The sequence below is a fragment of the Coptis chinensis genome, chromosome 6 (genome assembly GCF_015680905.1).
Source record: "Coptis chinensis isolate HL-2020 chromosome 6, ASM1568090v1, whole genome shotgun sequence".
Lineage (NCBI taxonomy): Eukaryota > Viridiplantae > Streptophyta > Magnoliopsida > Ranunculales > Ranunculaceae > Coptis > Coptis chinensis.
This window is the reverse complement of record NC_141461.1, coordinates 41,806,945-41,869,033: the sequence shown is the minus strand read 5'-3', so window position 1 is coordinate 41,869,033 and position 62,089 is coordinate 41,806,945. Positions and strand designations below refer to the sequence as shown.

General features: G+C 38.7%; 4 protein-coding genes and 1 pseudogene across 5 annotated transcripts; all 5 read left to right on the top strand.

Annotated features, from left to right (window-relative positions):
• Positions 1–1,379: 1,379 nt before the first annotated feature.
• LOC147493017 (uncharacterized) lies at positions 1,380–6,422 on the top strand. The gene is made up of 6 exons (XM_086565903.1): positions 1,380–1,444; positions 1,538–1,789; positions 2,880–2,975; positions 3,068–3,175; positions 3,248–3,571; positions 6,232–6,422. The coding sequence occupies exons 1-5, from the start codon at positions 1,403–1,405 to the stop codon at positions 3,359–3,361; spliced, it is 612 nt and encodes a 203-aa protein (XP_086422029.1). The 5' UTR covers positions 1,380–1,402; the 3' UTR covers positions 3,362–3,571; positions 6,232–6,422.
• A 3,819-nt stretch (positions 6,423–10,241) lies between these two features.
• Positions 10,242–10,862, top strand: LOC147493016 (uncharacterized). The gene has a single exon (XM_086567724.1). It carries the CDS (start codon positions 10,242–10,244, stop codon positions 10,860–10,862), a length of 621 nt encoding a protein of 206 aa, XP_086423850.1.
• Positions 10,863–19,711: 8,849 nt separating this feature from the next.
• Positions 19,712–23,286, top strand: LOC147493015 (NAC domain-containing protein 37-like; annotated as a pseudogene). Its single transcript, XR_015198488.1, has 3 exons — positions 19,712–20,013; positions 20,527–20,801; positions 22,617–23,286. The product of XR_015198488.1 is annotated as an NAC domain-containing protein 37-like (transcript).
• A 2,720-nt stretch (positions 23,287–26,006) lies between these two features.
• Positions 26,007–26,588, top strand: LOC147493014 (uncharacterized). Its single transcript, XM_086567723.1, has one exon. It carries the CDS (start codon positions 26,007–26,009, stop codon positions 26,586–26,588), a length of 582 nt encoding a protein of 193 aa, XP_086423849.1.
• A 1,430-nt stretch (positions 26,589–28,018) lies between these two features.
• On the top strand, positions 28,019–28,384 carry LOC147493013 (uncharacterized). The gene has a single exon (XM_086567722.1). The coding sequence runs from the start codon at positions 28,019–28,021 to the stop codon at positions 28,382–28,384; it is 366 nt and encodes a 121-aa protein (XP_086423848.1).
• Positions 28,385–62,089: the final 33,705 nt, after the last annotated feature.

Genomic DNA, 62,089 nt, shown 5'->3' with positions numbered 1-62,089 from the left:
TGAGGTAAGACACGTGCTCTGTACTGTAGAACGAAGGGTACTTACAAGAGTGGAGTAAGTCCCCAACTTAGTTATTCGACATTGTATTTATTATATATGAACATATATGTAATATTTTATTTTAAATACACAGTCAACACATGGTTGAGCTTAAAAGACAAAGTCCGCAAGAATTAGACGAAAGGCAAGAACGACACTTTGTTGAATGGTTTAAAAAACGCGTAAGTATTGGTTGAGTTTTTCAAGTAGTTCCTTTACTTGGGTTTGAGAATTTTGTATTTGCATTAATTTTTTTTTTATCAATATAGATGCAAGTAATGCGTAAAGAGAAATCTTCTAAAGCAAGCAACGAACTGTATTCATTAGCATGTGGGACTGATCGTCGTGTGACTCAGTATAGTGGCTGCATTGTTAACGGAGTTAGATTTCATACCAAGGATCACGAGGCAACACTCTGAACCCAGAATAGTGGCGTGGTTGTAAATGGCGAACACCAGTAAAAAGAAATGGACTTTTATGGTGTCCTAACAGATGTTTTTGAGTTAAATTACCTCTTTGAAAATCGAGTTTTTCTTTTCAAATGTGATTGGTGGGATGTTGGAAATAGGATGGGAATAAATATAGATGACAATTTCACTAGTGTTAATGTCTCAAAGAAGTGGTATAGTGATGAATCATTTGTGTTGGCGACCCAAGCAACTCAAGTTTTCTATTTGGAAGATACCAAATTGCATGGTACTTGGCAAGTTGTGCAAAAGGTAACTTATTGAAATGTGTATGACGTTCTAGAGAAAGATGAAGTGACTACTCTAGATAATGATGATGAGGCTTATCAACAAGAAGAGCAGCTTGGAAGGGAAGAAATCCAAAGCGAAGATATTGCACTTGTACAATTAAACAGGGAGGATGTGGAGCCTGATGAAGTTGATGAGAATGTGGTAAATCAAAATCTGATGGTTGTGGGCAATGACTTCATTGATAATGATTCTGAGGTTGAAGAAGATGATACATTACTAAACTATTACAGTGAAGAAGAAGGGAATGCTTCTAGTGATAGTGATACTGACATTGATTAGAAGTTCATGTAATAACATTATAAATCATGAATGAGTATAGTATTCATTCTAATTTTTCTTATAATATTAATTTTCTTTTAGTTATTCTTCTTTTTATTTATCATTTATGGTTTTCAATAAATAATTATCTATTTTAAATGTATATCATTGTTATTTGTCAATTTATTGCTTATTGATATTATGGGATTGCATTACTGACACTTATTGAACTAATCTATATTTCTCGCCCTAATTTTTTGTTATATTTAACATTGTGGTTTTATTATTTGTGATTAACCCTTCATGTCTCTTGTGTAGTTATGGCACTGGTTGTCCTCGATGCCCATATGCTATTGGCGAAAGCAATCCAATCCAAATGTGTGGTTCTTGTATGGGAGATAAACTCATTCTTTTAATTTGTTTTACTTTTTTATTACGTACAAATACCTAACCTTCCTTGTGACTATTTTTTTGTGTTCTAGATAGCTTCTGCAGCCAATCGTAAAAGGGTTAGAGGAAGGGCAAAAAATAAATATCTTACAAAACACATCAAGCGGGGTGGCGGGAAACCAAGAATAGAGATTCTTCTTGGGAAAGCGAGGCCTATAGGCGATTGGGGCCAAGAATGGATTAATGAGCTTAGCATGATAGCTAAGGATGACATGCCTCCTTTTGCCCATAAGTGGAAGGATGTGGATGATGATGCAAGAACGCTTCTTCATGAAAACGTTTTGGTAAATGAGTAATACATATTAATTATTGAATTTCATCTCTTACTTAGCTCCACGAGTTTATTATATTACTACTATTTAAAAAAATGTGGTATGTTTTTCAAATGAGTTAATTATGAGAGTGAGATTATTGCTTACTAACTGATTGGTAGATGCCTTGTATTAGTTAATTTAAATTGTCTGTATAAAATGACAATTTCATTGGTTAAACTTTTGTGTTAGTTAAGTTGTTTATTTTTGTCCAACTTATTTATTTATTTATTATTATTATTTTTTTAAGGATAAGTTTGATATGGATATGAGTCAACCACATGTGGTGTCAGCTGTAAATGGATATTTAAAGGACCGCTTTAAGGATTACAGGTGCATCCTTCACATGCACTATGTGAACCTACCCAATAATGTAAACAAACGCGAACACCCAAACAGTAGTATTTCACAAGATGCGTGGAAAAGTTGGTGTGATTTCTGGGAAACTGAAAAGTTCAAGGTAATTTAGAATTTTAAAGGAGAAATCTTATATTGAACTAAATGTATAAATTTTATATTGAACTAGCTAGATATGTGTGCCTGTGCTCATTGGTCTTTGTCGGTTACATAAGGGTGTGCTTCATTCTAGTATACATAAGGGTATGCCCTTTGGTTAGTAGTTCCTTGCTAATCTTGCTAATAAGGAAAGTCAGAAGGTAAGAAAGGGAAATAGGAGTGAATAACAAGCTAAACGAAAGGGAATTCATAAGTTAGAAGCATGCAAAAAGGTAAAAGGAAGGGCGGTTGAAGGATACAAGCTTTCCGTAGGCTAGACTTAATGGTGACTATTCACTAAAGGGTATTTTTTATGCCCCAAAGGGGACTTAGGTTAGGGTAACGATCTGCTCTTTAATGGTCTATCTGATCTGAACTATAAGGATTAGCTTCATTGCAACGAACTTTCTTTATTAACTACTTGAAGACTTTTCAAGAGGAAAAAACATACTATGGAGGAACTCCCTTCTTCCTTGCTTCCCTTCTTGCTAGCCTACAAGATAGGATAATAAGTACTTGCATTCATTCGATTCCTAATACAAATTAAAATGCATTTGTTTGGATGTAGAATGTCAGTGGGAAGAACAAGTATAGTCAGCCTGCATTTAACAACAACCGCCACCGTGGTGGTTCAAAGTCTTTTATCAGGGCTCTTGCAGATATGGTATGTATATAGGATTTCTTATTACTTAGATAATTATGTTTTTTGTTTCTTAAACAAATGGTATAACCTGTCTCTCTTTGGAAATGGTACAGGCTGATCCTGAGAGCCAACAAGAGCCTAATCAGATTGAACTGTATAAAAATACCCACTATAATAATGAAAAAAAAGGTTGGATTTCTCTTCAAGCTGAAGAAAACTATGTAGGTAATATGTACTTTGAAATGCCCACTATTTGTTTGATATTTATTTCTAACTAACTAACAATAATATAGGAAAGAATGTGTGAACTCCGAGCTGAACCTCCACAAGAAGGCTCGACCCCATTGACAGAGCAACAAATATTGGGTGTAAGACGTGGTTACAATATAGGCCTTGGTCACGGATAGGTAGCTCCATCAAGCAGAGCTGGAGGTGGATATGTGAATGCAGAGGAGGGCAGCAGATGCGGAGAGCCAGCTTGAGGAGTTGCGTAATTCGACACAAGAGAGAATGAATGCCCAACAACATGAAATGGATGCCCAAAAGGCAAGAATCGATGAGCAACATCGTGCATTGGACTTCCTTATGTCGAAGTTCCATAATGCTCCTTAATTGTGGTACGAACAACTTTTGCTCCCTTTATCATTTGTGGTTTAATAGTTGAGATTTTACATGGATTGGTGAGTTTCTTTGGTAATATTTAAGTGAGTGGATATACGTATGTGTTGTTGGGTATTATTTTGGCTAGTTGTGTTTCGATCATTAATTGGCAGATATATCTAGTCCATATAAAATCCACTCCTAGCTCTAGTATTGAAACCATTACGTGCTGCTCTTAATTAGCCTAGTGTTTACATTAAATGGTGCTTCATTAGGTCTGTCTAATATAAACATACTGAGATTGTAGTTTTAGAGGTACAATACCAACTTAAAATACATTGCTTAGTCAGAGTCCAGTCTTCCATTGTTTTGTAATGAAGTACACTATCATTAGGTGAAAGTTTGTTGAAGTATTCACACGGTAAGGTGCAAGTTTGAAATTAGTTTTCTTGCTGCCATGATTTTGAATAACTATCCATGTTTCCTAGTTGTTTTATTTGAGGTTGTAGGCATTTTGGTTGGTTGAAGTTTTGGTGTGTTTATAGGAATGAGTTCATTCTAGGTTGAAGTGAGCGTTGAGAAATGAGGAGAACACGTACTCCTCCTATATCAAGAGTTGGTGAACTTGCTTTCAAGTACAAAGTACTGCAACGGTTTTGTCAAGCTAGTAGTTTAGTTAAGCTTGTTGTGTGTCCACTGTCCAGTGTCAACTCTATTTATCCTCTTTTTATTTTTTTTTTCCCTTTCTAGCATACTTATCATAAAAAACAAAAGAATAAGAAGATAAATTATCTTCTTCCTTCATGCCTAGCTTGTGCCTGTACAAGGTCAGAACAAACTTTACCCCATATCTTTTTCACTTCACCTTTTTATTAAACAAACCGACTTTAAAGTATTTGGGACAGAGTGATAGAATCGGAGATACACACTAGATGTGGCAGATCGAGCGTTGTCATTTCGACTCGAGCGAAATTCGAGTTCGATTTCTTCTTCTAACTTTCATTAATTAGTTAGTTAATTAAATAGATTTTGCATTTAAAATTTGTTGGAATGTGAGATGTTGTGTAGAACTTAAATTGGGTATTATGTGGTAGTAGGTATATGATAAGTCATGGTTTGAAGAATTAAGGGAGAGGGTGCAATAATGGAGTTACCTTGCTGAATTGGTAAGAAATTCTTTTAGTTTGGTGAATGAAGATATTTTTAGCTTGTAGCAGTGTTGGAGGTGAATATGCTTGCTGCTTAGTTGTGCTAAATTTTTTGTAACAAACTATGGAGTAAGGGGGTGTTAATGGAGATGACTTGAGTATGGAATGGAATTGCTATGATTTTGTATGTAGGAAGTTTATAACCATGGGTTTATCTAATGTTAATGTTGATATGGAGACCCACCCAAGTAGAGTACTTAGATACGAGTGATCTTAGGGCTAAGGGTGTTGGACAAAATACTAGCACAACAAGGAATTAGTTTTGATTAGATGATGAGAATAGACTTCAAGACTTATATATGATGGGGGTTTGATTACATGGTTCATTTTATAACGATCTACATACCTAATGTTAAACTTGGTATGGAGACCCAATCATACCTACATTGTATGATTTGTGGTGGCCAGTGACTAATGAGTCTTTGAATTGTTGCTGTGGTTGTTGCATTTCATAGCCATGGGCTCTGCAGTTGCTAGGGTTTACTACTAAAATGGATTTGGCTTTTAAGATTTTTTTAGTTTTTTTAGTCCTATAATTTATCTCTGCCACACTTACCCCTTTGGATGAGCAATCTTGTTTACAAACCATGGGAGGAGAAAGTGTGAACTTCCCCAATGAGTCTGGCGACCATCAAGCAAATCCATTGCGTCTTTCACTGGCCCAGTCTTTACCTTTTGAGGATTTGTGTTGTTTACCTCATCTGAAATCGGCTTAAGATAAGTTTTGAAATGGAAGGAGGTGCAAGTTCAGTAGGTGTCAGTTGAGTTTGTCTAATATGTTGAAAGAGTCGGGATGCTTCTTTGCTTGATTTTTCTTGTTCATGCTGTTTTGGAGAGAGCTTAGTGTTTCTTAAGTACAAGGACATCTAATCTATAAGTATATATATATTGTGAAAAACATATTTCACAAATTTGAACCCCCCCCCCCCTTTTTATGCTTCATTACTCCGTTGCAATGCTTTTTTCTTTGGAATTAATAGAAGGGATCCCTTAATATAATTGTTGTGCTCGTACTTTACAATTGATTGAGTGAGTTGAGGTTGGAATGAGTTCAAACGGACCAAAATCAGCCTTCAAAGACAGTGACCTTGCCATATGTGCTTTTGGGTGTCTCTTCATGCTTACATAATTACATACTTACATAATTTACATCAAACAAAATTCTTTGACATATGATATATTCCATATTTCTACGTTAGATTAGTGTTAGCATTTAGTATCTCATTTTTTATCGTTGTACATATTAACATATTCCATAATTTTACATTAAATAAATATCATTATAAGTGATTAATTCTTAGATTTTAATTATGTGTATGTGAATTCTAGGAGCCAACGAGGGGTATAGTTGTTATTTGGATTACATGTCTGGTGTTGGATTATTTGGATTATCTTTAAATACATGTTGCCATATCTTGGTTTGACATTTCAGTGGATGTGAACTAAATGTTGTCATATTTTGTTTATAGGTTCTCATGCGGTTTGGAAGAGACAATTTATATGAGTTTGTTTGGGCATACTTCTTTTGGGATATAAAATACTATGCGATAGATGTTGGATGTTCAGACAATTTCTTTTGATATTTTGTTGTTTATAAGACTATTATATATATGTAATGAATCATATTACTCTTAAATATGGAGAGAGCGATTTTTATAAATTACTTTTAGGAATGTTGTTGGTTAAATTTAATGTGGTTGAATTGAAGTTATTTATATGATTATTTTAGGTTTTGTGATTGAAAGAAACGAAATAATGTAAATATGTAATTGAACAAAAACAGGTTAAAAGAAAAAACAAATCGGTGCTTTGTCAAAGCGTCGTTAAAAATAAATTTATAGTGTGCAAACAAGCGTTCCTACAGGCATATAATTTGCGACAAATTTAAAAAGTGTCGCCACAGGTTCATTTTCAGCGATTGTAAATATTATCGCTGTATGGATTTAGTAACCAAAAGTTTGGTGTTGTTGCTACGAAACAAAACATCGGTAGTATAAGCTTACAACGACGAGATGCACAACGTTGTTAAAAGTTAATCTTTAGCAACAGTAAATAACGTCGCAATAGTAATTTAAGTAACGAAAAATTGGTGTTCTTGCGATGAAACCGAACGTCGGTAGTTCTGAGTATTATTGACGATTTTGGAAACGTCGCTACCAATCCATCTTTAGCAACGATACATAACGTCGCAATACTAATTTTAGTAACGAAAAAATAGGTGTTTTTGCCACGATATAGAACGCCGGTAGTGCTCATCACTACCAACGTTTTCTTAAATTGTCGACAAAACATAGTTTTTGCCACGTTTTAAATAATCAAATAAAAATATATATACCGATGTTTTTATGGGCACTACCGACATTATAAAATGTCGTTGATATGGTACATTCTCCGACGTTTTTTTTTTGTAGGTTCAGATCTTTAACGACTATATCTCTTGCGACGATTGAGCGACGACTAAATAAACGTCGCCACTAACAATTATCGACGTTTTTATTACTTTTTTCGACACTTTTTTTCGTAGCTAAAAATCTTATATGTTGTAGTGTCTCACAGTGGGACAGGACAAGTTTTGCCGTCCATAATTTTTTTATTTTTTGTAATTAAAAAATTAAAATGGCTCGATTTTGGATGTGGGGCCCAAGAAATTGGAATGAGACAAGTTTTGCCATTTAGAACATTTTCAATTTTTTTAATAAAAAATTAAAATAACAAATTAAAATGGTTGGATTTTTTTGGGCCCAACGGATATATTTAAATTGGAACGAGACAACTATTCCCGTCCAAAATAAAAACCCCAAATTTTGTCCAAATGAGTTGGTACTTGACACATTTTTAGCAATTTGGATCGACGAAAAAAAACTGATGTGTCACAAAAAATTTTAACGCGTTAATGATGCTCTAAGGCATTAAGACCTTTAAAACATTTCTATGAGGCGTTGAGGACAATAAGAAGGTACAAGCCCACAAGATGAAGTTTTGAAAGTTTCAAGTCCATAAGAAGCAAAGGTCCAGGGCTCCCATTCAAACGGGCCTCTATTTCGGCCTCATGAATTAAGATGGGTGCAGTCACTGAGCTCTAGCAAAGGCCCATTGTTTCAATTTGGGGCTCAACGTTTTTAGCAGGAAGCTGCAAAAGAGCCATCGCATAATTTCTGTTACAAAGATTTGTTGTTGTGTATAAAGGGTTATGTTTTGCTTCCAAGGTCGCCACTTTTATCATTGTTGCTACATTCTTTGGCCACTCACCAGCCGTTGGTCATCGTTGCATCAATTTGTAAACTCCATGAAAGAAGATTGACCTCACCTCATTTGATTAATATATATCTTATGAGACTAGAAGAATGCGGAGTTGATTTATTTGTTCCATGAACTGACTTCGTGTGCCAAAGTTCATAGAGGCGCTACAGCGGTAAGTTGTTGTTGTTGTTCTTTTATTATTATTATTTTTTAATGTGGAAATTTTATTGATAATGATAACGAATTTTACAAATAATTAGGACAAACGTGTAATAAGTTGCGCAACAAGTTCTTTCTGAATAGCAAATCCTATCCTCTTAAAGACAAACTCGTTAGAACCAGCTGTCATTACGTTGGAGTCCATAACTTTATGCAATCTCTTAAGGTGCTCAACAGACTATTGTGCCAATAAACAAAAAAAAAAGAGTATATATAGGGGAGCACGACATTTTTAAAACAAGAAAGTCTTATTGCTTTTTCTTTATTATCAATCACGACCCAGCATGATATGCACAACACTAACTGTAAGTGGGTTCGACCACTTAGGTCCACCCACATGGATCAAGGATCCCCTATTTAAGCTACTCCCTGGACCGTAGGATCGTAGTACACTGGATAGAATATAATCTATCATGAATCTCTTGTTGCGCAAGAGTCGTGGGAGTTAGCTATATGCTTGGTTGGTTTTATATATCTTACGAAGGTATTAGAAAAAAGACAAGCTGAAGGAAAAAGGAAACAATTCTCGACTCTCTTCTTTCTCCATTCACTGAAGGGGTGGGCTTAAGGTGTGGATACAAAGGGGATTGATTCTAGTAACAATCCTTCTCAAGAGACAAGGCTAGTAACAACAACAAGGTTATCATTCTTTGACTTCGGGTTTCTTCCGCTAGACAAGAGGTATGTTCTATAACTCGAATAACATGTTAATGTATTATTTACATTGGTATCAGAGCTGTTTATGTTTGTTGAATCGCCATTGTAACATGCATTGATAAAAAAATCTAGTTTTGTTAGTTTTTCTCAAAAACCATTAATAAACAATCTGTTGATTTTCGATTTCTACATGTCATGATTTTTTAAAAACTAATTACTAGGGTTTGTTGCTCTTAGTGAGAGGAACGTTTTCCCAAAATTTCATGGAAAACCGTTGAGTAGAATGAGGGAAAACTAAAATCAAAGTTTTTGATAAAAACTGTTTTTTGTGGTTTTTTCAGAACTTTGAACTGTTTTTTGATTGATTTACAGATCTTATTAATGCTTAATATTTGCATGTTAGTAATCTATGTTGTGAGATCTTTGTAACCGTATAAAGCATGTTTCGTTTGGATCTATAATGTGATAGATACACGTCTCTAAACATGCTTACCTTGCCATAATTTTTTGCGAGTTTACTGAAGAAGATGACCGAGTTAGCTCATGAGTTGACTCGGTCAGAGCTTTTTAAAATCAGTGTAAAAGGTTGAGTTGACTCAGTTCTCTGTTTTTTTTTACTCGTTTCCTGCACCTAAACCAACCCGATTACTGAACCCGGTTCTATCCGGTTGAGTGTGAACCGGTTATAGTTTTTGGTCTGGTTCAGGCCTTTATTGACATCTAATTAACCTGAAATTTCGTACCCAAGGGTTTTTGACCCTTCTGAATCTGTTGAAATCATCGGTTGATAGAAATTCCAGGTATAAGTTGCTGTGACAGTATATATTAGATGAACCGGTATAATGTTTATAAGCCGGTTCAGGCTTTTGGAGACGGCCAAATGATCTGTTTTTTTTGTATACATGGGTTTTTGACACTTCTGAATCCATTGGGATAGATCCCAGGTCATGATTCTGAGCTTAACATATAGTTACAGTAGAATTATATGATTATTTATGCCATAAAATGATAGATATTATTCTTTGTTTATGTTTGGCATATTTTTTTTTTCGTATTAACGTAGAATATGATTAGTAGAGGTTTTGTTCCTCCTAATATGGAATTTGTTCAAAAAAATCAATTGGAAGATATACTCTATATTTACATTATTGGGAGATGATTATGAGCTTTGCAAGTTTTCGATCCCAATATGTGGAATAAGATAATATTTTCTTGGATTGGATTTTTTTTTTTTTGGAATAAATTTAAAAGAATGTGTATAGACTAATGTTATATCCACCATTGCATATATGTAGAAAATGGATACAGAAAACTTAGTTGCTGACATATGTCAATCCTTACTGCGAAAAATCTGAATGTAGTGATGGCCACCAAGACCGTAGTAGCAGACCTTAACCATGGAACTAAACTTGATGGGACAAACTATGATATATGGTATAGGAAAATTCAATACCTCTTGAATGAGCAAGAACTCCAGGAACACTTAACCATTTCGATGGCCCAACTTGAGATTGGGACCGGGACTACAGCCCAAAATCGTCGTGACCTTGAGACTTATCAAGCATGGACCAAGTCGGATCGTCGTGCGCGCTACATTGTGTTAAGCAGCATGCATGATGATCTGATTGGAGAATATGAGACATTCTCCACAGCTAAGGACATGTGGGATCAACTGAAATTTGCTTTCGGTGGAACATCAACTACTAGACTTAGAAGTCTAGTTTTAAAGTTTGAGATGTTCAGGAAAGATCCTAAGGCAACCATGCCTGAACACCTTAGGGTGTTATCAAGCATGATTCGTGAGCTAAAGGCCGCAGGAAATGTCCTTACTGATGAGCAGCAAGTCCAAGCTGTGATAAGATCTCTCCCTGATTCTTGGATGCACATGAAGCAAATCATGACTCACAATGAGAGTATTAAGAATTTTTTTGATATTTCTCGACATTGTGAGCTTGAGGCGGAACGCCAGGATCGCGAACCGTAATGCTTACGCCTGTAATCGCATCTGGCGAAATAAAGACAAATGGGTCTAAGCGCAAGGGTAATAACAAACCCAAGAAACAAGGAGGGGCTAATAAGTTGGCTCCTAAGGCAAGCATAGCCAAGCGTCATAGAGGCAAGCGTGGTGGAAAGAAAGAAATTGATATGACCAAAGTGAAATGCTACAACTGTAAGCAGATGGGACACTTCGCTCGTGATTGCACCGGTAGCGAAGCGGTATCCATTTCCCCTGACTCTCATCACATAAGTGTATGTACACATGTTTTAGTTGCTCATTCTCTCCCTGAATGTATTGTAGATACAGGAGCAACCAGGCATGTAGCTCGAGAGCGAGTAGGGTTTGTAGATTATCATCGAATTCCAGAAAACACCCAAAGGCTTTATATGGGAAATGGCAATAGTGAAGATGCATTAGGAATTGGTACATACCAACTCTCATTACGCACTGGGCGCGTACTTCTTCTACATGATGTGCTTTATGTTCCTGGAATTCAGCATAATCTGCTTTCTGTTTTAGCACTTCTTTCTTTTGGATATTCTTTTGATTTTAAAGCTGATAGGTTGGATATTAAGTTGGATGGTATTGTTTTTGGACATGGATTTCTTATGAATAATTTCTTTAAAGTTGAATTGAATGATTATGTTTCTTCATTATCTTACATGGCTAGTGCAAGTAGAAATATTGATTCTGTTACTTGGCATGCTAGACTAGGTCATATAGGACAAGATAGGATGACCAGACTAGCTAGAGAAGGCCTATTGGGCCCACTCGCTAAGGTTGACCTACCTATATGTGAACCATGTTTAGCTGGTAAAGCATGTAGAAAGCCTTTTGGAAAGGCAGTAAGAGCTACTCAACCGCTTGAGCTAATCCACTCAGATATTTGTGGGCCTATGAATGTTAAGGCACGTCATGGCGCCTCTTCTTTTCTCACTCTTATAGATGATTACTCACGATATGGTTATGTCTATCTGATAGCTCACCGCTATGAAGCTTTGAATTGTTTTAAACGCTTTATAGCAGAGGTTGAGACACAGAAAGAGAGGAGCTTAAAACTCTTCTTGACGACCGAGGGCGTGAATACTTATCCGTCGGTTCAAGGAATTATGTGAAAAAAAGGGGATACGCAGACAATTAACTATTCCTTATACTCCGCAACAAAATGGTGTAGCGGAGAGAAGAAATAGAACTCTTTTAGATATGGTTAGATCAATGATGGCGCAAAGTAATCTCCCTATATCATTTTGGGGGGGTGCATGCACTTTTGCTTGCCTACATACTTAACCGAGTGCCTTCTCAGTCAGTTCCTTCAACACCTTATGAACTTTGGAAAGGCGAAAAGCCCCGTTTGGAGCATTTGCGCCCATGGGGTTCAGCAGGTTTTGTTCACAACATCTCCCATAAGTATGGGAAACTAGGCCCTAGAGCTAAAAAGTGTATCTTTGTAAGGTATTCTGATAGCTCAAAAGGTTATGTTATGTATGGTGAACACCCTGATGGAGGAATGACAGAAATAGAGTCTCGCGATATAGATTTCATTGAGAATGATTTTCCTAGCATAAGTAACATAAAGAAAGATCTTGACCTCTATGAGATAGAGGAGTATGAAGACATCCTACCATCTTCAAGGTTGGGGGAATTAATTTCTCATCCCCAGTAATCGCCAAGAAGATAGTGGGAGTGGTTTTCAAACTAGTGGGAGTGTACCCGGGCATTAGTGGGAGTGTACCACTAGATTCTCTACAAGATCCTCGAAGTGCGTAGGGGAGTAAACGTGGAAATATTCCCGTCGTCATTTCGAGATTGAAGGGATATTTTTATGTGTACTCCATTAGATGAGGAAGAACCTACTTCTTTCAAAGAAGCAATTTCTTCTCCTGCTAGAGACAAGTGGATGGCTGCTATGCAAGATGAGATGAGCTCAATGGGTAAAAACGAGGTCGAGAGTTAGTTAATCTTCCTTTGGGCTTAAAACCGCTGAAAATAAATGGATTTTTAAAGTTAAACGCAAGGCGGATGGTTCAATTGACAAGCATAAAGCACGCCTTGTGGCAAAAGGTTATACCCAACAACGTGGTATAGACTATGAAGAGACATTCTCCCCAATGGTGAGATTCGCTTCAATTAAGCCTCATTCTAGCTATTGTCGCACAACATGATTTAGAACTTTTTCAAATGGATGTTAAGACCGCATTTCAATGGAGAATTAAAGGAAGAGATCTATATGGCTCAACCGATTGGTTTTGAGGTCCAAGGACAAGAGCAAAAGTTTGCCGCCTAAAACGTTCTATATATGGCCTTAAACAGTCGTCTAGGCAATGGTATCTCAGATTTCACAATTCAATTACCTCAATTGGTTTTGAGATGATTGAAGAAGATCACTGCGTGTACACTAAACGATCCAGAAAGAGTTTTCTTATCCTTTCGTTGTATGTTGATGACATTCTTTTAGCTGAGAATGATATGGATTCCATTGTTGCCACTAAGAAGTGGTTGTCCTCCAATTTTGAAATGAAGGATATGGGTGAAACAGACTATGTGTTAGGAGTTAAGATCATGAGAGATCGCAAAAAGAAATTTCTTGGTTTGTCTCAGGAGACTTACATTAGAAAAATTCTTGAGCGTTTCCGTATGCAAAACTCCAAACCAATAGACACCCCATTGGAAAAAGGATGTGACTTAAACCTTGATCGTCCCAAAACTAAAGAAGAAAAGAATCAAATGTCCAATGTGCCATATCGGCTGCAATTGGTAGTCCGATGTATGCCATGATGTGTACTTGACCGGATATCGGTTTTGCGGTCGGGTTAGTCGGTCGTTATCGAGTAATCCCGTCCAAACTCATTGGAAAGTTTGTGAAAAGGATACTCGATATCTACAAGGGACTGCTGATTTTGTCCTAAGTTACCATGGTGGAGACTTGAAACCGAAAGGTTACACCGATGCAGACCGGTGGTGATAAAGATGAGCCGCAAGTCCACTTCGGGTTATGCTTTTATGCTTTCGGAGGTGGAATTATTACTTGGTGTAGTCGAGGAAAAAAATGTGTTTCTTTGTCTACAATGGAGTCGAGTATGTTGCTTGCTCACCGTAGTCCAAGAAGCTGTTTGGCTAAGGAAATTCTTGATACACTTAGATATCCACGGCTCATGCGAGGATGCAGATTACTTTATAGTGATAGCACTGCAGCTCTGGCATTTGCAAAGGATCCTAAGTATCATGGGAAGGCCAAACACATAGAGACTCGTTTTCACTACATTCGAGATAAGGTTGCAACAGGAGAAGTGGTCTTGAAACATATCTCCACGCTTAACATGTTAGCTGATCCCATGACTAAACCTATTGCACGAGATGCGTTTAAATCTCATGTTAGGAGTATGGGACTTCGTAGGATTTGATATGTTTGGACATCTTTTATGTAATTGACATTGTTTATGATATATTTCATTAATTCAGATTTTTTGGAATATTCTTTTAATTACACATTCTTGATTTGTTTTTTGTCACCGGGCTTGAATCGACCTACTCACATGGGTGATTCACCTTGGCGCTTAGAGAGAGCGAGCAAGATGAGACATCTATATTCTTGGCTAGATGAGCCGAAAAGAATATTTTTAAATTCTTGAATGTAAAAGCCTTTTAGTTAGAACTAAGATGAGACCTTATAAAAATAAAGGTCGAACATAAAATTTATCCACAATTTTATGGAGCCCAGTAGTTAAGCGAATATGAGTGTTTTTTTTTTTTGACAAAGCTAGAAAGTGGTAGGATAAAACTCAAGTTAGGCTTGTTTAGCGACTAGACTAAGATTAGTATGGTGTTCTGAGTTTGCAAGTGACATATCCATTTTATGGGATAACACCATAGCATACATAACATATTGTATGTGTTTTGCCGACCAATAGTGAGAACAATGAATGAATCCCTTCTTCATTGTTATGTGAGCCAATCGGATAATTGAAATTTTTCCCATCTTATGCCTTTCTTAACCTAAGGTTATGTCATGAAGAGAATATTTGGTGACGCTACTTTAGTGTGCTTCCTAAGTACGACGAGATTTACCGTATTACGGGGCATTTCTAGGAAAGCGACTGAATATAATTGAAATGACATGAATGTTTAGGGAAGATTTTTTTGATATTACATCTATTTTGTGACTCATAGCGGGCCCGCGACCATATTTTAATATGTCATGAGTACAAAACAAGGAGGGGATGTAACACTGCTTTAAACGAGGGATTAAGAGTGCTGATTCTAGTGTAATCAACAATGTCTAAGGCATATACGAGATGCTTCCGGGTGATGCGTTTTTATTAGTTGGGTGAAAACTTAATAATATCGCCCTGTTGCTCTTTTTGTTCTTCTCGTGAGGTCGCACACCTTATTCCCTATATGCAAAGATGAGTAATAGAGATATTGAGATTTGCCCTATGTGGGTTCGAGATGTAAAGTGGGTTCGACCACTTAGGTCCACATGGATCAAGGATCCATCCCCTATTTAAGCTACTCCCCTGGACCGTGGATCGTGAGTCCCACCGGATAGAATATACACCGGATAGAATATAATCTATCATGAATCTCTTGTTGCGCAAGAGTTGTGGGAGTTAGCTATATGCTTGGTTGGTTTTATATATCTTACGAAGGTATTAGAAAAAGACAAGTGAAGGAAAAAAAAGGAAACAATTCTCGACTCTCTTCTTTCTCCATTCACCTTTGAAGGGTGGGCTTAAGGTGTGGATACAAAGGGATTGATTCTAGTAACAATCCTTCTCAAGAGACAAGGCTAGTAACAACAACAAGGTTATCATTCTTTGACTTCGGTTTCTTCCACTAGACAAGAGGTATGTTCTATAACTTTCGAATAACATGTTAATGTATTATTTACACTAACTAATCAACAAATGCTTAGCCAGAAAAATGTATAATGCATAAAGTAAAACTAAAAGTGAGCTTAAAATGGATAATTGGTGATGTGTTGTTGGCTTGTTGCTTGATGAGGAAAAAAAGTGTTTAGAGAGAGTCCATTTCAAAGGTTCAGATTCTTACTGGACCCTCTAAGGAACGCCCCTTGTGGTGCTTACCTTAAGTTTTTGTAATTGTCATCGAATGCATTGAAAGATCGAATTTTTGTGTGAAATATACGGCTTACGACCACTACCTTTATGTCATTTTCCTTGTGGGCCAATATAAGTCTCAGGAGTCCAATTATGCAGTTTGCCTTTGGAGGCCGAAACGCACTTGTTCTATGTTGAATGCCACTATTTCGGTTGGCCTAGGTTCAACGTTTAAGTTCCATTTCAGTCAAGTTTTTTTTTGGTGATGCTGGAACAAACTGGTATTGTTATACCGACCTATAGGGAGGGATTTATGTTTATAGCCAGACCACTTAATTATCTGAAAAATGAATTTCAGTCCGGACATTTTTCATTCTTCATAAGAGAATGAAAACTGGTATATGCTGCTTCTAAGTATTGATATTTTGCTGAGCCAACTCAATGTATGAAGCTAGAGGATCAATTGAAGTACAAATGTAACAGATTTATAGAATAGCATGCGCCGCGTATATGCATGTGTCTCCAACTGAAATATAAACCATACAGAAGCACACAATGTATACTAACTTAGGGAGAGATATTTGGTTATTTTTTATTTTCCAGCTTCGACAGAGGGAGAAAGAGAGGAGCAGAGACTAATATTTGAAGGTATGGATTATAAATGTTTAAATTTAGAAGCCAAAGAAAATTAAGTATGCGTAAAACATAGCAACCGTTTTCGGATCATTAATTCTATCTATGCCATTTGTGAATTCTCTTTAGCAAATTAATTCCCATTGTTCTTACTTTCAATTTCTTATCATCCTTGCCGTACTTAATCAGATCAAGCGTAAAAGTTTTACAGTAAAACACACCTTCAAAATTCACATTTGATATGATATAGCAATAGCATGCATTAGATTAAATATTAAAAAAGGGGCCTTTCCAACACTCTGTTTCCTAAGTCAGCAGTTGTACTACATTCTATCAATCATACTAAGATGTCAGATGTGCCATGTAAACACTAGACAAAAAGGAAAAAGAAGGTCAAAAACAAGAGGGTCAGAGAAACATGTGCAGCTCTATATCTTTATTGTCTCCCTCTCTTTTCCCTTCTCTGGCAGGCCTAATCCGATTTAACGCGTGCTCTATTATGTTGCCGTCACCCACTTTGTGGGTTTCGAATGTTAGTTTGAAGTCTTATTTTTTGATGCACTCTTTGTACCTTTATCTCTTGGAAAGTTGGAAGTCCATTTCTCTTTTCTTATCAGGAAGAAAGTGATGGTGTTCTATTTCTTAATGTTTCAAATATAAATATATGTTTTTTTTTTTCCTTTTTTTTTTGGCGTAGCGAAAGAGATAGCTGGTCTCTGCGTTCTTGCTAAACAAGACACAGAGTTCATTTTCCATTTTTTTATATTCCTAAAATCGACCATCTAATCTCAACTCAAAAGCAAAATGTATGCAACTCAGAGCAGTTTCTTAACATATTTCTTCGTCGATCACATAAGTTATCTATTCTTTCTAACATATGGCTATAATTACCATCATCCTCGCCTACCTCAAGAAGTTGAACGATATGGATGGTCCATAAGGCATGGATGTCACCATTGTGGGGCTATCGTTAGGTGTCTAGGTGGCGGCCTCTCAATTTATGTGAAGTAACTTTATTTCAAATTTATTTTTCCCCTTCGAAAGAGTGAAACCAACAAATTAAATCTTCATCTACGCTCCATATTCATTTGTCGGCAAACAAATATCATTTCATCATTCACTCTTATATTGAGCCTAAAAATCTTAGACCATCATTCACAAGCGCAGTTGTTTTTTTATTACCAAATCACATTTCGACTAGATGTTATGCATAAGTATATCTTGTTTCTTTACTTTTCTAAAATATTGTTTATTATTAATAATATTTACCCGTATAAGATGGAAAAAGGAAAATTATTATTTCAACAGTGAGATCATTTTCGTTCTTTGTCATCAGTATATAGAGCAACATGGTTTGCTTGCAACAAATTAACTCACATGTTTCATCCAGACTGAATACATCGATCTGAAAATCCTTCTAAATATTATGCATTGCAAGTGTTTTTCCAGTTTTCTGTATTCAACAATCAAGAGTGCTGAATATAAATGATTCGGCATTTAGCCTGATACTTTTATGAAGGTCAATTAATTTATAACACCAGTTTCGAGTCACAGAGCGTTCTACATTCAGCGTTAATTCTATCACTGATCAATGCTTACTACTACTGAAAACAGCACGCATATGTACTTAACATTCAGCATCTAGCAGCACTGAAAATACAAACAACACGCCTAAGCACAATTTCATAATTAGGGGACACATTTCTTTAACTCATTCTACTGATGGAAAGAGTAAAATTTGAAATGAACTCCAATTAGCTAGCTTGTTCACCGAGAAAAATAATAATAAATAACACCGAAAAAAATACTTCTAAGTACTATAAAGAATTCCTTTTACGGTTTTACCAAAGAAATTCATACAATTCTATAATATTACGATCTTTTATAATTTTTGAAAAAACATGTAAATATTATATAAACATTAAACAAGCAGAGCTGGAAAAAAATTTAGGGTGAACTAGTGTTACCCCCCTACTAGATGAGCCAATTAGGATTCCCCACTAGATGGGAAATTAGAGTCTTCCCCTAAATACACACAAAAAAAAAATTTGGTCAACCCACTTTGACTTTTTGTGTGTGTGTATTTAGGGGAGACCCTAATTCCCATCTAGTGGGAAGGAAATCCTAATTGGTTCATCTAGTGGGGAGTAATACTAGTTAACCCAAAAATTTATGTTTAATCATATCATTTGCAATAGTCTAGAACTGGACCGGACCAGTGGTTGAACCGGTAAATTTTCTGTTTGGGTCGGAGAAAATTAGAGTTTTTGGTTAGACCCTTGGTCTAAACTAAACCTTCGTTAAACTGGTGAAGTTCTAAACAAAAAAAAAAACCGGACCACCTTATTATAATTTTTTTTTTTTTTTTGAAAAATTGATAATGTGGGGAGTTGAACCGACCTAACACTTACACAAAATAGTCCAAGCTCTGAACCAACATACAAAAATTTATTTATTTTATTATTGTAATTATTAAAAAATTGCTAAATAAGCATCAATCTTGATCGGCCAAGTCGAACCATTTCCGCCCAAGTCGAATTATGATGGAACCTTGAACCATTTCAACAAAAATCGGTTGGATCACCGATTCGGTTTTCAAAACATTGGTCTAGCCTCTAAACAAATGTCACCATTTTTTCGTAAATTATACTTACACTTTAAACAAGAGCCAATTCTTGAAGAATCATTTCAAGCATTCACTATCAGTAGACAACATCATATCATTAACACTTACGTCCACTTGTCAGTTTAACTAGACCTTACAATGGCACCCACTGCAATGAAAGCCCTAGCTCTCTAAAACACTCCAGCTTCTTCACTTATATTTCACTAAACCAAGTAACCAACAACCGCCATGATACAGAATGCAGTTTTCTTCTCTTTATCATCTCAACTCCTTTTACACTAGGAATGATTGCAAGAGAAAAAAAGAGTGTTGTTTATAACACGCGCTTATTTCCCTTTCAGAGATATATGGTGCACCAAATGAGTTGATGATTGTCTTTCACAACTCATGTCCCCGTTCCGTTTCATTTCTCTTTCTTCTCTGAAGTCGATCCTTACTTTCAGTATTCATCATTCTTCTTTCTTTGTTGTTGTTATGATTCTGAGATGATGCATGGTGTAAAGCTAGGGTATGTAGTATTGTGCGTGGTGCTACTAAATTTGATGAGGTAGTGGTAGTTGTAGTCGAAGTGGTTTCACTATATAAAAAGAAAAAAGTAGTCGAAGTGGCACGCGGTTTTACTTGTGGCAGTGGTCTATCCAAAGCTGTGGTTCTGCAATGTCCTCGATCCAAAGTTGTGTTCCACCGGGTTTTAGATTTCACCCTACGGATGAGGAATTAGTTGGATACTATCTAAGGAAGAAGTTCGCATCACAGAAAATAGATCTTGATGTTATTAAGGATCTTGATCTCTACAGGATTGAACCATGGGATATTCAAGGTAGACCACAAAATCTTCTAGACTCTACAGGCCACAGTACAGCTTCTTGGTTATGGTCTCTAACTTACGTTTTAGGGTTTCTATGTATTTCCCAGTTATTTGTGTATGCTCATAATTAACAAAGAATCTGAACTGCATATTAGTCCATTCTGATTTGGTTATTCTAGCTACCTGATCTCATGGCTTCAGTTAAGGATGCTGGATGCAGGATGAGCAAGCTAGAAACTGCGTTAGCAAAAATCTAGTGTGAGCAGTGGGTGTAATACCAACTGTATAGCCTTTAATACTTACAATGATCTATTAACCCTTTGTTTTCATGTCCATGCTTGAGTGTACGTGCTTTTTAGCAGTGGTTATTAACAGAAAATGAACCAGAAAGATGAACTACTCAGCCTACTCTATATATGCTAGCTACTTTTACATGTTCAGTAGTCCTGCTTACATCTGCGTTAGCAAAAATCTAGTGTGTGTATTTGTCTGACGATCGGTCTCTATCTGTCATGAATTGGACAGAAATATGTCGGATCGGCTCTGAAGAACAGAAAGAATGGTACTTCTTTAGTCACAAAGACAAGAAGTATCCAACAGGTACTCGAACGAATAGGGCAACCATGGCAGGTTTTTGGAAGGCTACAGGCCGCGACAAAGCGATCTATGAGAAGGCAAGGGTTATAGGCATGAGGAAGACGCTCGTCTTCTACAAGGGAGGGCACCTAATGGACTGAAATCTGATTGGATCATGCACGAATACAGGCTCGAGTCTGAAGAAAGTGGACCTCCTCAGGCAAGCACCATACCTAAATATTTGTCGGAATATTTTCTTTTTGCTGTGGGAATTAGATTTGACACTTATAGGAAAATTTATTGAAACAAATTTTTTGGGTATATTATCTTCCTAATTAGCCTTGAATTCTTGGACTACCAATAGCCAGAGACTATATGGTTTGTGTTTTGTGACCCAACATTAAAATGCGCATGTTTTTTGTTTTCTATTTCTAAAGCACCATTATTTCAATTTCGGACACTAAAGTGAAAGCTGGGAAAGCCTAAAAACATGAAACCTCAAAAGCAGGCATGTTAGCAGAACGGGGACCTGAAAATACAGGATGTTGAAATATAGTGCTTGAGCAGGTCAAAATTGCACATTCTCAACTTGTGAATACTTTTTTTCCTTTTTCTTATCCTCTTGAAGTCAAGCATCTCCCAAGGTTTTTGTTTCTCTTTGCAGCAAGTATTAGACTTTTCATTCTTTTATTTTCTTTTCCAGAGAGATTCCTCGACAAATTCATTTGATGATATTGGAATCATCTAAGTTGACGCTTACCACTTCACCCATTATTTATAAAGGAATTAGACATACAAACATTGTCACTAAGAGATCAATGATAATCTTTTTGTGATGGTAGAGAACCTTCTAACACCACGGTTCACCACCTTTTTGAGTGCTTCATATCAGAATTGTGTGTTGGTCGGTTGTCTTTCTTGAGCAGTTTGGTTTATTATTGGGATGTTTATTATTGGGAATCTTAGCTGCACATAATTTAACTGTTGTTTAGGTTTGGGGCCGGGGTTTGGAGCTTAGTATGATGGGGATGGTTATATGAACTCCACCTTATGGTGACTCTAAAGTTACTCCACTCATAATAGTGGACTTACAAGATGAATTGAGAGCTAATTTTTTAAGAGGATATACATTACATGATAGAGAACACCTTCACAAAAAATCAGCTCAATTGAATACATTTAACATTGTCAAAAGTTGTACCAAAATTAAAAGAATATTGGCTGTTGGATAACTTTATAACATTATAAACGATTTTTGGCAAGATTGTACATCTTCAAATGAATTAATTTTTTGTGAGGATGATCTCTATTGTGTGGAGAACATTTACACAAAAAATTAGATTCTAATTCATTATATTTAGTGGTGGAGTTTTTTTGTAAGTGGAGTTCATATAACCATCCCCTAGTATGATAGCTCTTGGGGAGTGGAGGTTTGGTATAGTCCCTATCTCGACGATGGGGTAATATGTCTTTGCATGTGAGCTTCCCTCTAATGACCACACTCTTAGGGAGGAGTGTAGCAATGTAGCATTGCTTTGTTGAAATGTACTCTCTTTAAATAACATAGTCTTTGGGGAGCTTGTAAGATTTTATGCTTTGGTCTAATATACAAGTGGGGGTCTGCCTAACTCCATAATCTTTTCGAAAAACTGAAGTGATTTCCCACCATTATTTAATATAGTGGCTGTAAGCCTACTGTAAGTTGAATTTTTTACTTCCCTTTTCAGTGTTGACTAACTTTCTATTAGAATGTCAACTCCCTAGCTCTTTATCAAACAAAGAGCATAATTTGCTCATTGCAACTAAAAATTTATGAGGAACATCAATGCTTAAGAAGTTAAGATCACCGAGCCCAATCTGCATATGTGCATTCGATCCTAATGCTAAAGAAATCCAGTTCTCTCTTGACCCTTTAGGCAAAAAAAATGAGTAGCACAATAAGGAATTCTCAATGCATGAGACTTTGTATTTAGAGAAAGGAAAATTAAGTCTTTCATATGTCTCTCTGTCTTACTAGATTCATGGAAGTTTTTGCGAAGAAGGATGGGTGGTTTGCCGAGCATTGACGACCAAGCATGCAAACAAGAACCGATGAAAGGTGGGATTCAAGTTATTTCTATGAAGAAATAAATGGTATAAACTCCATCATGGATCCAATACATACTACTAGGAGAAAGCCTCAGCATTTAGTCTGTAAGCAGGAAATAGAGTTCAATAATGTGAATTTCTTCCATTGCGATCCCTTTGTACAGCTTCCTCAGCTAGAGAGCCCTTCTCCACCTCTAATAAAACACCCAATCTTAGTGTCATTGTTATCAGAGAATTATAAAGAAGATGACGAGGCAATAAAAGATGCTACTGACACGCGGAAAGTGACTGATTGGAGGGCCCTTGACAAGTTTGTTGCATCTCAATTGAGTCCAGAAGAAGATCGAAATAAAAGTGAAGGGATCTCCAACTTTGGAACTCAATATAACACAGATACGGGATGGTTGTTATCAGATAGTAGTAGGGATAAATATGATGGGCTGTTGAGTTTGGGTTCAGATGCTGATATTGGCATTTGCATTTGAGAAATAAAGGGCGAAGAAAAGGATACAGGTGTCTCCATTGCTTATTGTATGTTCTAGCGATACTAGGGGTTTAATATATATTTGTAAAAAGATATATGGTTATATTGCATGATTTCAGAAATTCTCCGTCTTCCTATTCTTTTTTTTTAATTTTCTGGCATGGGAACTACTTTGATCAATAACTCTCCTATATATGGTTTGCATTGGCATGGGATAAACAGGGATATGTGGAGCCAACAATGAGGTACACATCCCTTGACCTTTGTTTGAAATTCAATAATAGATTTAGTGCCTTTAATGCAATAATAGATTTCAGCTTTCAGTTGACTTACAGCCGGTATAGAATCATGCATCTCAGCATCCCAATCAAGGACAATAATGAAGAAGTTGGCTAACATTTTATTTGGTGGTTGTTAGTGAGTAGTGAGTATGTTCATATACAAGCTTACCATTGTGATCACGATAAATGTCATAGGGGGTATGCTACTGAGGCTGAAATCTATGTGTGATGTGATTGTGATTGCCTCATCTCAAAATGTGAAACATGATATACTCTACCTATTCTGAAGCGTGAATAGTCAGTTCTATGTATATGCTTATATATTTCCATGTTTTACGTACTGTTTTATTTCATATCATATGCATTTAGCACCTAGGTCTACGCGTTCATTATATATGGATATTCTTGAGGGCTTACCCTCTTTATGCTCCTCTATGTCCACTTTGTACATGTAATGCGATGTCTTTGTGTTATCTAATTGACGGGGCCGGTAGGGATCTGCCTAACACCCATTGTCTTGATCTGTCGTAGTTAGCACTATTAGACCTGGTTTTCTAGGAAAGGCCAACATTTTTCAGGACAATTATATCATCTACAGAGTTTTTCATAAAACTCTAGCAAGATGGAAAGTAAATTAATTAACATGTGTAGAGACTCCCATATATGCATTGATTTCTCCCATGTCTGTGCAGCCTGTGCTAAATGTTCAACTTCTCAATGGAATATAATGTAACTTTGACAATTTGGTGAGGAGATTGACGATACTTCAAATACGCCAGAGCTCACACAAGCAATTAAAACACACAAAAAATTAAAGAAATGAACTTCAACTAACATTGGCTGGCTTTAACCAATGTATGGGATACATTGGTTAAATGCCGAGAGAGAGATGTTTAGAGAGAGAAGCTCCCGTTTTCTCTACTAGAGAAAACTTAGAGTCTTTGTCTTATCTTTTTAAGGCCTTTTCTAGTAAGGTTTGAAAGGCCCATAGATAGACTATCCGTTCGCTGTTAGAACTTTCCTTTTTAGCAAATAAAAAGAAAAAAGAAGAAGCAAACTTCGATCCAACCTTCTCCACCCGAACAACCATGTCAACTGCTTTTTTGGCTTCGTAATGGAAGGAATCAATCCTTTTATCCTGCTACCACTCTTCCGGTTGCTAGTAGGAATCAGCCCTCTCTTCAAGAGTTACCGCCGTGGACCCAAGAGAAGCTTCAAATGGGTCACGGATGATCTCTTCGCCCGATAAGGTGCGAGGAGAACAACCACAACACATGGCCATTGTTGACCTTCCTACACCGAAATGAAAGTGGGTATGCCTTCCATTAAACTGCCCAAGCGTGCTTTGCACCGACGGTTCTGCGATCGCAAATTTTGCTTGGTCGGTAGGCTAGATTTTCATAAAATCAAAATTGATGAAGTCTGAAGAATTGCTACTGAGAAAAATGGAAACCTAGAGGGATTGGAAACTCATACCACTAGGCAAAGGATTCTTCATGATTAGCCTAGTGAGTGAAGAGGACTTGAGGCTTATTTGGGGAGGAGAGCCATGGAAATTTGGAGATCAAACTCTCGGACTTACCAAATGGACACCGGACTTCAACCCGTATTCAAAGTGCATCAAATGCTTATTTGGGGAGAAATTTCCAAAATTGAGTCAACAATATTGGGACTACTGAACGGCTAATGGCTATGGGAAAAGCATTGGAGTGCGCTTTGTTGGTGTCGATAGGCATACTATTGATCGAGATTTTGGGTTCTTTGTCGGTGTCTTTGGTGGGAGATAGATCTGTCCAAACCTATTCCACCTCAAATCTGGGTCGAGGAAGAGGATGGTATATCTTTCATACAAGAGGTGGAAGTGGTGAAGATGCCTAAATATTGTCCTCACTGTAAAGCAGTTGGTCATGTCATGGCTGAATGGAAGGTTCTCAAGAAGATCCGAGTTGAGGAGGAAGCTAATAATAACGAAGCTAATGAAGCTCAGAAGCAAAAGACACACAGACGCAAAAAAAGAAGAAAAAGAGGAATCGGAACAAAAACAGAGGTACTACTTTGGAGGCAGGCCCTAGTGGGACTAAGGACACACAAGGACAACCTAACTCTACAGCACAAGAGGGTGCAGTTCAGCAGCCAATTCCAGAGGAAGTACAAACTAACCATGTTGAGGGTATTGTTCATACAACCCAGACGGTTGGAGCTGGGGCGTTGGTGGTGCACTTGGATTGTAGTGATCTACCTTCTCATATAAGGATCATGACTCCACTTGGTGAGACTATTTCGGTTGAAGGGGAGGTCGATAATGGCGTGATACCACCTGATTTAGTTGTTTCACAGGCCTTAGTGGTGATGTCCGACTCTCAGTCGACTGGCAACCGAGCATCTAGCCCTCGAACTCCAAACCAGCTTCCAGCTCTACAAGAGGCAGACAAACTACTAGGATCAAGTAGCTGGGCTGAACAAGTGGAAGAAGGGGAATGGCAAGTTCAGAAAAAGAAGAATCCCAACTCCAAGTGGATGGAGCAGATTTTGTCACCTCCACACACAAGGGCCAGAAACACTACCTCAGGCGATTAATGAATTGCATTCTCTGGAATATAAGGGGGATCAATAAAGAACAGTCCTTATCCTACCTTGTAGATCTAGTTAATGAATACAAGCCTGAAATTGTTGGTGTCATAGAGCCTTTAATTGCTCCACCTATCTTTTGTCCTGCTGCTCTTAGTAGGTTAGGCTTCAGTAGTAACTTTATTCACAATAATATACCTTCTAAGCGAGGTAATATCTGGGTATTTTTGAAGGAGGGAATTAATGCCACTATTGTGGACATTTCATGTCAGCAAATATCTATTAAGATAGAGAAATTCACTATCTCTATGGTGCATGCTAGCTCCTATTATGTTCAAAGAAGAGTATTATGGGATGAGCTGTCTCACTTTGGCCTTAGTGTGGAGGCACGGATGATTATAGGGGATTTTAACATTGTCACAAGGAATGCAGAAAGAAAGGGTGGGAGATCGCCTTGTCGTCGATTGTCTGTTCTTGACTTCAATGACTTCATCAACTCTAATTGTCTAGTGGACTCTACAACTCTCGGTCATAGGTACTCTTGGTCTAATAGAAGATGTGGTAATAAAAGAATGATACGAGAAGATTGATAGGGCTCTAGTCAACCATCAATCGGGTTGAATGCAAAGATCAAATTGAAGAGCAAGATAGCAAAAGGAAATTCTCTGACCACTCTCCAATCATTGGGTGGAATGCAAGAATTCCAAAGCCGGGAAACATACCTTTTCGGTTTAAAAATGTATGGCTGCAACATTTGGATATAAAAAAGGTTGTCGAAACTAGCTGGAAGCAACCACTTCTTGACGTTCCTATCAGAACCGTCACAAAAAAACTCAAGAGACTGAAAGCAGATTTGAAGAAATGGAGTTGGGAAACTTATGGTAGTATGAGCAGAAATCTAAAACAGATGGACGAAGAACGAGGATAGATACAGAGAAGCCTAGAACAAGACCCTTTCAACGCCATTCTACAACAGCAAGAGAGTGAAAAGGAGATGGAAATTTCAGAACTGAAGAGTATGGAAATTAGCATTTGGAAGCAAAAGGCTAGAACTACCGAAGCTCTTGAGGGGGAAAGAAATACCACTTATTTTCATGCACTCGTGAAAAGCAGTCTTAACAGGTCTCAAATAGTGGAAATAGAGGATGACCAAGGTACCATTATAAAGGACCAGCATGGGATAAAACAATATTTGGTCAAAGCTTATGAAAATAAGTATAAGTTCCAAGAAGTGGATATGAATTACCACCTCATGAACTTAATTCCTCATCTGATTACTGATGGTGACAATGACCAGCTGACCTCAATTCCTTCTCCAAGTGAGGTGAAAGATGCTGTTTTTAGTATGGATGCAAACAGCTCTCCTGGGCCTGATGGCTTCCAAGGAGCATTCTACCACTTTTTCTGGTACTTGATTGGTGGCGATGTAAGAAAAGCCATCATCTCTTTCTTTAAGGATACCAAGCTGCCTCAAGGTATGAACTCCAATTTTCTAGTTCTTATTCCTAAGATAGCTAATGTAAGAGCGATACATCAATTCAGACCTCTCTGTCTAAGCAATTTCCTGTTCAAAATTATTACTAAGATTCTTTCTATGCGTATTAAACTTATTGTTGACAAGTTGATTAGTAAAGAACAGCTAGCCTTTGTCAAAGGAAGGACAGGAATCACAGGCGTGGCACTTGCTTCCGAGATGGTTAACGAATTGGACACCAAAAGAAGAGGAGGAAACCTAGGGCTCAAGCTTGATGTAGCTCAGGCTTTTGATTCTTTAAGCTGGGAATTCCTTATTGAGGTACTGCGAAGGCTTGGGTTTAATCAAAAGTGGTGCAATTGGATAAAAACTCTCCTTAGCAGTGCTAAAATATCAGTTATGATCAATGGAGGTCCGTGTGGGTTTTTTGAAGCAGCGCGAGGGCTCAAATAAGAGGACCCGCTCTCTCCTATTCTTTTTGATTTGGCTGAAGTTGTATTGAGCAGGGGTTTGAACTGGTTGTACTCTCGAGGGCATGTTAACCATATGACATATATTGGGGGATGCCCAGGCCCATCTCATTTGTTATTTGCAGATGATATTTTTCTCTTCGCCAATGGTGACATCAGGGGATTGAGGAGAATGTGGAACATGTTACTAGTCTACCAAGGATCTGCAGGGCAATTCTTTAATGCATCCAAGAGTAAACTTTTCTTGGGAAGCATGAATACAGGGAAAAAAAGGCGAGTTGAAGAACTGTTTGGCATTAAAGAAGGGCAGCTGCCTAAAAAGTATTTGGGAGTTCCTTTGTTTAAGGGCAAGGTCTCTTGGCGGCACATTCAAGTATTGGTGGACAAGATTAGAAAGAGGGCTACTGGGTGGGCTGGAAAGATGTTGTCCTTTCAAGGTTGAGTGGTGCTAGCTCAGTCCATTCTTAATAGCCTACCAGTACACAATATGTCAGTGTACAAATGGCCAACCAAGTATATAAAGGAAGGAGAAGCAGTAATTAGAAATTTCATCTGGTCGGGTGACCCTTCGATAAGTAAAAAAATAACTTTAAAATGGGAGAGTGTTTGCAAACCTAAAGAAGAAGGGGGCTTGGGTCTGAGAAGACTTAGGGATATCAATCTCGCTCTCCTTATGAAGGCGGTGTGGCAAGTTCTCACCATGGACAATGATTGGAGCAAATTTATGCTTCAAAAATACAGAATGAAGGATGGGCAATGGCTCACTTATCACAAAATGTCTTCTGTCTGGCCTGGGATCAGGTGGGCTCTCTCTGAAATTAGAACAAACATGGGATGGGTGGTAGGCCAAGGCAAGAACATCGACTTATGGAGAGATCCATGGGCCGGGAAGTCTGTTGCGGATTGCCTGCCTCATGTAAATTGGAGAGGTTTCAAAGCCAAGGTGGAAGATTTGATTTCTAATAACCATTGGGACTTCCCTGCACAAGTCTTAGAAGTATTCAACAGGCTGGGCATAAATCTTATGGAGCTTCAGCAGCCAACTGGAGATGAACACGACCAGAGAATATGGAAGCCAGATAAAAATGGCCTCTTTACTGTGCACTCTACTCACGACTCTATAAGGAAGACGAACAATAAGGTGGGATGGTACAAATGGATATGGGCTGATCATATACATCCTAGAGCAGCTGGTACTGCGTGGAAACTCATCCAGAGAGCTGTTCTCACAGATGATAGAGTGAAGAAAGTCGGCGTCAGTCTAGCATCTAGATGTTGTCTGTGTAAATGCAACGAGGAAACCATCGACCACTTGCTTTGGGAATGCCCAAGACTACGAGAGATATGGGACTGGATTGCATCAGTTTTTGAAGTTACCATTAGGTGTTATAACTTCAAAGAATTGATCATTGCAACAAAGTCTAGAAGTCTTATTATCAAGGCTCTTTGGAATGCTACCGTCATACATGTCTTGGTACAGGTATGGAAAACTAGGAATAAAAGATTCTTCGAAGGACTAGCATACAACAAGGTACACATCCAGACATCTGTTCTTCAAGGTATCATAGTTGCTGCTATGTTGAGCAAAGCCACTATGCACAATAATGTCTTGGACTTGCGAGTGCTTCATAGACTTGGAGTTACTTGTAGACCAAGGCCAGCACCTATCATTAAGGAGGTACACTGGACGCTACCTAAAGCAGAAGAGATCAAGGCGAACACTGATGGTTCGTCAATTGGAAACCCGTGCAACAAGTCTTTGGAGTAATAATATTCGGGGGCAAGATTAATCAGGTGTTTGAGTCTTGGCTCAAAGGGGGGGTGTTGCAACTAACTATGATGCGGAATACTTGGCAGTTCTACTAGCAAAGGAGAAGGCAATAAAGAACAATTGGCTATGCATTTGGATAGAATGTGACTCAAATGCAGTTGTGCATAGTCTTAATGGGAACAATACACCTTGGAATTTAAGGTCTAGATGGAAACGAATTACATCTAAGCTTATGCGGTGGAAGCTAACTCACATAAGTCAAGAAGCCAACTTTGGAGCGGATGCAGCAGGAAGGAAGGCCTCAACTTTGGATAGGGATCAAGTGCTTTGGAGTACTACAAAACCTGATTTTATTTCTAGATTGGAATCACCAGTTAGGACATATTACAGGTTTTGTTAAGCTAGTCTTAATGTAATCTCTTGACATCTCTGTAACAAAACTTTATTCTTTAATATACTCCCTACTTGCATGTAAAAAAAAAGTATGGGGATACACACTGCATAAATGGGACTTCACTGGTTTGCATTGTATGGTACATCTGCGTAATCTAAGTGCTTCTGAACAATAACGTACACTCTAATGGTGTGAATGGATTTCAACTTCTCTATAAGCAAAAACCTTCTAGGCCGATTCATGTGAAAGATCGAATTAATGATTTCTTTGGTACATTTGGCGGTGAACTAATTAACATGTGTTTGAGAGTCATTGAAAAGGTGTTGTTGATAACTTCAGTATAAGCATTGAAGAGAGGCTTGCACCTCCATCTCCCATGATCCTTGTAGAGGTTTGGTGTTTTGGGTCTATGACCTGATGTTGTGGATGGTTGGGAATAGCTGCACTCTCCTTGGGACAAGAGTTGCCTACGTATCAAGTTTCTACGGGTAAACTTGAATCAAGCCTTACGTAGTTCATCTCTCTCTACTTATAGATGTTTGAGCTGACTTTTTATTCGCTCTAGGCCATTATGAAGTGTAGATCCACCTTGTGTGCTATCTTGATGATTCGCCATTACCCTGATGTTACAAAATAAATGTCTCTTTGATTGTTGTGTTGATTGAGCTCCAGGATTGCGCTAGTTGATTTGCTTTCTTAAATGGCTGTAACTGATGTTGGGGACGACCTGAGTTTAGGTCGTTGGTATGCTCTGATGGATAGGTATGAGTTGATGGATTGGTACGACCTGGGTTGTGGACATGTGTGCTGTAGTGATATGTAATGTAGAACGGAGGGTACTTATACTGTAACGCTCCAAATCCAAGACAATTATATACCTAGGATCCGTGACCTTTCTGGAATTTTTTTTTCGGCAGAGTCTCCTCTGTATTTTCAACATTTCATAAATACAATAACCTGTCATGACCTGAAAATCACAATAATATATTTCACATTGGTTAACCCAACTACTTAACCGTCTCAACCAATGCCAAAGCAGTTAAGTAACCGACTTACAAAATTGAGATCACTTCAACATTGAGACCTAGTACGCCAAAGTACTTGAATGTCTCGACTAATGCCAGATCATCCAAGCACCTCGTACCAAGTCATTATCGAAAACACAAGTTTAATACATACATCCAAGTCCCATAACCATCAAAAGGTTTACGCCCTTAACAATAAGTACTTACTATAAAACTTTCTAAAAGAGAAAGATACTAAGGCGTCTTGACAAGTGTCAGATCACCGGATTACCAAACGAATATCGACTAAACAATCTAAACAAATAAAGATATCTCTAATATACCAACCGGGTAGACACAAACACAATTAGAAATAATGACACTCATAGCAATAGATGTTTAAGTTATAATAAAACTTACTTTCAGTGCCATTTCTACATCTGTCTATTTGCAACCAAATGACATACGTAAAACATTAAACTTGAATCGCTAAATTTTAGTTTATCTAAGCAAAATACGTAAGGATTCGATATTAAACAGATCACACTACACTAAACACGCTCTAACATATATGGTTACGAAATAAAATAACGATCGAACATTAGAAACAAAAAACTCTATGGAAGCGGCTATGCCAAGTGGCTGCCTATGTACCTTTTTTGGGATCAAGCCATACATAGTTCTTCCTTTAGAGCTCGACAGTTCAACATTAGAACTAAACAGTTCAATACTAACCATACCAAACACGTAAGACATTATCAAGTACGTAACCCATCTCTGCCATTGGATACTATCTACGACAGTAAGCATTATATATGGAATAAGAGCACTAGTGTAAACCAAGAAAGTATTATCGCTAATTAATTAAGCGTAGGACAAACCTGCTTTACCATGCAACATCTAACAAAGGGACTGTTTTTATTGACAACACTCAAAACTCCATTCATTCATCAAATACAACGCGTCCATTAGGATCACACCATAAAACACACAAATAATGCATACAAGCATTATAGTTGAATTGTTTATCAAGCTTTACAAAATTATTAAAAAGTACGTGTGATAAGAGCCAAAAACTGTAGTTTTAACCCTTTAACAATAATACTTTTAGACCAATTATGCGAGTAATAAATAAGAGTTAATGCTGATTACGTGCTTTTATTATATGCAGAAATATGCCACTTTGGCGAGATAAAGGAGCAAGGGTTGGTTGCTAAGAAGTTCTGTGATTAAAGGCCAAAATTCAAGGAGAAAAAGCCTTTGTAAAGCCCGGTCAAAAACTGAAAAGTCAAAGTTAACGCGGGCAGAAACATCATACAAAAGTCAGTAAAACTTCCGAAGACCGTATCTTTGGACTCAAGCCTCGGAATTGTGCGTACCTTATGTCAAAACAACCGGCTCGGAAAGAGTTTTACAATCGTTCAAACCTTGACCCAATCAGAGAAGAAAAAGTGGACGAAAAGTCTGTTGAAATCAAAGCCAGCTGAAAAAGGCCCTGTGGACTGAAGAAATTGGGCTTTGGGCTCGATTTTCTGGCCCAAAACATGGATCCTCAGCTTATGCACGAAAATGTGGATCTGGTCTCCTCCATTTCCACACACAAGACTTAGCTATTAAGTATGAATTAGGTGAGGATATAAAGTAGCCATTATAGAATAATCTAGATCTAGTTTTGAGTTTTTGAATTAGTTAATTAATTAGTTTTCATTCCATTAATTAGTTTCATTCCTTATCTTAGATTAGTTATTGGAATCATTGTTTATCATTCATTAGATAAATAAAATAGTTAGTTCTTGATAATTTCAATTTTGTTATTTAAAATTGCTTAGATCTAATTTAAATTCTTGTTATTTAATGATTTCTTAGTTGCTAATTTAGATTTCAATTATTGTTTAGTTGAATTTAATAAAGTTAGAATCTTTATATTATGTGTAATTCAATTTCATATGGAAATGATAACATAATGATTCTAGGCTAAACCTCCATTAGAGGGGGTTGAAGAAGCCTTGATGAAGCTTAATCTTTGTTAACTTAGAAATCGTCGTGATAATCTATTCAATTCTAGAAAGTAATTAGTTCACTATGAGAATGGGTTTGGTTGCTTCACATGCTAGTTATTAATTGGTAGAGATGCCATATATAATTAGGGATTAGAATTACCATTTTGATATGCGAAACATTGAAATTTGGATCACGACGAATCTTTGTTAGTTGATTAAGTCGGGTTAAGGTGGATTCAATCCCCCCTAATTCTTTATCTAGATTCAAACCTTAGTATTCCATAGCATTTCGTAGTTGAATTATTATAGTTAGTATCTTGTTATTTGAATTTGCATCATAGTATAATCCCACCATTACTCTCATTAACTTTGGCTAGGATTGATAATATATAGAAAACTTTGAATGCTAAAGAACTAGGAGTGGAACAAATCTTTTACTCCACTCTATTTCGATAGATTCGAGAGTATAATAATCTTTGATAAATTAGTCTTCGTAAAGTTTTAGTTTTACTTGCGTTTAAGTTTTATCATTTATTCATAGGTAGAAATATCATTTTTACGTTTTATCAACGTGCATGACATATCCAGATTTCCTGCAACAAGGTTTACTCGAAAGTGTACCTCATGGAGCACAAGGTTACGGCTTCAACTCCCAATATATAATAACAGCAAATACCACAAATAATGAAACAAAACCATTCCAATTCGCTAGAAAAGTCGTAGAGAGTGATATCACAACATACTAACAATCTCTAGAAGGTAATTGCTACACTAAACATGCAATTCATAGTGAGGAGAGAGTAAGGGAACATATACACATGATAGAAAGTCCAATTTTCACATAAACTACAATTTCTACTCAAACTACAAACATTCACTTAAACTAGTGAAGAGGAGGGGTAGATGTACTTGCATTTAGCACTCTTGGTATCGAATTCCAGCGACCCATCTTTGGTTGGCTATTCCTCCACCATAGATGATAGCTCCAATCAATGGAGTCCTAACTGATTTTCCTCAAATAAATGGGGCTACTAAACTCAAAGTGCGATGAACAAGATGATTTATTAACCTCCTTGGTAACCTTGGTTTGCTAATTGGGAAGAACGAGATGAATCCCCCCAAATTCGAGAGAGGTAGACTGAGAGAGAAAACCCCATACCGTGTCTCTATTTTCCAGCCCCAATCCCCCCATAATCCCGTGGGTTCTATTGCATGCTAGAAATCCACCTTAGGCCCATTACTGGAAGTAATGGCCCAACTCATATCAAAGCCCAAAAATGTGGGGTTTTACATTCTTCCACCCTGAAAAGAATTTCGCCCTCAAAATTCAACGTACTCGAGATTACACACACTTGAATACCTTTGAAGAATCAAATTATAAGATTAAACTAGTTATGGTCATACATAAAATAATCACCAAGGTCCTCTGTCTTCCAAATAGTTAGCTAAATACATAAAGCAACTTAATCTATCATCCCATCTTAATAACATAATCAAACACTCTAGCAACTCAAAAGGTTTAGACACACACCAAATCAGTAAAATTCAATGACCAAACCTAAATTAGACTTGAGGGATAGAGATAAGATTTACTCACTTTCAATTTGCACATGAATTCCCTTAAATAAGAATGCTTTAAATAGAATTCATCCTCCAAGAGGAATCTCTCTTTCCTTTGACGTTCCAAGATGATTACGAAAGTGTAGGTTGCCAAAACCCCTAATTCTCCTCATTAAATTTGGCTCTCACACTAATTTCCATTTCACCGAGAAAAAGAGATCCACTAGGTGCCACTGAGAACCAAGAGCTGAAAGGGCGAGATTCCTTTCCGAACCCCTTCTTAATTCTTCCCATCCTCTCCTTTCTCTTTTTTCTTTTGAGAGATCCTGGGCCATACACTAAAAAGCCCATAGTATGGGGTTTTACATATTACTTCTACTCTTAAAAGAATTTCGTCCCGAAATTCAATAACTTCGAGTTACCAAACGAGACATGCGACATGAGGCCCAAAGTTTAAAACACAAACACGTATTAAAGATTACACTAAGAGAATTAGTAACTTATTAGCGCAGAAGGAAACCAACCATATAAAGAAACACCCATATATATACTCGAGGGTGGAACATACCATAAACACAGCAAATGTAATAACACCAAAAATATTGGGAAACTACTTCTTTCCCTAGCATAAACTTCCATTTGCAAGCCATATACTCAATTTTGAGAGAAAACGATAATTCAATAAAACAAAACTTAAAGTGAGAGTTAGACAAGTAATTAATTTCTTCAAAACATAATAAACACGAGGTAAAGCATAATTGCCGTTAGACGCAAATTAATAATGAGTTTCTCATGAATTCATTTCTACGAACTAATTTCACTAAGCTTAACAATCAAACCATATTAAAAACCCTGCCATTCAAACTCTATCTAACAGAGCACAAGGACAGTCATCGTAATTACCACCCACAATTAGCTACAATTATCCAGCACCAAGGTAGAATCAACACACAATACTCACTAAGGCACATAATTAATCACATATCTTGCTCTTGCACCAAGGCATACCATCTCAAAGGAGATGTTTAAAACATCACAACAACAAACAAATTGAAAAGAACAATCAATACGAGTCAATCGAAGAATCCAACATACTCAAGTTCAAGCAAAAGTCCTTTCAACTACCAGTGCTCCACAATTCAATTTTATGACACCCTATAAGTTATTCGTCATGTACTCAATGAGTTTGACCGCCATGTGGATTATGGGTTCAATGTGGTTGCATGCCTTAACTGCCATGCCAACATCATGGGTTCAACATGGTTAAGTACATCAACCGCCATTCCAACATCATGGGTTCAACGTGGTCATAACTCCACTAGTCACATGATAAGTTCTTCACCATTCACTCAAGGCATCAATCACCACATTTAGCAGTGGGTTCAACATGGTAGTCCCAAACCTACCGCCACTCTAACCCATGGGTTCAACATGATCGAAGGTGCCACTTTCGTTAAAGTGGTACGCCCCTTGAGCGACATGGGTTCAACATGAAGAACAATTACGAAAACGTAACGAATAGCTACACGACACAAACAAGTCAAAATAATACAAGAGACTCAACACACAACTAACCATATATATCACAATCCTTCAACTTAAAAACTATCACACAACCACACAAATTAATCCCTCGAGGCAAGGTGAATTAAATCTACCCACAATTATACAACCAGAATTATAAAATGATCAAAAACTCTTAAGGGAATGCACTATTCAATAAAATTCTAATTCCGATAAAATTTGAAAAAATAAAATCAACATCTTAATGACTATCATTATCAACAAGTTGGGATCCAATGACCAACAACATATCAACCATAATAAAAACATTTCATTTCATTCATCGCCCACATTACAATACACACTACAAATCTCATCCACACAACCTATGTAGAAAAAGTATTTACAAACTTATCATATAAACAAATTTTGCACAATAAGCACAAACAAATCAAATGTCTACTGTCAGACATAAAAGAGGTGATCGTCACCCTCCAATTTAAATACATTTAACAAACACGGATAAAATGCAAACCAATAAATCATTAACAACTTTATAAACCAACAATATAGTTAAACGTCCTCACTCATTTATTAACCCAAAGTTTAAACTTAAATGTGGTTAGGTGATATTTAGGATACCCAAGCTTGCTAGGACATTTGAACTTAAAGCTCTGATACCACTTTGTAATGCCCTAAATCCAAGACAATTATATACCTAGGATTCGTGACCTTTCTGGAAAAAAATTTCGGCAGAGTCTCCTCTGTATTTTCAACATTTCATAAATACAATAACCTGTCATGACCTAAAAATCACAATAATATATTTCACATTGGTTAACCCAACTACTTAACCATCTTGACCAATGCCAGAGAAATTAAGTAATCGGCTTACAAAAATGAGATCACTTTAACATTGAGACTTAGTACGCCAAAGTACTTGAATGTCTCGACTAATGCCAGATCATCCAAGCACCTCGTACCAAGTCATTATCGAAAACACAAGTTTAATAAATACATCCAAGTTCTATAACCATCAAAAAGTTTACGCCCTTAACAATAAGTACTTACTATAAAACTTTCTAAAAGAGAAAGATACTAAGGCATCTTGACAAGTGTCAGATCACTGGATTACCAAACTAATATCGACTAAACAACCTAAACAAATAAAGATATCTCTAATATACCAACCGGGTAAACACAAACACAACTAGAAATAATGAAACTCATAGCAATAAATGTTTAAGTTATAATAAAACTTACTCTCAGTGCCATTTCCGCATCTGTCTATTTGTAACCAAATGACATACGTAAAACATTAAAATTGAATCGCTAAATTTTAGTTCATCTAAGCAAAATACGTAAGGATTCGATATTAAACATATCACACTACACTAAACACACTCTAACATATATGGTTACGAAATAAAATAACGATCGAACATTAGAAACAAAGAACTCTATGGGGTGGGTATCTACCTATGGAAGCGGCTGTGCCAGGTGGCTGCCTACGTACCCTTTTAGGGATCAAGCCATACGTAGTTCTTCCTTTAGAGTTCGACAGTTCAACATTAGAATTAAATAGTTCAATACTAACCATACCAAACACATAAGACATTATCAAGTACGTAACCCTTCTCTGCCATTGGATACTATCTACGACAGTAAGCATTATATATGGAATAAGAGCACTAGTGTGTAAACCAAGAAAGTATTATTGCTAATTAATTAAGTGTAGGACAAACCTGCTTTACCATGCAAAATCTAGCAAAAGGACTGTCTTTTACCGTGACAACACTCAAAACTCCATTCATTCATCAAATACAACGTCCATTAGGATCACACCATAAAACACACAAATATTCCATACAAGCATTACAGTTGAACTGTTTATCAAGCTTTACAAAATTATTAAAAAGTTCGTGCATGACATATCTAGATTTCTCGCAACAAGGTTTACTCGAAAGTGTATGTACCTCCTGGAGTACAAGGTTACAGCTCCAACTCCCAATATATAATAACATCAAATACCACAAATAATGATACAAAACCATTCCAATTTGCTAGAAGAGTCATAGGGAGTGATCACATCATACTAACAATCTTTAGAAGATAATTGCTACACTAAACATGCAATTCGTAGTGAGGAGAGAGTAAGGGAACATATACACATGATAGAAAGTCCAATTTTCACATAAACTATGATTTCTACTCAAACTACAAACATTCACTTAAACTAGTGAAGAGGAGGGGTAGATGTACTTGCATTTAGCACTCTTGGTATCGAATTCCAGCGACCCATCTTTGGTTGGCTATTCCTCCACCATAGATAATAGCTCCAATCAATGACATCATAACTGATTTTCCTCAAATAAATGGGGATACTAAACTCAAAGTGCGATGAACAAGATGATTTATTAACCTCCTTGGTAACCTTGGTTTGCTAATTAGGAAGAATGAGATGAATCCCCCCCAAATTCGAAAGAGGGAGACCGAGAGAGAAAACCCCATACCGTGTCTCTATTTTCCAGCCCCAATCCCCCCTTAATCCCGTGGGTTCTATTGCATGCTAGAAATTCACCTTAGGCCTATTATTAGAAGTAATGGCCCAACTCATATCAAAGCCCAAAAATGTAGGGTTTTACATACACAGCCCCTTTTGTTTTACTCACTGTTTGGACAGGTGGTGTGAAACTAAAAGTTAAAACAAAGCTTTTTAACATATGTCCGTATGATGTGTTTTTGTATTTTGGAAAAATGTGTGGGAACAGTTGGATATGACCCATGAGCCCAAAATCACGGCGGTTTGTGGGCGAGTTATGATTGTGTTTTTTGGGAATATGAAACATTTTTCTATTCTCGAGGTTTTGTGCAGCTGAAGGGTTTAGAGTTTCTTGGTGGCTTCTCATTTTCATTCTATCAACGAAGTCAAGAAAAAGCAGAGCGAAAGAAAGAAAAACTTTTCCAACCTTTCGTCTTTATGTGCGTGTTCTTGATCTAAAAAAAATTTGATCTTTCGTTTATATTGTTTTTGCAATGTCTATGACCAGTGATAGTTTGAGTGGTGAAGTGGAGATTGACCAGTGGAGAGAGAGAACTGTAAGCGAAGAAGATGTTGAAGTTAGGGCTTGTAGTGGAGTTGGGGCGCCGTCGTCTTCTCTATTAGAGACGATAACTGAGGAGGTGGAGTCTAGGTCGAGAGGTTGTTATTCTTCTTTGAGGGAGGAGTTTGGTTGGGTAGAGTCCGACTTGAGTGAGGAGAGGAGGATATATAACAATGATTATGTTCTTCAGGATGGGGGAGTGGTGGTTTGTTATGGGCAGTTGAAGCCTGGGATGAGGTTGCTATTTTCCCGTCTTACTATTGAGGTTTTGAACTATTATGAAAAAGCCCCATGCCAGTTCGTAGGGAATAGTTGGAGGATTTTCCATGTGTTGGATTTATTGAATGAATGGGGTTATAATATCCTCTTAGGGGATGTGTTGGAGCATTTTTCTGTGAAGAGATCGTCTGCAATGAACTGTAGTTTACAGGTCATAAGGGGGAAGTCTACTGTGATTGTGGGGTTGAGTAAAGAGGAATGGGGGCGTAGGCCATTGTTGGTTGTGGGTAATTACACCCCCTCTGGGTGTGAGCTGAATACCCCCTCTGTAAAGTGGGCTGGTAGGTAACTATTTTGTAGGTTGTATGTAAATCTTGTGTTTGATATGTTGTATGTTATGATATTTTTGTTTCCTTTTGTGCAGAGGTTTCCATTTGGGGTCGTCCTCAGCTTGACGTTATAGAAAAGTTTGCTTGTTTGAGTTGGGAGGAGAAACGAGCTATCTTGGGGGAGGTTGCCTACTACTTTAAGAAGTGTGGTGGTGTGAAGATTAACAAGAAGAAAGCTGAGCGGAAGAAAAGGGCTTGTAAGCTTGTTCTTGATATCTCTGATTCTAGCTCGGACGCTGAGATAGAGAAGGAGAGCTAAATGAGAGCACCTGGTTCTTGAGTGAGAATGGTTGGAGGAGCTGCTGATAGTTGTTCTGCTTCAGTAAGGACAGCTAGAGGAGCTTCAGAGCGTTCTGCATCCAAACGCTCTGAAGTGGGTGATGGTGACCGAGCTGGTCACGGTGGTGGGAGTGCTGGTGGTAGTGGTGATGTAACTTTTTGGAGGCCTCAGCTGAAGAGGCGCTCTGAGGTGGTTGAGACTGAGGGGGTAAAGAAGTCCTGAACTGAATCTGAATCTGAGGAACGACCTAGTACTGGGGGAGGTCGTTCTTCTGTAGGTTGGGCTCCATTGAAGAAGCTGGATATGAAGGAGCTTTCTGCTGATGCCCGGGGCAAGAAAAAGGCTAGTGAGAATGAGCCTGCTGCCCAAAAATGCAAGGGGTCGGGGAGTGCGGCCCCAAGTGAGAAGAGTGTTGATGATGTCTTGGATCGGGTGGTCAGTTACTACGACCTGTTGAGTGGGTTGACCAAGCTGGTGAAGAACTTGGATTGTAGTTTCAAGTTTTCATCAGTTGCTGGAGAATGTTGCCCTGGATGGGGACAGGCTCCAGCTGGAGACTGGGAAGGATCTGGGGGCAAACCTGAGAGATATGGATCATTTCTTGTGCTTCGTAAGTGTCCATCCGATCTCTGTTTGTGCTTTGTTAGTATCTTTTTGATCTGACTCATTTTGTTGGTTTTGTCAGGTTCTGGTCATGTACAAGAAGCTGAGGGAGATGGCCACCATCTCCGATCTATACAAGAAGGAGTTGGATGCGACCAAGGAGGCTTATGACAAGTTGGTGGCTGTGCAGGAGGTGGAGAGGGCTGAAGTGACGGGGATGAGGTCGCAAGTCAGGGATATGGCTGGGAAGGTGGCCTTGCTGCAACCAACACTTGATGCTTCTAGGGTGGAGGTTCAGCATTAGGTTAATGAGAGCAAGCGAGCACAGGACGTTGCTAAAAGAGCTAAAAAAATACAACGACCTGGTCAATTTGGTAGAGAGTGGGGATGTTTATGTTCTAGTGGATGACTTCATGGAACTAGAACGTAAATACAAAACCCTCAAGAGGTCGGTCGAAAGTGGGGCTGCAACAATAGCCGTGGATAGTCTGTTGTAGATGCTAGTAGACGATCTGATCTACCAGTCGACTGGTGTCTTTCCTCTGCTTAGCCCACTGAAGATGTTGCTCCCCAAGTGTTGGATGCAAGTGGTGATCCGGCCAACAACTCTGTTGGTGAAGAGGGCTGCCAACTGGATCCTTTGAATGTGGAGAATCTTCCTTGTGTCAATTGATCTTGCTTTTCTTGTCAGTTGTTTTGATGATGGATGAACTATATATTTTTTTTACTTGTTGTGTTTGATACTGATAATTGATATTGACAATTTTGATTTTTGATGGGGTAATCGAGGTCGCTTTGCTTTCGTGGATAACCCTCGGGGCCTCTAGTATCTAACCAAATTTGTATATAAGTAGAAATATTTAAATTACTTACTTGTTGAGATTGTGTTTGAATTTTTGCATGGATGTGATTGCCTTATTGCTGTTTTGATTCGTTGTATGACGACCTGTGCTGCATAGTAGTAGTCTTGATGATTTGTTGGGCTATGGTAGATCGTCTAATGTTCGAAGGTCATAATTGTTTGACTCACAACCTGGCTAGATGATTATAGTAATCACCTAGGTTTCCTTTTGTGTGTTAGATTGGGTCGTTCCTTTTGGGGGAACTCCAATTGACTGATAACTAGCCTTTGATTTGTAGTTATAGTTGAGCCAAGCTTAACCTTGTTCAAAGGCCTTATGTTGATTGTGGGTCCTTTTGGGGGTCCCATATGTTTGAATTTGACTAATAATTGCATAAAATTTACAGTTGAATCATGCTTAACCCTGGCGTTGGTGTTAAATTGATTTAGGGTCCTTTTGGGGGACCTTGGGTTGGATTGATTGATAATTAACCACTGCGTGGTAATTGTAGTTGAGTCATTTTTGACTCCGTCTTTGATGTATGACCTGACATTGTGACATCCTAGGTCGGATTGCATAGTGTGAGATGCATGGTACTCATGTAATGCAATAGATGACATTTGTACTTGAAATGTTGATGAAATTTTATTCATATTGACTGATACACTTGGAGAAAAAATTATTGATAATAAAATCGTTTGAGGAGAGCTGTATTCCAAGGTCGGGGAAGCATATCACCGAGTTGAGTTTTGATCCAATATGCTCCATTTCCAACGATTTTGTCAACGATGTAGGGGCCTTTCCATGTTGGGTCGAGCTTGGCTGGAGCTAGAGTCTTTTTGAGGACTAGGTCGCCAGCTTGGAAAGATCTTGGGATGACCTTCTTGTTATAAGATCATTGGATTGTTTGGTGGTACCGAGCTAGGGATATTGCAGCTGTTTCCCTTCTCTCTTCTAAGAGATCGACTTCTTTTGCCAAGATGGTGTCATTTTCTCCTAATTTGACGATGTCAGAATGTGTGGTTGTGATTGTGAGTTTTGATGGTATGACTGCCTCTGTTCCGAAGTAAAGTGTGAAAGGAGATTCATTGGTACTGGCTCTGGCTGTTGTTCTGTATGCCCATAGAATGTTGTTGAGTTGCTCCGGCCATTGGCTTTTCTTGCTCTCCAGCTTCTTTTGGAGATTTTCCTTGATTGCTTTATTGGTAGCCTCTGCTTGACCATTGCGTTGTGCATATCTAGGTGTAGAAAATGCTTGAATGATGCACCATTTTTGCAGAAATGCCTTGACTTGTGAGCCAGCAAATTGAGTTCAGTTGTCTATGACAAGAGTGTGGGGGAGACCAAATCTTGTGATGATATTGGTCCATATGAAGTTGATGATGTGGACTTCTTTGACTTGGACTAGTGGGATTGCTTCCATCCATTTGGTGAAGTAATCTGTGGCTGCTAAGACGTATTTGAGTCCTATTTTCTTTTGTGGGATGAATGGTCCCATGATGTCTAGCCCCCACATATGGAAGGGCCATGGGTTGGCTATGTTGATCAACTCTCGTGCGGGCGCGGACTCAGATGGTTGTGTCCAAATGTTTGACATTGGTGGCATTTGAGAACATATGTCTTTGCCTTGATATGAATGCCTGGCCAATAATACCCTTGGTCGATTGCTTTGTGAACCAGAGATCTTGCTCCTGCATGGTTGCCACATTCGCCTTTGTGAATCTCGTCAAAGATGAGCTGGCCTTCGAGTGGAGTTATGCACCTTAGGTGAGGTCCTCCTGTGGATTTGGGGAACAATTGTCTGTTGATTACGGTGTATCTGGGAGCTCGGAACTTTATGGCACGAGCATTTTTTTCTTCTGCTGGGAGCTCCCCATGTAGGATGAACTGCAGAAATGGGCCCATCTAAGATTAAGTGATCTCTTCTTTGGATGATGGCTAAAAGTCTGTGAGGCTGTTGACACTTTCTTACTGGCATGCGGGCCTCTCTAGGATGTCAATGTAGACTGTGGTTGGACATGTTTCTTGTGTCTTCGAGGCTAAGAAAGCTAGGCTGTCTGCATGTCTGTTGTCCTCTTGAGGAATATGTTCCAATGAGAATGTTTTGAACGAGCTGATGATGTCATTGACAACCTTAGTGTATTTGGCAAGATTTGCTCCGTTTGTTACATACTCTTTGGTGATTTGCTTGACGATTAGCTGTGAGTCACTATGAGCTTTGAGCTTCTAGACTTGTAGTTGCTGTGCCATGTGGAGGCCTGTGATTAATGCTTCGTACTCCGCTTCATTGTTGGATGTTGCAAAGTTGATCTTGATTAACTTTTGTAGCTGTGTTTCTTCTGGTGAAGTTAACACAGTCCCCAGTCCACTACCACTATTGTTGCATGCTCTATCTATGTAGAGGTGTTATGTGTTTGGGGTGTTTGGTTGATGAAATGAAGTGATTGGCTCGGGTTCCCAGTTGACATCTTCGACGGGGAAGTCTACCAAGAAATCAGCAATGACATGTCCTTTGCGAAACATTCTGGGAACGAAGTCGATGTGGTGCTCGCCGAGTTCTTCAGCCCATTTGGCCATGCGGGTTGTTTTGTTGCTAGAACTCAAGACCTGTTTGATTGGTACACCTGTGATGACTTTGATGCTATGAGCTTGGAAGTAAGGTTGGAACTTTCGAGCTAAGTACAACAAAGACAACATCGTTTTCTCCATTGGAGAGTAATGCTTTTCTAAATCTGCTAACATCTTGCTGGTGAAGTAGACTGGCTTTTCGATTCCTTCGTGTTCGCGAAAGAGAACCGAGCTGATAGCGAAGTCGGTAGTTGCAAGGTAAAGCCCCAGTGTCTCTCTTTTAGTTGGTTTGGACAGGACGAGCGGAGTTGACAGGTAAGCTTTCAAGTCGTTAAAAGCTTTGTGGCATTCGTCTGTCCATATGAATGTTGCACCCTTTTTTAGTATTTGTAGGAATGGTCTGCACTTGTTAGATGCATGTGAGATGAATCTGTTAAGGGTTGAGACCATGCCAGATAACTTGTAGATTTGTTATTTGGAAGTTGGCTCTGGCATCTCGAGGAGAGCTCGTATCTGTTCTGGGTTTGCTTCGATGTGCCTTTGTGAAACGAGGTATCCTAGGAATTTCCCCGAAGCTACCCCAAAGACACATTTTGCTGGGTTGAGCTTCATTTTGTTTTGGCGCAGTCTTTCAAAGGCTTCCTGTAAGTGGGAAATGTGATCTTTAGCCTTTTCGCTTTTGACTACCATATCGTCTATATAAACTTCCATAGTGTCGCCCAGCAAGTCTTTGAACATCTTTGTGACCAGTCTTTGGTAGGTCGCGCCTGCGTTCTTCAAGCCGAATGGTAGGACGTTGTAGCAGAACGTTCCCTATTCGGTTATGAAGGACGTCTTTTCTTGGTCTTCCTCTGCAAGTGGTATTTGATTGTATCCACTGTATGCATCCATGAACGATAGGAGTTCGTGACCACAAGTTTGATCTACCAGTATGTCAATTCTTGGCAGGGGGAAGTTGTCCTTGGGGCAATGCTTGTTGACGTTGGTGAAGTCTATGTAGAGTCGTACCTGGCTGTTCTTATTGAGAACGGCTACGATGTTAGCTAGCCAGGTCGGGTATTCGACTTCACTGATGAAACCAATATTTTTGAGCTTTTCTATTTCTTTATTGATGGATTTTTGAAATTTGAGTGCAAGTTTTCTAGGTCGTTGTTTGATAGGCTTTACATTTGGATTGACATTCAATTTGTGGCAAGCGACCTGAGGGTCGATTCCTGGCATATCGATATACGACCAAGCAAAAACATCTTTATTGAGAGATAAAAATTTGACAAGTTGCTTGATAACTATAAAAATGATAGTTTTACCTACTCTTAACTAGTTATGATATGAATAAGTAAAACTAAATGATGTTTACGCTATATGATCAAAGTTCTACTCTCGTGAATCAAAATATTATTGGAGTAGAGAATTTGTTCCGCTCTTAGCTCGTTTAGATGTAACGTTTTCTAGTTTATGTAATTCTAACAAAATCGAAGATAGTAATGAAATGAAATTATGCTAAGACGGTGATTTAACTAATTTAGATGTTATAATTTAAACTATGGCAATTCAATACTACGATGTGAATATGGGAAGGAATTATGGGGATTTGATTCCACTTGAATTAAACTTAATAAACTAACATAGATTTGTTGTAATTCTAATCTTTATGTTTTCATATAAAGATTGGCTTTTTCTAATCTCTAATTATTCATGACAATCTCTGCCAACTAATAATTAGCATGTGAAGCAATTTAAACCCATTCTCATGGCGAATTAACTACTTTCTAGAGTGGAATAGATTATTACAACTATTTCTACGCTAACACAATCAAGTTTTCATCGAAGCTTCCTTAAACCCCTCTAATGGAGGTTTTAGCTTCGATTCATCAAACTATCCTTAATAAATGAATAAGAAGAAGACATCTTGAAGAAATGTAAAATTACTTTATTTAATTTAATGAAAAAGAGTCTAATGATTCAAAAATTGTATTAAAACTAAGTACTGACTAATTAATTAAGTATAATCTAAATTTATGGATAACTAACTACATATTTTAGAGTGATGCCTTAGTCCTCTTTATATAGAAGAGGGCTAGGTCTACAAATTCGTGCATGGGCTTTAGAACCATGTTTTGGGCCATAAAATCGAGCCCATAACTTGATTACTTCGGTCCAAAAGGGGTTTCTCTGTTGGAAATTATTGCAACATACTTTTTGTCCACTTTTGCTCTTCTGATTGGGTCAAGGCTTAGACCATTAGAAAGCTCTTTTTGAGCCGGTCGTTTTGACATATGGTAGGCCCAATTCCGAGGTCTGAGTCCAAAGATACAACTTTTGGAAGTTCTGCTGACTTTTATGCGCTATTTCTGCCCGCGTTGATTTTGACTTTTCAACTTTGACCGGGCTTTAAAAAGGCTTTTTCTCTTTGAATCTTAGCCTTTAATCATAGAACTTCTTAGCAACCAACCTTTGTTCCTTTATCTCGCAAAAGGGACACATTTCTGCACATAATTGACTCCAATGGCTGAAATACATAAAAGTACGTAAACAACACTAACTCTTATTTATTAATCACATAATTGGTCTAAAAGCAATATTGTTAAGGGGTTAAACTACAGTTTTGGGCTCTTATCATTGCTCCTTGAGTTTGGGGTATATACGCCATAAGCAAAGCAAGCAGTAGACTTTTCTGTCCCGACATAGATGAACTTTGGGTCATCATTTGTGCCCAAATTGACTTTTTCTCCTGGTTCTATTTGTGCTTGTTTCCCTTTGAACTTGTCTGCTGTTGCTGGTGGAGGGCTGGAAGCTTGAGGATCTTGTTTCTTTGGGACGTCCTTGCTTTCAACGACCTGAGGCTTGGGTGTGGTTGTTATGCTGATGTGATTGCATCGGTGGGCTTCTAGTTGGTTGCTTTGGAGCTCTATGATGCCTCGGGGTCTGGGGAATCGCAGGACCTGGTGTAGGGTTGATGGAATTGCTTAGATCATGTGAATCCATCGACATCCTAGAATGGTAGTGTAGGACGACTTGACATCGATCACACTGAAGCGTGTTGAAATTTTGACCATGTCCTCCTTTTCTCCAATGGAGACTGGTAGGATGACGTCTCCAATGGCATATGTGCAATCTCCGTTGAACCATAGAGCGGTGCATTTGATTCTATTATCACTGAGTCTGGCAGGTGCATGTCCTTGTATGTTTGATAGAAAAGTATGTCTCAAGAGCTACCTGGATCGATGAGGACTCTTTTGACTGTCCACCCTTTGATTTTGACGTGCACTACTAGGGCATTATTGTGGGGTAGGCACACCTTGGCTAGATCGTCCTCCGTGAATTCTATGGAGGTCGTTGACTGAGAGCTGGTAGGAGTGATGACTTCAACTTTGTGGGAGAGGTGATAGATTTCTTGTAGTGCGCCTACCCGTCTGTGTTTTTCTCGACCTGATGTTTCGTCATTGGAGGTGTCTGTAATCATGTTGATTACTTTTTCCTCGTCGTGGTCGGAGAAGTGTTGTCTCCTGTTGTGCCTCGACCGACCTGGAGATTTAGATCGTCGGATTGTTCGTTCCTGCTTCTGTTATTGGCAGGTCGTTCGTGGATGCGGCTCCTGCCTCTGTGGCACACATCCAGTTTATGCCTGAGGTTGCTTTCTGGTAGGAACTCTTTCAATTTGCCCTCCTCGATTAAGTCTTGGAGGTAGTGCTTGAGGCTCCAACATTCATTGGTGTCATGGTGGTGGAGCTTGTGAAAATGGCAATATGGACGTTTTGGTATGGTGATCACCTTGTTGATGTTGGGTTTGAAGTATGGTGCTATATATATTTTCTTCAGGATCTGGCTCGGCGTCCTAGAGAAGTTGGAGAATTCCCTTTTTGTGTAAGAGGGCTTGTGGGAGTTGTCCGGAGCCCTTGTTGTTGTTGTTGTTGTTGTTGTTGTTGCTGCCCGAGTAGTGTTTGTTTTCTTTGGGTTCTCGCTTGTTGCTTACTGCGAGAACTTCTTTGCCCTTGTGCTTGGCCAGCCACTCTTTGTACTTGATGTACTTGTCAATTACGGATACGTCGCCTAAAGCGCTACGGTTTGTTAGCGCATCGATCGAGATCTTGCTAGGTCGAGTCATCCAAGAGAACGTTGGTGAATCACGAAGTTGCAAAACTATCCTTTAAGCCCGCTCCATTAAGAGGAGCTCCTTTTTTTGAACGCCCTAGGAAAAACGTGGATCGCCTCGCCATGTGCTTGCTTTAGTTGAAACAAGGAGTCCGTGTCGGCTTGTTTCTTCCTGTTGTGGATCGAACTTCTGGCCGCTGAACGCGTCCTCGGCTAGCTTGTCGGGTTCCGATTAAGTCGAGGGAGTGAACATGTAGAACTATTCTAAAGCTCCGTCTTTCAGGCTAGCTAGAAAGAGCTTGCACTTCAGGTAGTCGTACTCTAGAGTGCTGTAGAGTGTGGGAGTCTGGTTGAAACGAGCTACGTGCTGGCCTGGACATGAGCTACCGTCGTACAGCGAGAACTTTGGTTGGATGAACTCTGAAGGAGGTTGCTTGTCCCTGATTTCAGTTGTGAATGGTGATGCCTTGTATGTCTGGAGTATCTTCTGAGCGATCTGGATCGCGCTTGTCTTGTCGTTCGACTCCTCCAATCTTTGTGCGAAGTCTTCTAACCTTTGATTGGTGGTGGTGAGGGCTGTGACGGCGTGGTTCTCCATTGCGTCTGGAGTGCCGTTGTTGGCGTTGGAGGTGGCTTGCCCGCGCATCGTTTGGTTTTCTTGTTGTAACGTGATAAAGGCCTCCTGGAGCGTCTTCATCTGATCTGCTAACATCTGAAGTGAGGGGTCCATGGTGGTTTTTCTTACCAGTTTCGTGAGCTTGAGAAAAGAGTGTGTGTTTTTTTCTTAAGGAAACGAACCGGCAGATGACGCCAATGTAGATGTTTGGTGTTTTGGGTCTACGACCTGATATTGTGGATGGTTGGAAATGGCTGCACTCTCCTTGGGACAAGAGTTGCCTACGTATCAAGTTTCTATGGGTAAACTTGAATAAAGCCTTATGTAGTTCATCTCTATTTACTTATAGATGTTTGAGCTGACTTTCCTTATTTGCTCCAGGCCATTATGAAGTGTAGATCCACCTTGTGTGCTATCTTGGTGATTCGCCATTACTATGATGTTACAAAGTAAATGTCTCTTTAATTGTTGCGTTGATTGAGCTAGTTGATTTGCTTCCTTAAATGGCTGTAACTGATGTTGGGGACGACCTGAGTTTAGGTCGTTGGTACGCTCTGATGGATAGGTACGTGCTGATGGGATTGGTATGACCTGGGTTGTGGACATGTGTGCTGTAGTGATATGTAATGTAGAATGGAGGGTACTTACAATCCTGTTGATCGATCCATGTGTATATCGTCCTATACTCACTCTATGCTGCTTGCAATTCAAGTGATTCGCCTCTGGTAACTACCTTTATGCACCTTTCAGTATTTTAGAAAACGGGCCAAAATCTGTGAGGCGCTCAGGTGTTTTACAATGCTTTCTATATACAGGCTTAGGCAATCAGGACACAGTCTTATTGTCTGGCAACACAGAATTTGCTAAAGTTAGAATTTCTGGGAAGGGGAACCCTGCTGGTACAGGGGTGCCCAAGAAATCATGAGCTCGACAAGAACAATTGCAATTGATAGAACTAGAGGAGCTGATTTCATGAAGCCAAGCTTATACATATACAAGGCTTCTCTTTCTTTGAAGTTCTAAGAAAGCTTTAGTGAAGGTATCATTGTATTAGCAGGGGTGTGCAACTTAGTCTAAAGGTTTGTAATTTGACTTTCAATAAAGCAAGGAAATGTTTCGAGATCTTGTCGTGTTAGTGACTTAGTTCACCACCCTAAGCTTCTTTCAAGAAAATATCAATTGTTTTCTATGTTTCATTCGTTTTTGCATGAATAGGTTAGATATTTTCAAACTATTGGGTCAAAAATATGTTGGCTAGCTAACATATGATGAGAAAATAGTGATTTCCAGTTTAATAGAATGCTGATTTAACTAGAGAGCGCATACGCAAACATAAATAGTTTTAAATTACAAGAAGGTAGTTGAAACTTGAAACCAAATTAACATTGGGCCGGGTTACATACGTATTTGTGTTTTAATATAATAATCTACTTTGATCTGAAAATAACGATAATACGAGTACACCTTGGGGCTTGGGGACAGATGGTTCGTGGGTGGGGAGGTGAACTAACAAACAGCCCAACTGTTAGTTCTTCGGTTCTTCCTGCTACCAACTGCATCTCTCTCCCCGAAATTAACTATAAAATCCCAATCAGGGATTGTAACTCCTCACAAACAACACAATTCAACCTCTTCAGTCTACATAAAAGCATATCCACATTTTTCAGTTTACGCTAGCTCGATCAAGTTTAATGGCTTCATTCAAGGATTTCATCCTGTTTTTGTTTGTTGCTTTGACATTTTCTAGCATCAATGTCAGTATCGCAGCACGCCATTTATTGGACACACCACCTGCACCAACCTTGCCTAGTATTCCCAGTATGCCTATGCCTACATTACCTCCTCTGCCTGCAATTCCAACTCTCCCTACAGCGACATTGCCACCATTGCCGACAAGCCAAATGCCTTCTCTCCCAAGCATTCCATCTTTACCGAAGCTTACAATGCCACCATTGCCTAGTACTAACTTGCCTACATTCCCTACAATGCCTACATTGCCCAGTATTCCAAATGTCGCATTGCCTCCATTGTCTGCGGTACCATTGCCCACTATCCCAACCACAATCCCCTCAATCCCTACACTGCCCACAGCAATTCCCTCATTCCCATTTTTCTCCCCTCCACCTTCAACTGCAAGCCCGTGAAAATTTCTTAGCATTGGTGTACTGAACTTAACCTTTTAGAATGCGTTATATATTTCATTAATTACCGTTGTGCCGATTTTTGCTTGCCTTGAGCTATTTCGAATTCGATTTTCATTGTTTTATTTCTGTTGATTCATCTATCGAGCTTGATTGTTTATCACGTTCTTTATTTACAATTTTATAATATATAATTTTTTCATTTATTATCTTTAATTGTTAGTGTGATTCTTTTCCAAACTCTGTGAAACCATATAAAACTATCACCCAACTAATACATGCTTTAACGGGAGAAGCACTTTGAAACAGTCGCCCTGATCAAAAGTTCATAGAATCGAACCCCCCTCATTCATCCACCCGTGCTGCTTTAACATACAAGCCAAAACTTGAAATACACAGAGGTATATATCTCAAGCTAGGGGTGGTACGGTTCTAGTAACTTACGATTAACACGCGCTCTATCACCAGACCTACAGCGAAGGGAACTACTAAAGCAGCTTTTACAGGAACAAATGAATAGTTACATATAAAAACTGGACACACACAAAGAAAGCGATCAACCCTACATACAATGACAATCACCAATAACAATAAGGAAACAGAGTAAGTAAGAGTGCACTGAATCAAATGAACTAGATCCAACCACGAGTCCACGATGACTGAGGAGCTGCATATGGTGATCTTGTACTGATCACACTTCCCACAAGCAAGAAGAGTGAAGAAATTCAGGTTTAATTACCATCAATTCCTGTTATCTTACAGAATGTCAGTCAAAACAACCATGAGCAATGAAGGATCTAAATTAAGACATGAAATGCAGAACTAACGAACGTTAAATCCCAAGTTTCGATTTAGGTATTTATTATTCGTTCAGTTCAAGTTAAGAAGGCCAGTGCAACAAGTAAACTAGATATGACTGGAAATGGACCTAAACAGTATTAGTTGGACGCATGTTTGAGCAACAAAATCACCATAGTTGAGGAGTTGCTGTGTTGATCCAATATGTAGATACACAGAACTAAGTGTTGGGGATAACGATACCAATCGATCCCCACTACACAAATAACTTGTGTAGAGAAAAAAGGCTGTTTGCGAGAAAAAAATAAGTTTTTTTTTACTTAGTCAAATTTTTGGGTCAGGCGAGAAAAAGGTACTGGACTTTTCTCACCAAAATTTTGTCAGGCGCGCACATGCTCAAACAAGCCTAATGCTTAGCGCTCCCGCGCTCCACCGTATTCATAGCAACTTCGGTCGTTTTCGAAAACAATACAAAACATAAGTTTTTTTTTGGAAAAACTTAAACTAACCAAAAGAAAGAAAGAGAGATTGTAAGAGAAAAATTCTTAGTGAGTTGAGTGTTCATTCTTTGTGAGTGAATTGAGAGCTCTTGTAATCTGTTACTTTGGACATCTAGTAAAGCTTGGAACTCGTAGTGTGGACGTAGGCAAATTGCTAAACCACGATATATCCGTGTCTTGTGGTTTGTTCTTCTTTTACATTAATTGTTTTACTTTATATGCTTGTTTAATTGACATTGAGAAGTGTTGGGATAGTACTTGGAGGGTGTTGAAGTCTTGTCTAGTGAGAAAGATCAATCCTTGTGCAGGGTTGATTTATTTGTAGTGAATAACATTGTTTCCGCAGTTAGTTATTCACATAAATTGGTATCAGAGCTTAGGTATAGGACTTAAGATTTTGAGTTTTGGTGCAGAACCATAATGCTCGGATTTTGCGTAGACAAGGTGTTCGATAAAATTCCTGAGTGAGATATTTTTTTGGTTATTGTGTGTGACTTGAAAAATGGCTCCCAAGATGTCAAATGCTAGATTTGAAGTAGAGAAATTTAATGGGAAGAATAACTTTGGGATTTGGCAAGTCCAAGTAAAGGACATCCTCATCCAACAAGATTTGCATAAGGCTTTAAAAGGGATTAAATTAAAGGCGGCGAATATGAGTGATGATGATTGGGAAGAGTTCGATCTACATGCTTGTTCATCAATCCGGTTATGTCTTGCAAATGAGGTCATATATAATGTGATGGGAGAGAATACCACTGTCGGTATTTGGCTCAAGCTAGAATTTATATATATGACCAAGAGCATGATGAAGAAGATGTATCTAAAGAAGCGTCTTTATCGATACATGATGGTGGATGGTTCAATGATGCAAGAGCACGTTAGTGAGTTCCGTTGACGCCTAGCGGATTATTTGAATGTTGGTATGAAGATGGATGATGAAGATCAAGCGGCATGTTTAATATTCTCTTTGCCCAAAAGCTATGAACATCTAATTAATAACTACTTTTATGAATAGAGAAGATGTTGATCTTGACGAAGTTTAAAATGTTCTTCATTCTTATGAGTTGATGAAGAAGACACGAGTTGAGAATAACATTGATGCATGACAAGGGCTAGTGGCAAGAGGAAGGTCGTATGAACATGCCTCTACAAGCAATGAGAGGTCTAGGTCCAAGTCAAAGAAGCCGTTGAAACATGTAAAGTGCTACAATTGTGAAAAAAAAGACATTACGCAAGTAATTGTCCTCACCCGAAGAAAGATAATAAGAACAATGATAAAAAGAAAGGCAAGGCTAAAGTTGAGGCAAGTTTTGCTTCCGATTCTGAAGGGGACAATGTGAGTCTCTGTGTGTCCACACAAGACTATATGGCCGAAAGGTGGATTCTTGATTTCGGATGTTCCTCCCATATCCCGAATAGAAAGTGGTTTACTTCTTATGAGAGCATTAATGGTGGTTCCATTTTGATGGGTAATGACATTGCTTGTAAAACGGTAGGAATTGAAACTATATGGGTCAAGATGCATGATGGTGTAGTGAGGACTTTAACCGATGTGAGACATATTCCTGAGCTAAAGAAGAACCTTATTTCTCTTGGTACCTTGGATTCCAAAGGCCACAAGTTTGTGGGAGAAGGTGGAGTCCTAAAGATTGTTAGTGGCTCTTTAGTTGTTATGAAGGGTTAAAGACATGGAATTTTGTATACTTTGATGGGTAGTCCGGTGACTGGTAATGTAGCAGTGGGTGCATGTAGTGATGATTCTGAGTGCACTAAATATGACATGTGCGTCTAGGGCATATACGTGAAAAGGGTTTGTCTGAGTTATGAAAGTGAGGGTTCTTGAAGAAGCCAAGTATGGGGTTATGTGAGCATTGTATCTATGGGAAGCAGTGCAGAGTCAAGTTCAATTCAAGCAAGCACACAACAACAAACATCCTTGATTATGTGCATATGGATGTTTGGGGACCCTCCAGAGTGGCTTCAAAAGGAGGTAATCATTATTATGTCTCCTTCATTGATGATCATACTCGCTATGTGTGGGTGTATATGATGAAAATAAAAGATGAAGTATTTGAGACATTTAAGAAGTGGAAGGCAAGGGTTGAGAATCACATAGATAGAAAGGTGAAGACTCTACGGTCTGACAATGGTATTGAGTATACTTATAGGACTTTCCAAGAGTTTTGTGCGCAACAGCGTATTGCTAGACACTGGACAGTTAGGGGCACGCCTCAGCAAAATGGGATGGTAGAGAGGATGAATAGAACCTTGCTTGAAAGAGTGAGATGTTTGTTGTCTAATGCTAGTCCAGGAAAAGAGTATTGGGCAGATGCAGTGTCCATGACGTGTTACCTGTATAATAGGTCACCAGTTCCAGCCGCTATAGATTGCAAGACACCTTATGAGGTGTGGTCAGGTAACCCAGCTGATTATAGTATTTTGCGAGTGTTTGGATCGACTGCTTACTACCATGTGAGGGAAAACAAGTTAGATCCTAGAACTAAGAAGGCCATATTCTTAGGCTTCGCAAATGGGGTAAAGGGATACAAATTGTGGTGTCTAGAAGACCACAAATTCCTGGTCAGCAGAGATGTTAACTTTGATGAGACTTCCGTGTTATCTTTCAGTAAGCCGAAAAAAGCTGGGCAGAATGGTGAGTCCATAGAAGTTCAAGCTACTGAGCTTGAGTTGTCTGATATAGTAGATGACTGGTTGGTTCATGATGAGGTACCAGATCATGGAACCACACAATAACAGGAAGAAGAGCATGAGCATCCACAACTTGTAGTGGTTGACCCTAAGCCAAAGAGACAAGTTAAAGAAGTGCACAAGTATATGCACGAGAAGCCGGTGCAACACTATGGTCAGGTGGATTTAGTGGCATATGCATTGAATATTGAAGATGATGAGCCAGATAGCTTCAAGGAAGCTGTTAGAGATGCTCATTATAGAGATTGGTTGGTTGCTATGCAATAAGAGATAGAATCTCTTGATAAAAATCACACATGGAACCTAGTTTTATTGCCAAAAGGCAAAAGGACTATCAGCAGTAAATGGGTGTTCAGAAAGAAAGAGGTCCTTCTTGAGTCTGACAGTATTGGGTACAAGGCAAGAGTGGTAGCAAAGGGTTTCTCACAGAAGGAAGGAGTCGACTACAATGAAGTATTTTCCCTGGTGGTCAAACATACTTCCATTCGTGTGTTATTGAGTTTAGTTGCTTAGAGCAACTTGATGTGAAAACTGCTTTCTTGCAAGGGGACTTGGAGGAAGATATCTATATGAGACAACCTAAGGGTTTTGTTGTTGCTAAGAAAGAAGATCATGTGTGCAAGTTGAATCGGTCACTGTATGGTTTAAAGCAATTGCCAAGGCTACAAGTGCTTTGACACGTTCATGATGCAATATGAGTACACACGAAGTAAGTATGACTGTTGTGTTTACTTTCGTAGGCTTTGTGGTAATGACTTCATCTATCTCCTGCTTTATGTGGATGACATGCTTATTGTTTCCAAAAGCATGGTGGAGATAGACAAGTTGAAATCTCAACTTAGCTCTGAGTTTGAGATGAAAAACTTAGGTGGAGCCAAGAAGATATTGGGCATAGAGATTGACAGAGATAGGAAGAAGCGACAGATAGTTGTATCTCAGAAGAAATACCTTCAGAAAGTAATTTCTCATTTTGGTATGGAGAATGCAAAGTCGGTTTCTACTCCTTTGGCTGGGCATTTTAGGCTTTCATCTAAGTTCTCTCCTAGTTCGGTGGTGGAACAAAAGCATATGGCTCATGTTCCGTATGCTAGTACAATGGGCTATTTGATGTATGCTATGGTGTGCACACGCCCAGACATTTCACAGGCAGTTAGTATTGTAAGCAGGTATATGGCAAATCCTGGGAAGCAGCATTGGGAGGCAGTGAAATGGGTATTGAGGTAGTTGAAGGGTACCTTGGATGTGGAATTAGTTTATGGTGGATGCACTTATTATGTCAGTGGTTATGTGGATTCAGATTATGCAGGTGATCTAGATAGACGATGATCGACTACTGGTTATATGTTTATGATGCATAGTGCACCGGTTAGTTGGAGGTCTATGTTACAGGCTACAATTGCTCTATCTACTAATGAGGCAGAGTATATGGCAGTGGCAGAGGCAGTGAAAGAGGCACTATGGCTTTGAGGTCTTTTGGATGATATGGGTATTGAGCAGTTTAGTGTTGTTTTGTATTGTGATAGTCAAAGTGCTATTCATTTGGCGAAAAACCAGGTTCATCATGCTCGGACCAAGCATATTGATGTCCGTTACCATTTTGTACGGGATGTCGTTGAGGATGGTGATGTAGTACTTGAGAAAGTGGACACCCATGACAATCCTGCTGACATGCTGATGAAGGTTGTCACTGGAGTTAAGTTCTAACACTGTTTGGACTTACTCCAAATCCTACATGTTTGATTAGAGCCCTCTGTGGGCATGGCCCTTCGGGGTAGACGACGAGTTCGAGATGTTGTTTTGAAGACTAGTGCTTCTTGATGGATGTGTTCGGCTCAGTTTTATGTGTTAAAACCTCACCGAGGTGGAGAATGTAGAGAAAAAGGGCTGTTTGCGAGAAAAAAAAGTTTTTTTTTACTTAGTCAAATTTTTGGTCGAGCGAGAAAAAAGTACTGGACTTTTCTCACCAAAATTTTTTCGCGGCACGCACGTACTCAAACAAGCCTAATGCTTAGCTTCTTTCTTCTACATCAGATACAAATGACTTCGGTCGCTTTTGAAACAAGATACAAAACATAAGTTTTATTTTTGGAAAAACTTAACCTAACCAAAAGAAAGAAAGAGAGAGATTGTATGGGAGAAATTCTTAGTGAGTTAAGTGTTCATTCTTTGTGAGTGAATTGAGAGTTTTTGTAATCTATTACTTTGGACATCTAGTAAAGCTTGGAACTCGCAATGTGGACGTAGGCAAATTGCCAAACCTTGATATATTTGTGTCTTGTGGTTTGTTCTTCTTTTACATTAATTGTTTTACTTTATATGCTTGTTTAATTGATATTGAGAAGTGTTGGGATAGTACTTGGAGGGTGTTGAAGTCTTGTTTAGTGAGAAAGATCAATCCTTGTGTAGGGTTGATCTATTTGTAGTGAATAGCATTGTTTCTGCTGTTAGTTATTTACATCAACTTGTAATATGAACACACTACTACTCTAGAAAAAAAATCTAAACTTTTACTACAACTAACCTAGCAAGCCCAACTCTCTAAACAACTATCATAAACAAGTAATAATAATGCAAAGAAAATAAAGCATACCACAACACAAGATGTAACGTGGTTCGGCCAATGATGCCTACTTCCACAAGAGCTAATCCTTTTATAAGTGTGGAAGGAAGATTACAATCACTCCTCTCAAGTCTCTCCACCTTACTAGATCACTCCTCTCTCCTTACAAGCTTTTTTGGATGCAAGGGTTCTCTCAATTTTGATCTCTCTCAAAATTGGGTTTCTGTTTTGTGACCTCGGTTTTCCAAAACATTACTTCTTGTTTTTATAGTAACCCACAATTTCACGGTTATTGTAGAAATAGAAGTCTGCAAATATAGACATTGGAGTGGGCGCGCTCTCGGCAAGGCAAAATCGAGCGCGCGCGCGCGCCCTCTGATTTTTCCTCAAACCAAAAGTCTAGTAACTTTGTTTCGCGAGAGGCTTAAAAAAACTTTCTTTTTTTTCATAACAAGGGCGCGGGCGCGCCTTGAGCAAGGCCAATCTGAATGTGCGCACGCTCAGACCTCTTCACACGAACAATACTGCTTTCTCTCATCTTCCTCATTCTCATGTGAGGGATAACTCCAACAATCTCCCCCTCTCGAACAGTGAGGGGGGATACCTCTATGCAATTTCCAAATCAACAGGAGGAGTGTGCTACCATTTCGGTGGTAGCACAACAAACATCAAACTTACCTTTCGGTAAGATTTTGGTCATCATATCCTACCCGTTCTTGTCGGTATGGATCTTCTCAATACACAAATGCTTATCTTCAAGTACTTCTCTAATCTAATGATAACGCACATGTATGTGCTTGGATCTAGAATAAAAACTCGGATTCTTGCTCAAATGGATGGCGCTCTGACTGTCACATAGAACTATAAATTGTTTCTGCTTTAGCCCTAGTTCATCGAAGAACCTCTTCATCCATAACATCTGTTTGCAACACTCAGTGGCTGCAATATACTTGACTTTTGTAGTGGAGAGGGAAACACACTTTTTCAACTTAGATTGCCAAGAAACTACTCTCCCTGCAAAAGTAAACAGATAACCGGAGGTGGACTTCATAGAGTTAACATCACCTGCCATGTCTGCATTAGTGTAGCCTTCAAGTAAGATCTTACTTCCACTAAAACATAAACACGCTTTGGAAGTGCCCTTGATATATCTCAATATCCACTTAACACCTTTCCAATGCTCTTTACCCGAATTTGACAGAAAATGGCTTACAACACCAACGGCGAAAGCAATATCCGGTATTGTACACACTATTGCATATATCAAGCTGCCCACTATGAATGCATAAGGAATCTTTTCCATTTGACTTTGCTCATGCTCACCCATTGGACACATATCTTTGGTCATGCGGAATTGGCCACCAAGTGGACAACTGACTGGCTTCGCTTGATCCATGTTGAATCTCTTCAACACCTTCTCAATGTAGCTTTCTTGAGAAAGCCAGAACTTCCTACTCTTTCTGTCATGAGTGATCCGCATACCAAGTATCTGCTTTGCTTAACCCAAATCCTTCATATCAAAGGACTTACTCAAGTATTTTTTCAGCTTGGATATCTTATTGATGTTCTGGCCAACTATCAACATATCATTCACATACAACAAGAGTACTATGAAATCCCCATCTGGAAATTTATGAATAAACACACAATGATCGGAAGGAGACTTCTTGTATCCATGCTTCACCATAAATTAAAGGAATCAAACTTTATGTACCAGTATCTCGGTGCCTGCTTCAACCCATACAAACTCTTTATCAGCTTGCATACTAGGTGCTCTTTGCCTTTGACCTCAAACCCCTTCGGCTGGTCCATGTAGACATCTTCTTCAAGCTCTCCATGAAGAAAAGCTATCTTGACATCTAGTTGCTCAACCTTTAGGTTCATATTTGCAGTCAGACCCAATACCACCCTGATAGAAGTCATCTTAACTACAGGAAAGAAAATTTCATCCAAGTCAATACCTTTCCTTTGACTGAATCGCTTCACAACAAGGCGAACTTTGTGCCTTGGGTGTGGATTATTCTCCTTATGGTTGACTATGTAGATCCACTTATTCTTGAGAACTTTTCTTCCTTTCGGTTTCTCAACTAAGTCATAAGTGTGATTCTTTTGCAAAGAATCTATCTCATCATGCATGGCTTTCAACCACTTCTCTTTGTCTGTACCTTCAAGAGCTTCTTGATAGTACATAGGTTCTCCACCATTAGATAGTAAAACATAGGAATGTGTTGGATACCTGGTTGAAGCTTGTCTCTCTCTGTCGGACCTCCTTGCCCCATTTTCTTGTGCCTCAGGAGGATGTACTTCTACTTGCTCAGGTGGTAGTTCATGCACTTCATTTGCATCTTCTATATCAATAGGTTCTATCCCATCATGAACAATAGAATCATCATCATGAGCTTCAAACCCATGGTTCTTTGCATTTTCAATTCCTTCTGCAGGTTCCACAGTAGGAACTTCTGGTTCTGAATTAACAAGATCATTAGTGAAAACTTCTAGCTTCTCACCATCCTCAAAGTCTGCTATGGTTTGGTCTTCCAAGAACACAACATCTCGACTTGGGATTACCTTCTTGTTAATCGGATCATAAAGTTTGTAGCCAAACTTCACATCCCCATAGCCCAGAAAAATGTACTGCTTGACTTTGTCATCAAGTTTATCTCTCATCCTTGGGAATATGAACAAATACCCTACACCTAAATACCCTCAAGTATCCATAATCAACATCTCTGCCTGACCATACTCTCTCTGGATAATCACTATTTGTAGTAGCCATATTCAGGGATATATCACATAGGTATTGGGCCAAGAGATAGGGTCCAGACCACAGTATGTATTGGGCCAAGAGAGTGGGCCCAAGACCACACTGTGTCCCATGAAGTAAACCTAAGAGAGGGATATCAAAAGGAGGAGGAGAGAGGAGGGAGAGGGGAGGTGAACTACGGTGGCTTGATCTTGGAATGGGTTCGTAGGTAACCTAATGGGTGTAGCTGATCCAAAATAGAGCTAGAAGACGAGTAAAGTTATAGGTTGCGGTAAGAGGGTGCAACAAATGGCACCGTCTGTGGGGACAGAACAAAAAGTCTGTAGGGTGTTTACATTTTGAGGAGATGAGATGGGCGTATACAATTGCAGGGCTGGGTCGAGATTACTAAAGACGATGATTTGTGTGCTGTTGGATGGGTTGCAATCACTTGGCTCTGTTTTGAGGTTGGGTCTTCGGTCGGTTCAAGTTTTTCGGCGATGAAGGAGATCGAGACTTAGCGCTTTTCCATCAACCAACATATCAGTGGTGAGGAGAATCGAGTGATTTGAGGATACATATGTGGGGATGTTGATTTCATTAAAGTTATAGGGTTTTCAGTGGTGATTAAAACCGAGTGATTGGTAGGATGTGGTGGCTGATTCGGTGGTGGCCGATTGGGTGGTGGCGGAAGCTATCGAGGAAGGAGAAAGAGACTGCTATCTAGTGCTCTCAGATGCTGAGTAACCTTTTTTAGGCAAGGGCTTGGTTTAGTTGTAGGACCGATTCTTAAGTCGTTGTGGGCTGGGCCTTATGATTGATTGTGAAATCTCTGTTTAGGAAAAAAAGGAGCGAGAGAGAGTTCAAAAGTGCGCCACCTTCTTCTCCACCTGCGAGTGTTCCAAAGCTAGTATCAAAGGTTGAGTTGCAATTGGGTCGGGGTGGAATCGGTTTTTGTTTGGGTTTTGAATAAGGGATGGATGTGTTGTTGGGTGTTAAAGGTCAGGAGGTTGGGGTTGATGAATATTGGTGTTGGATTGGGTGGAATATAGATGTCGGCCTGGTTGTAAATCGAGGTGAAGTAGATTGGGTCTCAAACTCCATACTTAATCATATATCTAGAATAAGGTTGGAAGCAGTGTGGTGAGCTGAGACTTCTCCAAGAATGAGAGGGAGAATATTTGTTTTAATTTTCTTTTGTTAGGCTTTTGTCGCCATCATGACCCCAACACTTGTTAGTTTGTCTGCCACTGCAAAGATCAATTCCAAGGATGAAGATGGTGTACGCGGCAAGGCTAGGAAAATGATGGGGATTACATATGTAAAACAAAAGTTTGGAATTGGGGTTGAGGTTAATTGGGTTGTTTGACATGGGCTGGAAATCGGTGGTGTAGTGGGTTTGATGTTTAAGGGAGGTGGGGTTAAATTGGTGGCTGTGGATTTGTTTGTGGGAGACGTTGGGTTTGTGGAAAGATTTGTTGGTGATGGTGAAATTGATTTGTGGTAATATGAGATTGCGGTGGTAAATTGCGTCGTTGATTTTATGTAGGAATAACTTGATGTTGATGAATTTGGTTTGTTGGATGCTGAAAAGTTGTGTTGTTATTCAATGTTACGTATATTGAAGTCGTAGCTCTATTCTTGTAGCTCGGTACTAGACTTTTTACATAAACTGCGGCAGTGGTTCCTCAAGTGGTTACTCACGGAGGTTAGGACTGAGATCAACGACTTGGAGCGTCTAAATATGGATG

What these genes read in the sequence shown, in the direction of transcription:
- LOC147493014 (XM_086567723.1), top strand. Translation starts at nt 26,007, where the DNA reads ATGAATTGCATTCTCTGGAATATAAGGGGGATCAATAAAGAACAGTCC.
- LOC147493016 (XM_086567724.1), top strand. Translation starts at nt 10,242, where the DNA reads ATGGCCACCAAGACCGTAGTAGCAGACCTTAACCATGGAACTAAACTT.
- LOC147493013 (XM_086567722.1), top strand. Translation starts at nt 28,019, where the DNA reads ATGACATATATTGGGGGATGCCCAGGCCCATCTCATTTGTTATTTGCA.
- LOC147493017 (XM_086565903.1), top strand. Translation starts at nt 1,403, where the DNA reads ATGCTATTGGCGAAAGCAATCCAATCCAAATGTGTGGTTCTT. An exon ending in AATCCAAATGTGTGGTTCTT is followed by an intron (nt 1,445 to 1,537) that starts GTATGGGAGATA and finishes TTTGTGTTCTAG; the next exon opens with ATAGCTTCTGCAGCCAATCG. An exon ending in TTCTTCATGAAAACGTTTTG is followed by an intron (nt 1,790 to 2,879) that starts GTAAATGAGTAA and finishes GTTTGGATGTAG; the next exon opens with AATGTCAGTGGGAAGAACAA.